Consider the following 72,089-nt stretch of genomic DNA (forward strand, 5'->3'; position numbering starts at 1 on the left):
ACATTTGCAAACATGTGCTTACGGGCAAATATGGCTACATTGGCGCTTGAAAATGTTGCCAAAAAGTGAATGCTTAATTTATCTGTTTATAGCGTTAGATGAAAAAATATATAAATGTTGTTATTCTGATCAGGTGTCGGATAAACTTATACAATTGTACTTAGATTTTTTTTCGACATATGAATAATACTATTTGGAAGTAACTAAAAGCTTCCCTTCGTGGCACATTGAATACAGGCACATTTATAAGCCAATGTGTCTCCAAGAAAATGTCCAGACAGTTTCGCTATGAGCATGCAATGCGGTTCGTCTAGTGCACGGTTCGTCACGTGCATTGTCTGCATGTGAATGCCCACGTGGTATAACTAATTTTCAGTTTGATTTGAATATTAGAATTAAAGAAAAAAAATGTATAAAACATTGATGTCGCAGAAGTTCGCCGAAGTTCTGACATTCGGAATGCAAATTGGATTGGCAATCAAATCAAACATCTTGCAATGAATGGATTATTGCAAATGATGGATGCTTGGTATTATTCGATGAGACATTTAATTTGAACAGTCATTAAGGAGTGTGCATGTAAATGCGGTTATTGACAGACAGGTTTTCGTATGTGCATTGTTCTGTATTGGCGGAATGTCGATGAAATCATACACAGCTTTGTTCAATATTTACGAACATGCTTTGCATACAACCGTTTAATGTAAATACAAAATATATAAGTTTAGAACTTTTCTTACCTGCATGAGCTTTCGAAACAGGACGTTTCATTGACCTAAAACTACATAAATTAAGACTAGGGTATGGTATGCATGTCATTTCTCAGCAACAAAAGATTTTAAGGACTAAACACTATTTAATGTTATTGAACCTTTTTTGCATTGAATGTTGCGTTTCCTGCATTGACATACAAAAAGAAAATTATCAAATATTAATTAATTGATTTACTTTAATAAATTTATTTTCATCTGATGTATGATGTATATAGTAGTAGACACGGACATGAAGAAGTGTTTTCATTATGAAGGGAAACAAAATAACGAGAACATTTATTGTATAAACTCAGAACATCTTTCTGCCAACTTTTTTAAACAGGTCGTCTTCGCGTGAAAACTTCTGTAAATGATGTGGACTTCCTGCATAGAACAGAACGCTCAATTGTACTACATCAAGTATCAACATTAAGGGCCATGATTTATTACATAAACATGTTTAATGAAGGTGTCAAATCTGCCCTTAGTGAAAGGAAACCGTGTTTTTATTACCGAGCATTTATAATTGCCTCTTTGAGCTTCATTATCAAAGTGTCGTCAACTTGTGTAACTTCCTGTTTTGGAGTGCTAAAACCAGGACACATTTCGTGACGTACTTACAATAAAGATGTTCAGCAGGATCTGAAAAGTAAGGTATTATATTCAGATCCCTACTATTTATTGCTAATTCTCAACCCATTCCGTCCATATACACTGATATGGGCACCGTTTACTCCTTCCGTCGGGGAGTAATTCTTACCTGATCTGAGTTTGATATATGTAAACGAGTTCAAAATATTCAACAGTTTGGACAAGTTCTTAGATAACGAATTATTTATTTGGACCTGTATATAAATGCTATTTCTTAAGTGGTAGGACATAGACTGCCATTGATGGTCTTGCTGTTATCAGAAATAACAGCAGCGTACTACTATAAATAATGCTCACACATCGATAATGTAGCTTTTCCTAAAATAATTGTCATGCCAATAAATTCGAATCAAATTATTATCATGCGGCCTCTCATCTGGGTCTACGCTGTTTTCCAAGGCCTTTTTTCTAGACGCTAGGCATAAATGGGTTAAGGAATGACCTATATCACTCGCTATTGAACACAAACATGATGGACTATAGTTGACATCCGATTTTGATCATTAAGTCTACATGCAACGGTCGCATATATGCGCGTGTATGTCGTCATAGGCACGTAAAAGTGGGCTAATTGAGATACCAATATATCTTCTTATTAAGTCATCTCGATCCATGCCAACGTGATGAAACATAAAGGAAACAATAGCATGTTGGTGGTAAATAAGCCTGATGCAGGGATGCAAACTTAGAATAATGATTTTAATTGAGTAAACGTATACATATTAATTTCAAATTATTCAAAACGTCTGGGATATCGGAAGCTCAGATGTCCATTTGATTTTTATTCGTTTAAATTATTATTTTTTACTTAGCTACTAGTTCAAATTAAACTGCACCAGTTTAACTGCGTGTTACAAAGAGTTGAATAAATGAATAATACTTAAGAATATCTTACTGTCTGTCATAGCCTTTACTAGCACTGTCTTAATAGCATGTGACGTTTATAAATGGAAAACGTTCAATAGAGAAATGACAGTTGCACAAAAAAGAAGACAAAAAGCTTTTCCATAGCGATCACATTTAATAAAGTAATTTCATTGAATATATGTCCTTTATAATATTAGACATTGAAACACAATGCTTCATTATTTCGGGATCAAAGTCTTGAATCCGTGGTTAATGTATTAATTTGCGATTATGTTATCATCGGTTTCATTTTCAATCATTTCCAAACCTATAAAAAGGAGAAATTTCAATGGCCGGCATAGCTATATCATGCAGTCAAAATCGTTATTACATATTTCGGTCCTTACATTTATTATTTTCGAAAATTGGTGAAACGCATCTTTGTAATAAAGAAGGACTGACCTAAAATATTGAGTAGCCTTTGTTAGCGAAAATAAGCCCACACACGTTTAGCTTTTTCGCAAACAAAGTAAAATTAAAGCTGCGAGGTATTGCCATTACTTTTATAAGAAAACTTCCGTCATGATTGACGATATAGGTTAACTTGTATAGTATATATACGAGATTCAAGAGCCGTCTCGGAAGAATATATCGTGTTCTTCAATAGTCTCCTTAATATATATAAATTGTGAATATAAATAGCAATTAATCAGTTGGCATTTCAACGGTAGTCTTGTTGACTCTAGAAGACAAAACATATCGAATTAAACTGTCTACTTACGTTAAGTAAACAGGTTAAAAATCGCATCATACTTGCTGCATTGAATGAATGATGACAAACGTGAGATGGTTTTATGTAGTAATGATTCAATCAGACAAGTCACTAGGGCATTATTTATATTATGTTTGGATATCGGATATAAATTGTTGGAAATGGTGCACTATTAGTCGTATTTGTGGAACCTAACATAAGCCGTTGCGGTATTTATTTGCACCATGATATAAATTTATCATAACCATAGACTGTACAAAATAACTTAAATCAGATTTAATAAAAACAGTCGCCTGCCTATGAATTATAATTTAAGAATGACCAATGTCGTGAATCCATTTAATAAGATAAAGACAGACCAAATTATGCATTGATAAATATTGAGTAGATTTATAATGATAGTTCTCATTATATTTGCTACATTATATTCTCATATTTAATTAAATCGGCCCATGGGCCGAGTGATTCAATCAGAAAATAATCGGAACGCGCGGCTTCTACTGAACAAATTAGACTGAACACAATCAGTCTTAGACATCGGTGACAAATTAAATGTATCCACAAATTCAAGATAAACTTAAAATTTTTGAGAATAAAACGTAGACCAAAACTGGAATAATTAAAAATCGGTTGCAAGTTAAACTGTACTTTAGATTAGACCACTAATTAAGCTCAAACAGGAGTCCTCAAAGCACGAAATTTACTAAGCGAAACTCTTACCTACAATATAACATAAATTGTATGCATAAAACGGAGAAATTACAACGATATGCACTCTTAGTTTCTGTTGTTTCATCCCTTTTTCTCCATGGTAACGTTTGTATCGAATTCTTACCATAATGACCAAAAACACGATCGACTTAATCTGATGAGTTGGTCGATTTATATTATTACCATCGAAGTTTCCGATAATGCGTTACAAACACACACTCCGAAATACGTTTTGGATTTGTTCAATATTTTTTATTATTGAACTCTAAAATAAACCCTCGCGTCCAAATTGATGCCCCTAAAATCTCAAGAGTCTAACATATATTGGTGGTAATGAAATACATTTTAGTGAGTAAACAAAATATGTTGATATGTCATGTAAACGATAACACATGGCAGAGCTTTACCAGGCGTATATAATTGCTATTCTTTTCGTCACAGTTCACTAAACATGCGTGTTTACTAATGCATGTGATTTTCGTGAGTTTTGGCGGGTATAGCGTCATTCGAGGTTCGCTTACAGGAGAGAGCGCACGTTATGGTTCAATATATTTGTAACAGTAATTATTATACTCATTTTTTGTTTTAGAATATTAGTATTATTTCAGGTTTAGATGTACCTTTTTTCATATAGAATTATGCTGTTAGATTGTGTGTTTATGACATTGTATTTTTTCTAGTCTACTAGTATGCGTGAGACCAAACACTCGGCAATATGACATTTTGACAAACGGGCACAGGTTTCCAGAGCCTTTTCCGTAGACATTCGAAAAGGGTTTTTATCTCTGGTTTTTCCTGGGCGAGTCATATTGAATTTAATACACATTCTAGTATAATAAGTAATGTGTATTTTGGAGTTTATGTAGAGTTTATGCTTTGCTTGTGTGACAATAATATGTTTTACATAGTTACACATGATATTTTGTTCCTGGGTTTTTAGTTGGCAAGAACTATGATCTGTTAATGAACTTGTCTACTTACATAAATCCTGTTGGTAAAACGGCTACACAAAAAGCGGACCGCCTTCTAAATTTGGTGTTTGTTGTAATGTTTGTTGTCACTTGTTTGCTAGTAATCAAATAATTAATTTATTTTCGGACGAACGAAGTGAGGGAGAAAATAATCCGCCATAATTTTGCCCGGACAGTTGGTCATCGGGCCGTTATGTCTGAAGCGTTCGAATGAATATACATTTAAACTATCTCATCTGGTAATGCACCATCTACCGCTGTAAAAATATAAATAAAAGGCCCTATTGCATGGGTGCACCTTATCCCACGTTAGCGCGTGCAATCCGCACAGGTTAATCAGGGACGAAACTTTTTGCCTAAACACAATTTTCGCGATTAAGAGTACATGCAGTTCAATCCAAAAATATTCAGATCTATTTAGATAAACCTTATGTCACTAGTTACATGTACCTAATGCATTAAACTTAGCACGAAAACAATAATAATTGATAAACTAGCTGTATAGAACGTGCATACAATTATTCGCAAAAGGTTATTACATTTTATGGTCTCTTTTATCGAACAGGAAGCGACATGGTTCTAGCATACTGGAGCTTTGAAAAAGAACGTAATGGTTTCATTAAAGTGCTTTCAGAGATAAAAATGTTTTGAAACTCTTACGGTATCTGAATAACAAGCACAATCCAAACATTTTATTGCAAACCCTCAGCGACTGTAATAAGTCTATACTGTCTTTGGCTTGTTCAATTATCTGTTAAAATTGGCGATAACTCCAATTCAACATGAGGAGGTTCTTAAAGATGCACATTCCATTACGATAATCATAAACATCACATCCACGGTTAATATAGGGTTTGTGCGCTTTATAATGTGTACCACTTTCAGGCATTATTTATATGACCTATATTGTAAACTTAACGCTGCAGCAATATGCACACGTATGCATAGCATCCGAATGTTTCTTCGCGAGGTTTGTATATCATTTATAAAATGTTAGTAGTCAGTTTGTCAATATAATACCTACTTTATATTTTTAACCTGGTTTTAGAAGTGATAAAAATATATGTTTTAATCTAATTGTATTTATTATTGTTTTTATGTTATGAATCTTATCGGATTTAAAGTAATATATTGTCATTTAAATCTATGGGAACGTTGCTTGTAAAACTTGGCGTACAATTATACGGATTCATTAGCTAAACCTGGTAAAATGTGAAGTGAGTATGAAAAACAATTCACAGAATGTGATGCGACTATTCTTCTTACATTGTATCTCTTTACGGCAGAGTTCATTAATTTGAAATAATTCATATATTCAATTATCAAATTTGATTTCCAGTATAAATACAAATAAGTATGTTTCCAGAAATGTAATTTGATTGCATATGCACTAAATAAACAATTTTGTCTATACAATTGAAATTATATGTCATGTGACATTGGTCGATTAATAACAAATTCGCAACGCAACTGTAAATAACTTGCTGGTAAATTGAACGCATATACAACCTAAAATTTTTGTACGACTACCAATCTATTCGAGTATAATCCTGGTTCCGTCTCTTAATCTCAGAATTATTCAATTCGTGCATCATTGTATCATATACTAATACAGGTTCTATAATGCAGCATCGCGATTTCGAATGTATTTCTGAATTCTCACGAGCGTCGTTGTCTATGAAGAAATCGACACTCACATACATGGAATATAAAATGTTATTTCGAACAGTGCTAGATTATTGCGAACGTCAGAAGTACAAAATCAGTTGACGTTTTGTTCGGTTGTGTAATAAATTGGTTGTTCCTATACTTGTTTTGTAGCGCGACCTGCTTTTGCGAAATTCAACAAAGTACAAACATGTGTGATGATTGAATATACAAAACTGAAAACAAAAAACACAGGTATTATCTAAATCACTTTTAGAGTGATGACTATGGTCACAAAAACTATAGATACTAAGCGAGGACCAAATGGTTTGAAATAAATATTTTCTAACATTATGTACAGCAAATGAATGTGTATAACCTTCTAACAAACATTATTTTATTGGAATTATGATTTTTTAAATTGCTTCTTTATTGTCTCTCGAGTAATAACAGTTTAGTTTAAAACAAAACACACACTATAAGACAGAATATGACACAGTTATGTTTTGTTTATTATAAATGATGCCGACAGACGTTAGAAAGTCGAAACTGCGAAACTACCGGTATTACTTACACTGGGGTATATATTTGAAATTACTTCAAACGTGGTTTTCTAACTTAATTGTTCACATGAGTTGAACAAAATAGAAATTATTCGATATTTATGTCGATGACCTGTCTCGACGTCGCCAGCTGTCTTAAATAAGGTATGTTACTTTTAGTTATAGACGCTTTTATATTTACACATTTCAAGGTATTACACACAACTGTAAAACCTGATAAGTACTTATAAGAGTGCCATACATTTAACTTTTTACAATCAATCGCGACCACTCTATTTTTTGTCATAAAAATAACAAATTAACGTTTTTTTTACATTTCTTACATTTTCCTTCAAAACATGATTCTATCATAATGGCTGTCTAGAATGGAAAAACATGACGCACCCATCAGTACGTTCATGTTTACACTCAAAATTACAATTGCACTTAACAAAACGCTGAAGAATGATATGTTTATAAGTTACTTTCTAGAAACAATATTTGTTTATCACAGATTCTTAGATTAGGTGTAGGGAATCAGGGTGTATTTAATACAATTAGATTCTGAATCAGTTCATGCATATGAACATTTAGTGTTACAATTGAATTCATACTTTCAGTAAGGATGATAGAGGTTAATGCTGTGTATACACATGTATCTGCAAACATAAGTTCAAAATTAACACAAATAATTTAAGATACCGTAAATATATCGATTTAAATATAGTAATGAATAAAATTACATATTATATACCAATATATCAAGCGGTCAATTCGATAAATATATTTATATAATAATTTACAATGTTTTGCAACGTTCTTTGTCAAAAATTCGAAACAATGTTTTTTCATTATACAAATTTCATTAATTCGACGTAAATGTTGATAGCCGTCAGTTATATGTAGTACGATATATATTAAAGTTGATCCCAATTGTATAAGATAAATGGAGCATACATATAAGATTAATATGTGTTTGCTTGGCATAACAGACATAACACGATAACACATCTCATGAGAGGTGACGTATGCCGTTAGAGATGGGTATGTTTCAAAATAACACGGTTGAACTACAGAACAACATTATGTTTTTAAACAATGTAGTACTTATATAAATCTAATGTTACTTTAAATTATGAAACAAAACATTGCCATACTTTTACATGTACACCAATATGTTATTAAATCATTAAATGAATATTACATTGAACCAATTTCCCCTTCATATCTGAACATGCGATGCAGATGACAATTTAGAACTTCAGTTTTATTTTCGAGTTTGTATGCAGTTCTTTACCTTTATAAAGTAATTTGGGTATTATATTAATCGAATGCAGAGTTTTCAATTAATATAAATATATTTAGAAACAAGTGATTATATAATGTAGGTCCCAGCAGCAAATAGCAGTATTTGTTAAATACGTTCACGGTATCCTGTTTTGTGGCATTTACATCACAATGTTAGGTTCCTTCTTAAAGGCCCTATAAAGGTGACGATCCGTTATTATTTACCGATTTGTAAATTTTTTTTTTCATATTTCATTTATTAAGGTTATCAAAAAACAATATATATATATATATGCTATTGGGCATTACTGTAAAATATGAGCAATACAACTTGTTTTGAGCTCAAAATACAGTGTGCTACAAGTCAATTGTGTTTAAAAACAATCAGTTTATTTACATCGCTGTTTACTTGGGATTGTGAAAGTCAAAGTGACTCAGGTAACCAAAGATATATCGTTGATTTTCAACATATACCGGTATCACAGACAATGTAGGTCTCTTTTAATTGGTTAAAACGTGTGTAGTGATCTAATAAATTACTTTCTGCTGGTAAAAAGTTGTTTAAAATAGAATTAAAATGGAATTTTCTATCGGCTATTTTTAGCATACGTCACCGCTTTGAGGCTACACACCACGTTAGTTGCAAAGTTGTAAACATTTCTTCCAATTATGAAACGGGTAAATCTTCCATAATTCTTGACAACGTTGCACCTAAGCTGCGTTATTAGCATTTTTTATGCAAGAGTAACTGAAATCCGGTAAAAAGTAGACCAGTTTATAAGCATAGTAATTGGATTTGTCACCTTTATAGGGCCTTTAACGACAACTAAAAACGTGCATGTCGTAATGTTTCAACAATTACATCTGTGATTGCAATGACTGCGTTTTCAATGAAATAGAAACAAATTGGCGTTAACAAAAACGTATTTGCTGCTTTGCACCACGTAGATATAAACTATTGTTTTCCATTAACTTGATAGAGATTTTGTTTTATAGAAAAAGAAATATATAACCAATATTACTAACATAGTTTGTAACAAGAATGTCTATACAGTCATTAGGAATGACAATTCACGCTACGTACTCTGGCTATATAATATTTTAGAAACGCGGGTAGAATGTGACATAATTGCAATTTGTATTAAAATATACATTTACACGAATATTTACGCCATGAGTACACTGCTATTCTCTGTACCTCTTGCTACATAGCGATTACTATAGAAAAATCTGCAAAGTGCATGATGCGCTAGCCAATACTACGAACATTACGATTATTATCCCCACGCATTTCAGAGAAAACGTGGGGATTATGTAGTTATATCCGCCGTCTGTCCGTCCGTACATGGTAGCGATTAGCATATGTGCGACGGTGCACTTTTTGAAATTGTGACCTTACCCCTGGGTCAAAAGTAATGGGGGTTGGGGTGGGGCAGAGTCAGAGATTTTCCTGCGACCGCGATTCGAAAGAGGCTCATAACTACTGTGTCACTTCAGATATTGCTTTCCTATTTGGTATTCATTTGTATCTTGACAACATCTTTCCAAACGCATACAATCTTTGACCCCTGTGACCTTGACCTTGAACTTTAGGTCAGTGTTCAGGTTTCAAAATCTGCGACCGCGATTAGAAAAAGTATCATACCTATTGTGTCCCTTCAGATATTGCTTTCATATTTGGTACGGATGTGTGTCTGGAAAACACCTTTTCATGTGCATGAATTTTTGAACTTGGGATCCACGTTCAGGTTTCGAAATGTGCGACCGCGATTAAAAAAGCTCATAACGTCTGTGCCCCTTCAGATATTGCTTTAATATTTGGTACGCATGTGTATCTGGACAAGACCTGTACAGGCGCATACAAGTTTTGACCCCTGTGACCTTGACTTTGAACGTAGGGTCCGCGTTTAGATTTTATAATCTATTATGTGGTTATCTCCGCCGTCTGTCCGTCCGTCTTTCATGGCCACGAGCCTCTCCTACACTATATGTAATAGAACCTTGAAACCTATACACATGGTAGCTATGAGCATATGTTCGACAGTGCACTTTTTGGAATTTTGATCAGACCTCTGGGTCAAAAGTTATGGGGTTTGGGGTGGGGCCGGGTCAGAGATTTTCACTCATTTTTAGGATATTTTACTGTAACATTAACTTCTTCATTTCTACACCGATTTACTTCAAATTGATACTTACTGAACATCTCAAATAGCAATAAGGTCATTCTCAACTATGCATGGGTCCATTACCAACCCTGGGGCGTCCCTGGGTCAAACATGCGGCGTGAGAATACGCGTTGGCTTCTGCCGCGCCATTGTTAGTTTATTATGCGCTTTAAGTTAAAGCCAGTATTGAACAGGATCAGAATATCTGATGATTTATTTATCAGATTAGTTCATGTGCAAACATGACAACGTGATTTTCTCATCGGCTTGAACATTGTATAACAACACTGGTCCTCAAATAAAAAAAAAGGATATTAAACAGGAGTATCCAATTGGAAAAGGAAAAGGTGTTTGTCATGCAGAATTGACCATGTTTGCAAAAAAGCAATACAACCATAATGTGCAATATTTGAAAATAACTGTTTAGGTGCAACATTTATCATTTAAAGACTACTGTAATACAGAACCACGGACACAGCATATTATGTGTCAAATCGTTCGCTCGGCGATACAGTAAAATATTGATAGTCCACCAATGCTCCATTGGAAAATATGTTCACGTCATCTACATAAATTATTCATGTTACTTGAAACGTCTGAATCAAGTTGAAGTCCAACATGCATGTGACAATAGTTTCTTTCGAATTGACCAATTACACTCTAACTTTACAAACCCAATATTGTACTTATGTTTAAATAATCATAATTGGTGTTGCGTGGCATGTTAAGATTCAATAACGGCGTATTGTAACAACGCACAACAATTGATGTACCTTTGCTTGATCGTCAGCTATATTTGCTATACAAAGTTTAAACAGAGCAGATCATTCGCAGATACACCTAAGATAATTTTATTATTGTGATTTTGGAATTACTCATGTTTCATATATTCTTGCAATAAATTATTATTTATGAACATGCGACAGCTTAATACGACATACGTTTACTATTTTTACTTTATAGTATATGTAGAACATCATAATATGGAATCAGTTATGAGTATTGCAAATTAGTGAATATCAAAACACAAACTTACAATAATTGTCCATAATAATAAATAGTGAAGTATAGGTTTTTTGCGTCATTATTTTACAGGGACGTTTGATAAAATAACGTTCTGACACTGAACCTCAGGTTAACAAAACGTTACCAATTAACAACATTGCAAAGAACTATTAAATGCCTGCAAGTAGAATTATAAGATGCATGTACACTCATTTACTTGATATGTTATATGTCATTCAAGTGATTATGCCAAACTAAACATAATACGATACAAATATACAATAAAGCTTTACGAAGTAAGGCTACAGGTTGACGCTAAGACATAATTTAAAATTGAATTATTCGGACTTGCAGCTAAGATAATTGTTTGTTTAGTATAACTGTGCACACATATTTAACATCCAACCAGATATGTCCGGTGGTCAGGTTTTGATTAAATGTTCCGATGATTAACGATTCCTCTGCGCGTAAAGCATTTTACATGGGCAATTGAACACATTTGTCTTCGGCATATTAAACTCTCAGAGGTAGATCTCCGATAACAACCGTTGCACTGCGTCATCAAATTCAAGGACTGTACATGTTTTGGCTCTTCGATATCCTTTTGTTAAGGATAACTATTTTTAAAGCAAATAATTATTTTATCATAAGTAAACATATGTGTTTAAAGGAATGGAATACAGATACAGTATTTTTATAATATCGGTAGTAAAGGCCTTGGGATGTAAACTATCTATCGATATATAGCAGACTGACACATTAGCTTAAGATATGAGTTGACCGGTACAGCACGCCATCAATAATAACCTAGAAGATAAACAAACGCTACTTAGTAAGTAAAAAAGTGATTAAAGATTTACAAGGCTTATTATTCAAATTAATGTCGAGCTATGTTCTTCTAAATAACAAGCTAGGAATGCTAAGCGGTAAAAAAATGTACAAATAAGTCAAGATGTAAGGCTGTTTGATTAGTTCTGAACATAGGTGTAACATAATGAAATTGTGCACAATAGTGAAATGGTATGTATCATCTAATAAAATCAATTTATTAAAATCTTAAAAAACTAGTGTTCTATGTCAGAAATGAATAAATCATTATATAAACAGGTGGGCCTCATATAGCACGGTATGGTTGCAGTCTTAAGTTCTTCTTTATTTGTATGATAATTGTTCATACTTTAATTAAACATAGACATGTTTATTTTATTTGCAAATATATATGTTTATGATATTTTATGGACTTTAATGTAAATAAATTCATTTTTATCAAACTATAAGCAATTGAACAACAAAACCACATGAACAAACATTCTGACGGCTTTTAGTTGGTATAGAAGAGTGCTAATTGTATATTCTAGACAGCACTAAAATGCGTTTTTAAAAGATGATGCACTTAGGGAAGGTTATTTGACAATATTATATTACACGTTGTAGTATTCGATTCCTTACCACTCATGTTTTGTTAACTAATTGTAAAGCTGGAAATTCATGTTCAAATACTTGATTGCAATGCTGGAACTAATTGACCATAACTGTGTAGCTACAGTTGTTATTCGGAACTCTCCAGTCTTGGTTTTTCCGATATTTGAGCACGCGCGGTAGGTACAAACAAAAGCTGACTAGCATATTTAAAAAAAGAGTGAATCAATAATTTTCTTATTGCTGAATAGTAATCACCACTTTTTCTTCTCAAACATTCGTTAAAGTTGATAAAATTACCATGATATAATTATTTTTCTTTAGATGAACTTATCTCGATCGTGTTTAATTTGTAAGAATACTACGTAACACGATATAATGTTGCATGTACATGTAAACAGCTTCGGTCACGTAAGTTAACTATGTCATTGCATATACTGTGCGTAGGCCTGGGCATACAGTTTTAATGGAATTTTGTCAACGAAACTACCAAGACATTGACTCCATCGTATATAAAGTATACTATTCAAATATATTTTAAATCATACGGACAAGTACCAAGCAACAAAAACCTTACTATCCTCAGTCCATTCGTAGTACTAGCACTAATATATGTTCCATATCAGTTAATATATTTATATGTCTATTGATATAGCTATATTGTGATGTTTTTCTTTAATCTAATCCGAAAAGTAAAGAAAATTATTCGCGAAAGATTAATACCTTAAGAGTAGAAGGCACATCCTTCACGAGCTTTACCATACATAACTTTTATTTGCTATATCTATAAAGCATGCCGAAAAAACAGAACATGAATAATGTTTTTCAGAATAAATATTGCACATGTCAAGCCGTTTGTATAGGTTCCTTCATTACCATACAGCTGACAAGTATTTTATTCATGTCTTTTACGGATGTTAGCTACTGGACCCATTTGCATTGGCGGCTGTACATCTGAACGGTGTATTGAGACTTTAATCCTGTATTTAACGTCTGACATACATGTTTGTCAGTGTTATATTTTTTATATGTAATTATTAATAATAATAGTAATAGTAATAACAACACAAAACTTGAATTATGACATTTCCTAAAAGAAACACTACTGCCGTTTAAAAACTTATTATCCACCATTATATTGGAAGCAAATCGGATATCGACTTTACTGGTCATTACTGTACTAATGATAATGTTTGTACCTCCCGCGCGCGCTCAGAAATCGGAAAAACACACAGCGTGCGAGTTCCGAATTAAATCGATTGTATAATAACCTGAGATACAGACTTTTATTTCTGTTTATAAATTATACGCGTATGATACATTGGTGGTTGAAATATAAATGGTACAGTGTATTGAATTTTTTAATACATTTTATGATTTGAAAAAAACGTCTGTTTGCTGTTTTATAAGCACTTATTTCGTTACCAATACAAAATACAACCGCCTGTGACTTCATTTGCGAACTATTTCTGACTTTATGTTTAAACGATCAATGCCGTCAAATACATGTAACACTAACGGTTATTTCTGCCGAAGATAAACTCTGTTCGTGCGCTTAAACCTAACACTTGGCACTCAATTATGAATGCATGGGTAACGTAAATACAATAAAAAACATTTATTTTAATTTCTAAAAATGTTGATTCGTATGTAAATTTAACTATGATATTGTTATTTATATACCACGACGCACGTTTAGTTACTATCAGTATGACGTATTTATATATTAAAGTTTTCGACATCAAAAAGTTTCGAGGAAAGGAACAATCGCTTGGATTGGACTTCTTTTGCAATATTAACTTTTTATACTTATCTGTCATTTTTCTAATACATATTCACTAAGTTAATCCAACATAATTAAATACCAAAACAGAAATTTCAGCAAAACCGATAGTCAAACATATATAAATAAAACCTCACATGGGTCTCAAACTACATGTTATGACTTTGGGTCTATGCAAAACAATTACATTCGACATCGCTTATACCGACTGCGCTATCAGGCTTGGTAAAGTTCAAAGGTATATGGTATATTCAAAAGTAAACATAATGATGCAAACAAAAGTAAACAAACAATATGCAAAACTAACATTTTTATATCATAAAATGATGATTGTATAATAATATATTTTATGTTTCGTTATATTTCCAGGAGCGCAATATAATAACTCAGAAAATAACAAATCATCCTGATATCATTTACTACATACTATTTATGATAGTTGCCTCATTAGCATGTTATAAAATTTGATTAAAGCAAAACACGTTTTATTTGAATTTGTTGATTGTTAAGAGTGATCTAGACATACAATTGTACATTAAGCAGTACAACGATGTGTGTTAGCTTGTTTATTAAGTAATCCGCTGAATACAACATCTGTGGATGATTGAATACCGTAATTGTTGGGCATTTGTTTACAAACATACCATTAATTAAAAGACAGAGCGATCTATTCTTAATGTTCATACAAAATGGTGTAACTTGAATAGTGTTTATTTCCGATAAACGATAAGTATGACAAACGAGCAATTGCCTTACAATATTATCTAACAATCGATCAACTCCATTTTCAGACAATCGCTAAACACGATTATTGAACAGATTGTCACATGTAATGTTAATCGATTATTAATATTATACCTACATCATACCTCCATTTGAGAACTAATTGACGTCAGTCACATACCTTTACACATAAAGTATTCCATACGTAATGTCATGCATTTGCATTTAGCACAATCGGCTTTTGGTAGCGACCAAATTTAAACTCATCACAATGGAATGGTGAAAACGGGCCAAAGATAGTTGAACAATTTTAACTGTTCATGTGCTGTATAATTCCCCTCCCCTCCCACACAGCACCCTCGTAATGAAATTATGTAAACTGATTCTATTTGATAGAGGATACTTATTATTTACAAAATTTCTTTTATTTCGCGCTTTCTGAAACTAATGCGTTACGCAATTGCTCTTTAATAATTAAACCTCATTACATAATTAATAAATGCTAATTTTATAGTACATTAAATATGTATCAGCTGGTATGTTGTTTCGTTGATTGAAGTTATTAAGTTAAGCAATTCCATGATGAACTTTAATATTATTTGAAACGGCATTATATCCAAATCAACCGGTTTACGTAGCATACCTTTTAATACGTTGATCAAGACGTTACGCTGAATAATATTTTCCGTAAAATCAGAGCACTTTTAATTCGTGTTTAGTGACAAAATGCCTGAATAACGTTCCACTTAGTACAAATAATATTTATAATATATAGTTTCGATCTCGTCAGATATGTTAAAAATTCAACATACGCGTTTAGACTAAAATGATAGTTCATAACGGAATATAATGGAACATCACATACATGAAAACACAAAAGAACAAATGATGATTGATAATTGAAAATTTATATTCATGATCGGAAATTGTCCTTATGAGTTCGATAATTCACCCCCCATGTATGGCGTATTCATGACTCGTGATCGGCATCAATCAAAGCTTGCTGCGTATTCATGACTCGTGATCGACATCAATTAAAGTTTGATATCAACGCTCAGAGAACGTCTCAAGATTTCTGCATTATTAAATTTTAGTTTAAGTTGTGCCTTTGTTTTCAAATTTACACACTCTATTGAGTGTGTACAATTTAAAGCAAATTTGCTACGAAGAACGCATTTTTTTGCAGCGATGCTCACTAGGAGAAGTGGATGTAAGGATGTTCTTCATCGGACTAGATTACGCAATTGTAATTGATTCACGCTGTTAATTAAAAAAAGTGAAATAAAGGTTCTTCGTTTAACGCCAAATATACATTTATTGTTATGCTGGAAACATTTGTAGGCCTTATACCATTCCAACACAAAATCATCAAACAGTAAAAATCTGTAATACATACATTTAGGAGTATTGTTTATTGATCAACAAGGATGCATATGAACTAGTCTGATTTTTCAATACCGATGACACATCAATATGTGTGTTAATGGACATTAGTTTTAACATGATTTGTAAAATAGATCATACCTTTGGAACAAGACTGATATTTCGGGCAATATTTTAACAGTTTTAATATTGAAGATTATTAAAATCTGTTACTCTCATCCCGTGTGCTATCATATATAGTTTTATTTGAAAGTATTACGTTTGGTTATTGATTTTGCAAATGAACCTGTTTGACGACGCTGATACTGTTGTGTAGCCTATCGTAATGTTATGGTTTTAAAAATGACAAGATAAATGTCCGTTGAAATGTTATTTTTTACCAATATTGTAAAGAAAGGATAAGCGATTTCTGTCCAAACTTTATGTTATTTATCAAATGAGGTTAAGAATGAAAGAAAGGCAAGATTTGAGACCGTCGCTACTGACTGAACATCATCGAAACGCCTTATGCAAGGTTTCTAAACAACGTAAATACCAAGAACACACCAGAATCCTTAAACAAAAAAATAATAATAAAGCGCTGTATTGTCACACCAAATCTTCCAGAATTCGCTCAGGTCAGATAAAACATTAACACGTCTATGTGAATGCTTATAAACGTAACTTAGACTACAGCGATGAGTTACAGAACATCCCGAACTGTTGCCGATTTTTCGTATCATCACGAAACTGTCTCATGTACAATGTACCAATATTAACACGTTCATTATATGGCGCCAAATCTTTTCCAATAATTCATAGAGGGTTCCAGAACGTTTGGCAACTGTTACAAGTCGGATATAAAACGGTTAAAGATCGTCACGATAAGATACCTAAATACCAGATTTTGCGCTGTTCGTTATCGTAAAACAATCCGGAGCCTAGTTGGCAGGTTTTAAAGCCATAAATAAGAAAAGAATATTGGTTTCGTAGTAAAATACAAAGTATGGTCTAGGGCTGTTGTTTTCAAAACTGGATACGTATTTAAATGTGGAAAAGAAGAATTCATATCAATCCGTTTCATTCATATCGCTCATATTGCCCCATTACATGTATTTTTGTACTAATACTTACATGTATTAGAAAACAAACTCACCATATCAATCGTAATGTTATTTGGGAGGTGGGATTATACGTCCCTACACCGCCCTGGTTCATTTTATGTTATATGTGTACAAATCAGTCTCATTTATAGGACGCGCAAAGAATTTAGAGATACTTTTTATATGGGCTAAATTCTTTGGAACGTCTCAACGGTGAATGACCTTTTTTGTGGTGGAAACCAGAAAGTTTAAATTTTCATTAATTTGCGTAAACTTGCAAAATAACATTACCAACTCACTCAGTTTTAATTCAGAAGTCCCTTTTTACCTCAAATATCGTCGATTTGAAGTTAGAACGGCATTAATTCTTCAGAAACACTCTCTGCTTAAAACGCAAAACAATCACTGACTTGTAACCATGTCATGAAACTGAATTAAATATGAACCAATCAGAAGAAGGCATTACGATGTAACGTGTACGCGTATTTATATTTAACACGAGCTTTTTACACCGACTTTTACCTAACTAGATCTAGTATGCTAATCTTTGTCGATTTAATAAGCGTATGTTCAAAACAGATATGGTGCAGTTTCTATTCTATCTAAGTTTCAGCAAGTTTTTATGCATGTCTTTTTCGCACCTCTGTCTGTGTTGTTTTATGTACTTACATTCTATGTTACATAGGACGGTATACTGTACGATCTGTATCAATATTATTTATGTACAGTATATAAAATAAAAGATGTCATTTATTTTAGAACTTTTAAATTGTCAATTTTGAAAAAAAAACAAAGCTGAAATTATCCAGAAAAGTATAACATCGGTTTACTATGTAACGCTCTGCACCACAACAGACGAACGCAAACTGTATTTTACGCTGTTTTTTCTTCCACATTTAAACCAGATGCTTTACATTGAGGTCGTGTTATCGATTTATATATACACAGCCAGAGAGATATTGAAAAATTGAATAGTGGTTGGATTTAAATTGCTCGGGCGTGCAAAATTCAAAGTGTCTTTACATAATTTTTACGGAACATTATCGAGAAATGAATTATCTACACAGGTATGTAAATATTATTGCAATCCGTTGATATTACGTGTCTTATATCAGGGCTTGAATGTTGCGCACAAAATCCTTGCGCAACAATATAGACAAAAAAGGAAAATAGTCCGACAATTTATAAGTGCCAGCCCGGTTGGACGCTCCAAATATAACCCATATAAAAAGTAGCTTAATATTTGAGAGCGTCAACAAGTTGGACGAGTGTAAATCCCCTTGTGTGAATCCCATGTAACGGTTTGGTAACAGTATATTAAATTTTCCATCTCCCTTACCATTCAGCAGACTAAGGTGACGTTTTCTTGTTTCATCTCTCCGTCTGCATTACTATTTGAATAATTGCAGAGCCAAAGTTCTGGATCATCTAAAGAAAGGTCGTTTACAAAACCTATATCCATCATGGCAATGACAGCGTTTTTCTACGTGTCATCGAAGAGGTGTCTCTTAGTATATGTTGGCACAGATAATGTAATTTAATAGTAGGTAAAGTCAAACATACTTCAGTAGTGACGTATTAAAAAGCGTTGATATAATTTGAATTATGACTACTGATGAAATGACATTATGAATGATTCGGACATTGTATTCCAGAATAATGGAAAAAGAAAGTTTCATAATGTTTATGTCTCTGCTTGTTTTTCAGTGTTTTGATGGCGTTTAAGGTAAGTATACGTGTGTACATTTGTGACTATTTAACACGCATTTATCTCTGTATGGGAACAAGAGCAGTACGGGCGATTAATAGATCGGTTTTGTCGGTGAAAATGTTCAACAGTTGACATTGTACTAAGATTGAACTAGAGTTGACCAATTCAAGTTTCACTGAAAGCATTGAAGTTACAAATGTTTGTTTCCGCGATTAACCATAGATCACAAGTTTATGAATAAGATATGTTTGAAGTCAAATGCATTTTTTTAGGGAAAAATATATCATTGCGTACATTGATACAATAACCATCAATAACTATCAGTCTTACCTTTACACACGATCTATAATCAGGACATATTAAGAAGAAAAATATTTCTTGTTTAAACTCTGACATACTCCCTTTCCATATTTCTCTAAACGAGATAATTACAGTATCAGACACGATGACTTATGGCATCATCAGGAAAATAAGAAAATGAATGCCCTATATACACATTCACCTAGCGTACGTTTAAGCCTTTATGATAATTATGAAATATCGAACGATTTATGAGTTAAGGATATTGTAATTACTCGTCATTAATAATTACGCCTTCCATCAACCATCCTTCGATTAAGGCATCCCGATCCGTTGGTCTGGTCATAATGATTACCGTCCGTCAAACTCCAAATACATGTCTTTAATACTTTACACATTATGTGATTACTATTGAAAAACACTTTTCATTTACTGTACGCAATAGGGGGAACAAACCATTTAACGTTGATGGACATTTTGATATGATTTTGCTGCCATTCAGCTCAGTTATTGTGTTTTTAAGACGTTTATCATGACTAATGTTAAACAAATTTAATTGACGATCAATGAGCCGGTTTGCTCTCAGCGACGTCACCATGGTAGATATACAAACCAAGCTGTCCTGTGTAAAATTCTTTTACAATCGCACTGCAATGAACACCGTTATTATCTTATTGAAGATACCGTTGTCAGCGTTATATATGCCAAGGATATTGACTTTTTTTTAAATAAATATTTCTGATCTTACATGGACTATTTGTGTCAATTACATTTCAGTTTTATTTTTACACATTTTGAACATTATTTTCCTAACAGTAATAATCGTTTATTGTCATTAAATTCTGAATCGTACACGATCGGATTGCGAAACCGAAAATTGTCATTATGAAAACAATAACGCATCATATGTGTGGTCTAAAGTTCAGATAACAGTCAAGTTGTGTTAACTTAAAATAGTAAAATGTAAGTTGGATATATTGCTATTGGACGGTGATCACCGACCCTTAATATACACTGACGTATGACAATACCCGGTAGGTCAGTACTCAAGGTTTTCATAGTGATGTGCTCTATTTTTAGACTCTTGCAAGGAGTGATTTTTAAAACAATAATTAAAAATACATATATCGCCATGCCATAATAAAACAAATTACATCGAATAAATTTGATTTAATGTTTCTGTAACACTAAGTTCATACTACATTTTAGAGTAAGTATGCTATTTTAAGAACGGAACAATGAGACTTGAACGTTAATATCCAGAACGACAGACTAATTAGTATGGACTCAAGTTTCACATTTCAGTACCAGTATCTAATTAGACTTTGTATTGTATATTACTTAGCTGGAAATCGCATGTCTAGACGTAATAGCAATTCTAGTGTTTCTAAAAAGGAAAGAACCAGGTAAATCAATCTCGCGAAACAAATTTAACGTAAGGACACTGCAACACAATATTTCATACAAAGTGTAATAATTGATTAACTTTTTTATGCAACAATAATGTTATTTTCCAACACGAAAACCATGGCTTGTATCATGCAATTTTACATCGGGAATGTCATTCCCGATTGTTCTCAGTTTTAACTTATCGATAAAAACAGAGTTAAATGAAAAACGTCTCACCAAAAATCATTAAATGCCTTGCGTTAACTGTTCGATGTTTAGAATTTTACATTAACACCCATACAAAGACATAACGAGCTGTGGGAATATTTGCTCATGAATGTCAATTGATTAATGCTTGTACTCATTATTTAAGAATATTGCGTCAAGTGCAATTGCATTTGCAGCAGCAGCATATTATTCTTAGCAATCATATATTAATGCCAAATGTCAAGTGTAACATATTAAATGTGGCAAAGTGCGGAATTGCAATTTATGTCAAAGAAGGTATTCAGTACTATGAACTTGCTAATATGGCAAGAACCGGCGAAGGGTAAAATCAATTGAAACTAAATTAGCATAGCATAAGTGGAAGTTCGCCCTCCAAATTCTTCTATCGCACACAGTTTTGATCAGGTTTTAATGGCGTTCTATCTCAACGTTTTTATAGTTGGTGATTTCAACATCAATAAAAATGACATTTCATTGTCTAAGATAACACACTGGCGTTTTAGAAAGTTTACATAAATACACAAATATATTTGTATACTATAGAGTCTTTTAGGTTCTAATATGTCGACAATACAAGATTGCTGCCCTATCGTTCTTGAATATTTCTCGTTAAGCTTAGACTTGTTTGATTCGTGCCGAGCCTGATATATTTCTCAAGTATAAGGAAGAAACATGCTTTTCTGTTTATCATACGCATACCCCTACGTCCCATTTCAACAGAAGAAATACAAGAATGTGTGAATATGAAGATTGACGTGTTATTTTTAAACAATGACGTGATTACATGTAGATATTGCGTTTATTAACTTAATAAACATGTTTTTTTCTGGAGTGTTGCTTTTCGTGTTTAAATATATTATGTATAGGTATCACCTTATTTATTGTGTTGAATCCGATTTTATGTTGCCAAAACTATGACTGTATAGTTGATGACGATTAATATCATGAAACATTGACTTACACGAATTGTTCACGTGATATAAAACTAAATCCTTCAGCTTTATTTCAGACATATAAAAGACAAGTATTGATGCAAAGCATCAAAGGGCGTCGGGAATTTCAGTGTAAAAGGCACTCAATGAAGTTACATGGAACGATTTTTTTTTCTACTGTAAATATTAATATATTGGCCGATTATTTTAAACAAAATAGAAATGATACTGGTATAACCATTATCTATCATTTTGTGTTATAACCCCCAAATAACCATTATCTATAATGGTGTGTTATAACCCCAAAATAACAATTATCTATGATTTTGTGTTGTAACCCCCAAATATTTCATAGTTAATTTTATTGACATTGGTTTCCTTTTTTTAACTGGCATCCGTGTGCAGTTTTTTTAATGGAACAGAACTGTGTAGGTTTAAAAAAAAATTCTGCTTCATCTTGTATGCGTAATTTAATATTTTTTTCATCTTCAAAGGGAGATGATTTTGAACTTATTCTTTCGTTGCTCATTTACGATAATTGTTGAGTACTCAATGATATGAAAACACTGTAAAAGTTTTAATGTTTTTACCAACCCCCAACCCTCTCACACATATATTTCATGGGCATAATAAAAACCAAAAATGATAACAATAAAACAGCATATTTATTTTAACTAAAATGTCTACATCAAAACAAAAAGTTTACATAGAACACAACTAAAATAATTCGATTCACCTGAGGCTCGAACCTTGGGCCTCTCACATGTGAATCGAGCGTGTAACCACTATACTATGGAACCGCTTGAAAAATAACCTTCTAACTAAGATAATAATAAGCTATTCATAGTCGTTTTAAATGTAAACCCGGAAGTTTAAACGCCGGATAGTGAAAGGGGTTAAAGGTCCATACCAAAGGGTCTATACCACTGGCAAGATACTGCGGCCTTCTAAATGTGGTTTTTAAAAAAAACCTGTAGGAGGACTTGATAGTAATGATACTGGGGTGCTGTGATGGTTCTCCTCATTGATAAGCGGCTGCTTCCTTTATCAAGACTCATTATAACATTTAATAATACGTGTCGCGCTTCGCGCTCTATAGCGCCTTTATTAGAAACTAGGTGGTTGCTAGGATAGTGGAACAAATAACTTTTGTTTTTATACAAACCCAGAAAGTTTCACCGGTTCGCGTATTTGCCCAGTCCCTGTGATCTTTTATTATTACCCAGTCCCTATGATCAAATATAAATTAAAACAATAGCTTTGCATAATTGGCAATACATGTTGAAGTAAATGTAATAGGCACAAATGCAGTACTTATTTACACGAATTTACACAAAAAAATCACCACTATGCAAGATATTCTGACAACAAAAATATAAACATTGATCCGTAAAATAACTTCTCCCATAAACGAAAACAAAACATACTACATACTATGCTCCGCACTTCAGTGCGACGCCAATCAATGTTTAATCATGGACTCATAATTAAAAATGCACCCAATTTTGTAACACAAATAGTATATGTTTTGGATTGGCTATTTGAGGTTCCACAACAACGATTATTTTTAAGTACGTATGCAGCCAAACACTAAAAAAACAAGGATATAAGCAAAGAAAATGGCTACAATATGAACGATTATTCAATATTCAATTAATTGATTAGTGTCGTCAGATTATAAAATAATCGTGAGTTAAAAGAGTTCAAATCAAGAACGTAATAAAAGTGCAGTTTTAGTTTCATTTTCATTAGAATCAGATTGGTTACCTAATTTAAAGCAGAGCAATACGTTCCAATGTTTATCACAATGCTTGAAATAAAATTAACATGAAAACAATCGAAGTGGCGTTTTTAGGCTGTTGCAGTATGAAAATACCAGGATACTATTTTATAATTTGGAAAATTGCTGGAGTTTTAAACCCTGAACTTGACCCAGATTTTTCAGATTTATTTACACAAACATTAAATGTAAATCTTGCTAACAAGAAGACTCGAAACGGCACAATCGTGATTTAAGGGTATACTGAATAATGCAGCCACACAGCACACAACGTTTGTATTAATCAAATACATATAAAGTGAAACTTGAGCTGCATGAGCAGGAGAGACATAATTATACACTGCGATACCGTATTTATGGCAAGTAACCCATAAGACATATATGCTAGATATACCCATAGCGTTGTTTTTTAATATGTCATTTGAGATTCACGCTTGACCATTTAAAATACTATTAAACGATTAATCATGAGCAGCTTTTCCCGGAAAGCTCATTTCATGTAAGAAAACTTGGAAAGTACAGAAACACATCCGCTACGTTATATATTTGCTTGGAGCATCGAGTGCAACATATATCGTCGATTTCGTATTACAATGTACCTCAAGACAAACACTCTTGCCTCAATATGTTGTAGAATACAGTGAATTATATATATAGAAACAAATTGATAAAACATCGCCGATTCCGGGTTTCGTTTCTTGGATTTTCTTGGATATTTGTATATTAAACATTTTAAGCATTTTTTAGCAAGCATTTGAAAGTATTATCTTCTTCCGCGGGAAGCAGATGTTAAATCTTTAAGGATATACTCATTCAATTGCATCTTAATAGCCCCTTAATCATATAGGGATCTGTGATATCGGTAGACTATACAAGTTTTATCTTTAATCGTCCGTTTTTGTCGGTGAGCATATATTTAGAGGATAATACACGGCTAAGCCGGGCCGGGCAGTGATAATCGGCCCGCAGGGTAACATAATGGCCCGAATGCCGTTTGCGACCTGGGGCCGATTATCACTTTCCGGCCCGGCTCAGCCGTGTATTAACGTCTATAATATATATCATACTTTTATACTAAATTATAGATCGGCCAAGGTTTTGAGTCATAAAATCATACTGTTTTGGTCCTTCACTAAAATTTATGAAGAACCAGCTTTCCGTATTTATATTTTCTTTGAATTGATTACGCAATTTATTCAGTATCTCATGTGACGTATTTTAAATGACGAAACTAGCAAGACGCTTTGGTTTTAAGGACAACAACAAATCGGACTTGGAGTGTTAAATATTTTTTAAGCATTGAACGATTAGTGTGTGTGTTTACGATGGGTTAATATAATATTATGAATTTGAATTACAGTGTTGGGATATAAAACATGAATGAAACTGGTGAGACTGCATTTTCGATTGCGTTAAAATGTCGAATAAAGCGATGTTTTGTTCAATAATTGATGGATTAAATTTAAGAAAATTGTAAGTGAATTGTTCTTTAACTGTTCAAATGAATTCGATATTGAATTAAAAGGGTAATTTCTTTGATGAATAATATTTGTCAGTCGATCAAAAAATGTCTATCCACAAAGAATTGCCTGCTTACACCCAGTGCTTTAAATTGGAAGAGATGGATTACAATGAAGGAATGTGTTCAGAATTTTAACTCGTCATGGAAGCAAATTAAACTTTACGAAAATAAACATTGTTATAACACAACTTCGGTGAGTAGAACAATATCCTAGATGTTTTACTTTTTATGGCTACGACTGGATTTGGACGCCTTTTTTTTCCAGTTGAACGTCACGCGCACATATTCTGAGGACCGAATATAAATAATCGGCCCTGGGGCCGAATATTTATAATGACCCCGCAATGGTGATAATGGCATTAACGACTGTCCAAATTTGTTACTATATATAGTAAGGTATGTATTATAATGTAATATACTAATGATTTAATTGTCATCGTTTCCTGTTCTATCGTAATTGATCTTCGTCCTTAGTACAAGTACGCATGAGTGTAACTTAGGATTCTGCTTCAAGAGTCTTTTGATGCGACACTGGCCGCATTATATTATCGCACTTAGGTTTATCACTCTAAATACTATTGCGCTGTATCATTTACCAATATTAGCTAAAATGTTATGTTTCACAATCGTGTTATGGTAAAAAGCAGGACAACAATACTTTAGTGCTGAATGATGATGATGATGATGATGATAATAATGATGATGGTGATAATGCTGCTGACAACGATGATGCTGCTGTTGATAATGATGATTTAATGATGATTATAATAATGATAATGGTCTAATGGTTCAGATGTTGATACTGCTAATGATTATAATGAGACTGCTGCTGCTGATGAAGCTGATGAAGTTGTTGCTGATGATGATGAAGAGGAGGAGGAGAAGTGGAACGAGGAAACTCTCTTTTTTATTTTGAATACGTTTGTTTGATCGCAATATGATATAAGATTTTTTTCCGATGTAGTTGGCCTGGTTTACTGCGGCTCTTATACAGCAGCCATTCTCAAGTCTATTCCAAAATATACTTATTTTTAATATAAATTATCGCAAATCCTATAAATCCTAGAACAAACTTAAGTCTCTCATTAAAACATCCTTAATATGTTAAAGCAAACTCAGTTAGATGGATTACCCTGAGTGTTATTTATTAATGTTAAATGTTATACTACCTTGCAACGTAAACACTGATACGTTAACTATTTTGTTCATTGTGTCCTAAATACACCACACGAGACGAGACGATGTTAAAGTACGAATCATTTTTAACAATGCGTTGTAATGTGTTGTTCATGTTTAGCGTCTGATCATGGTAGTGGTGGTAATTAATACCGTTGTTATTTAGTGTGAGGGAACCAGTGTGGATCGCGAAATTAAATGGACTTGTTTGCGATAGATACAAACGCACATGCTGCGAGGTAAATTAAATTATCACTATGCATCAATAATTATTTACAAAGCACCATCCATCGTTTAGGGATGGAGTAATTGATTACTTATGCAAAACAATAATTTCAAAATCACTGTGTTAGTATATGTCATCATGCTGTTGCAGGATTCCATGTGAGTTCCATGCTAAGGTAACTTATACACAGTTTGCGATTGATTTAATGAGCCAAAGACGTGGTATTCAGTATGATAATTTGTTAAACGAATATTGTTTTGCATTACGATGTCAATTCCTTTTATATTGGTGCTGACACTGCTTCTTGTTATTACCATGACAAGGGTTATGATGATTACGATACAAACTATGTTGAGGATGACATCAAAGCTAATTATATATAATTTAGAAGCCAAACAAAATATTTAAAACACTAATTTTTTTACTAAATGGCCGAGACATGTCACGAACACACACAATATAACTCGGACGTTTGATGATGTAAAATTGGCTTTCTATTTAAATAGTTTAATCGCTAATGTTTAATTAACGACTCAATCACATCGTGCTTTATTCAAAATGTCAATAATTTCCTCTCCCATATTGACGACTGTAAGTAATGTTAAACCATCGTTCGTAGATAGTAGTCATATATGTTTACAAGTTACAATGATATTTCTCCAACGCGTAGTGTATACATTGTTTAATCTGTGTGAAAGGCGTTTCAAACGTTGCAAAATTCAATGTTGCCATACTTATGTGATATATTTGAATATATATGTTCTATATTTCCATTTTTGTATGAAATATTTGCATATATATGTTCTGTAAAGTAATATATATATATATATATATATATATATATATATATATGGTAAAATCCTATATATGTATTGCATAACAAGTATATGTTTTATAATTTCATATTTATTTTCGATATTTTCATACATATGTTCTAAAAGTTAATTTATGTATGCAATATTTTGATACATATGTGGTATAATTATGATATTTCTGTTGCAAATACATTTCTAGAATGTTATTGCCTTCTACTCGTGTAAATTGCGTCACGTATCACGGTTTAATTATTTCATTCTGAGTAAGTTATTCAATACTATGTAATGCGAGTACGACTTTGCGAGAAAATACATATGTGTATAAACAGTTGTGTATTGGCGAAATAATTACGTCTGTTATTGTTATGTGTCACTCGCCAAACAACTATATGAATTCGAATGATCCATGCTAAAGCAGGCTCAATATTAGATACAACTCCCACCAAGCAGATTAACTAAGCAAATTTCATGCTCACTGATAGAAAAGAATACACACAACATCTGGCGTACACAACACAACTGCATGAAATATCTTAATTAGCATCGTATGCATGGTTTGTGAATTAGAATTTAAATTCTTAAAAGCGTTGTATAGTTATATATGTTAAATAATAAATGTATGATAACTTTGTTGGGTATTTTCTGAGTTGTTGTTTTCCACGCATAACGGCTTAAAATCTAGATTATGACTAGAAAACAAACAGTTTGAAATACGGTTACTAAATAATAAATACAGTTTAATAATTTCGAACTTATTCACTTTAAGATTTATATCATATCTAAGTCGATGAACATACTTAAAGCCATGCTTCGCAATATGTGTATCCGCGTTGGTGACGAACTTCAGATATTTACTGTGAAATACACTCCAATGGAGTCAGCTAACATCTTCAATATAAATCACCATCCGATACGATCATCGCCTTATTCGAAGATGGACTTAAATTAATGTCCTCCAGCAATTTAGAGGATAGTTGTCATCATCATTTTCCGAGCTGATTGTATAATCATAATCTGGTTTAATTTTTTTTACACAAATCTGACAATGCAAACAATGTGTAAAAAGCGTAATACGACACATTAAAACATAAGCGGATTTAAATGTATTGCCATTTACACGCATTTCATTCTGGTACCAATCAATCACGCTGAGATTATTGCATACCTCTGGTTTTATCCCGTCACATTAATATATGTGCCTCAATACCTGTCACTATATTCATGTAGTACATCGTCATATTGACAAGTGTGCTAGTAGAAAATCGACACTGCAAGTTAAACGGCTTGTACATTAACGGTTATACTGTAATTTTGTTCTATGGCGTTGGGATGGTAATGTACCGTACTTACATTTAGTCATATTACTGTGATCTAATTTTGTACTTTCAAATATAGTTACTTGACTCAACGTGTGGAAACACTGGGATGTACGTTTAAATATGTTTCAGGATAGGTAATATGTATAACATGTATATGCTTTTTTCAAACAATTAATGTATCCATCTATATGGACCAAAATAAAGGCTCCAGATTTGATTAACTTTAAGTATCCCCATCAAAGACGTAGCGATATAACATGGGCGTTGTACGTCCGTCAATCAGTCCATCCGACCATCAATACGTCCGTCCGTCTGTCACAAATTATCTCAGAAACTGTATGGGATATCAACATGCAACTTCATGGGTGTATATATATCCATATCCACTATATCATAAAATTTGTACCCATCCGTAAACACAATTTTTCTGCAAGGGATAACAATTTCACAGATGTGCGAGTTTAATCTACAAATAATGTAAGTATTTTGCATGCTATGAAAGTATATGTTATATAAGTGTATGCCACCGTTGGGCTTCCCATGCAGTGACACAGATTGCTTTAAATGTCTCTGTGAAAGTGCGAACGATTATTTAGTACAAGAATATTTGGTGCCTTTTTATTCGAAAGGTTACTGATAAGTGAACTTTTTGTCTGTTAATAGTTTAGTTGTTGCAAATTTCAACAACTTAAAATGGTAGTTTTAGTTTTGCTGACATATTCTGTTAAAAATGTAACAATTGGTTCATGTTTTAATAGATCCAATACCATCGATACATTATGCCTTTAAGGATGTAACTGCATGACAATTATATATAATTTCAACTTGATAGGGCTAAGCCTGATATTTTAGATAAGAGGAGAGATATCTGACACTTGTTGTATAGTTAATTTGGTCACGCCTATGTTCGTTTTAAATATTCTACTCTCATGTATTGCATATAATTCAATTTAAATGAATATTCGATTGCTTATTTGTTTAAGTTTGCAATGCGTTCATTATATTAGTTTATTACGCTGATCGTAGTGTGGTGTAAACCGGTCCAAAGGGAAGATTCGGGTAGTCCTTAACCGGGTTAATCGGTTAAGTCCCGTCTGCTCGTTGTCCACTATTTTTATAATAAGTACAGACAATTGTTCGTGTCGTTGTATTATTATTGTACTAAAAATTGTTTTCACGCTATGTTTTTTCCAATTTGATATATAGTTGTAGTTCATCAAATCCGATACCATATGTGCCGACACGATAATATCTTGTCCGATATAAGTGTGCGCTTAGTGATCGTATGCTGATCATACTTGTGTTTGATATTTATTTTTTTTTATAAGGATGACTGTTAAATTGCGTCTTTAGATTGAGGTCAGACCTGTAACTGAAATGTAGTATACTTGGTCGTTGGTCATCAAATTTAAATTTATTATTTTAGGTCATACTGATATTGGAACAAAGTTGTCGGGCACAGTTATATAAACAACATAATTTGTTTTTAAGTCTCGATTGTTTTGTCTCAACTAACAATAGGATAAGCAAACACAATAGAATGGGAATATTATATTTTAATTATAATATTCTAACTAATACAATCGTTTATGGCGATGTGGTCAGTATACCAGTACAATGTAGATTAATGTGATACATTGTATTTTCTCTGTTATCAATAGACAGGCACACCGTTTATATAATTCCTTTCGTTTCAAGTCACGGAAGCAATGTATAATACGTCCGTTCGGATCATGGCGTGTCGGAGAACAACTTAAATAAATTAGCTTTTAATTATATATATATTTACTTTATAAACATAAATATACTATATAATTAGAATGCGTTCAATTTTTAAGTCAATTATTTGATATGTTTGTAAATAAGTTTGCTTATATATATATATATATATATATATATATATATATATATATATATATATATATATATATATAATACAAATTTCGAGCACGTCTATTGACGTGTTTTATTGCTACATAACCGAGTCATAATCACGATACTAGTGTGTTTTAAACAAGGTATACAGGAACGCATTATAAAGAAAAATGAAATACATTTTTAAAAATCACATTTGTATTTCTTGATCAGTATTTATATAGTGCAATAGCGACACGTATTTGGTAATAAACTATTTAAAAACAATAAAAATGTTACGCAATTTATTTAAAAGCGGACACAGTGTATTATTAAAAACTATTTTATTGTTGCGTGATTGAAGCTTAGGGCTGCCGATTTGTTATAACTGTGCAAACAACATTAGAAATAAACCCTATACAATAATTGCAGTTCGCTACTGTTGTTGCAAAGTGCTAACTACATTGGTATTAAAAGACAGACTCTGCTTTAAGATTTTCTCCACTACAGCAGCATTTGAAAACAATCGGATTTAGTTATTGGGCATTTACATATAACAAACACGGATAATTGCAAGAAGGAAGCAACAAACACCATCCTCTCTGTGATACAGAAGTACATGATATAAACCGCTTTATATAAAAACAATGCATATCCTCAAGAACGTGTCATTCAACCGATAAAATAAAATTGACTTAATAAATAAAGCTGATTCGTTTTGTTTGTAACCAACCTGTAGGTGTTCATATATATAGTTTTCATTCTTGCAGCAGAAAATAAAGGCGGTGTTTTAAATTAAATGACTGGTACAAAAATCATTACGGCTTGAGAGTTTTCCCCTTTGTATTTGTGTTTCGGTACTAATTGATCACAAAGACGCTCACGCACCAACAAACTTACACAAATAAACATATAAATCACAACAGCAAAAACGTTATAACACGCACGATTTTTTGAACGTCTCAATATGCGTTCTAACATCTGTGTTCATTTGTGACCACGATAGCTTTGTTTTCAAACGACACAGCTTTCCATAACAATGCTTCAGTAACCTATCTGGTTGAAGTAAAATATTACACTTAAACACGTAGTTTGTTTTTACATAAAGCGTGTACAATCAATATATCATTTTTTAACCGCCTAGCAGGGTCTGATTTAGAAAAATAATTAACTAACTAAAAATCAATACTGGTCAGTTACATTCTATAATAAAATCAATGTATAAACGCCAAAATAAATGGTGTTTCTTAAAACATAACATGTTTGACATGGACAAGAATATATATAACTGTAGTTAAATGTACTTTTCCGCTGCTCAGTCGATATGTTCAAATTGTCGTTTTACATCCCTAGGATACTGCTTTCTCAATGTATGTCGACAGTCCTTCCTTGAAAACGATAATTGCTTTTATTGATGTAAGGAGCACTAAAATCGTAGGCTCAATTTCGTTTAGCTACGTAATGTATGTTTTATTTCGTATGCCTATTTCGAATTGCAAGATTTAAGGTATGTTTGAGTTGTTCATGGGAAATAGACCTACCATCTGTACTGATTTTACGTACGGTTTATGAACTGTATGTTTTTTGTCGACCTGCAGGCAATTATGACATTCCTCAGTTGTTACCATTTCCACGGAGTTTTCGTTTCGAAATGCTCAAGAGAAAAGGTGTTATAGTGTTCACACTCGAACTGGTTTGGTTTTACGGATAACATTTTTATACCATGGGACTTTAGCGTGTAAATAGAGAATGAAACATTATGGACCTATGTAGCTGAGAAGGTAAATTAGTAAATGCAAAAATAATATTAATAAACTGCATGCAATTTCAGGAGATAACCATGTCATATAAGTAAACTTAAAAGTTGTAATGATGATGAGAAAATGATATCAAATATAGTTGTTTTATATTAACGTTAGTTATTTCCTATTTACACTAGTGTAATTTTAAAGCAGAGTTAAACAATTATGTACCATTTAACAAACGTAGACGAAAACACATGTTTAGACTAAGAAAAGTGATAAATCTTAAATTATATTTTCTAATTTGAGATGTTTGTCTTTTAATGACTGTTTTTAAATCGTTCTTGTGTTAGGGTAATTTTTCATGACATATTGGGAATTTACGAGGGTGTTTATGATCCACGAAAATGCGAACAAGGTATAATTCACATCAAATAGTATTCGCAAAAACAAATTAATGCCTTAAATGTGTGATTTCCCATTAAAATCACTTAATTTATTTCCTTCTCTCATGTAAACACCAATCCATACTTGCGTCATTACTAGTCGTGCATATTAGTTTTCGTCTTTTAGGCACCAGAATGCATTAATATTTAATATTAACATGGCCTGGTGTGATAAGAAGATGACTTAAAACAAAACCAACAAGTCGGTTTGTATATTCTGCAGATAACAGCTATATTGCAGCCATTTCAAAGGTCTTCATTTAGGATATTATTAAACCCACCTGGTTTGCAATACGAATTGGTTTTTAAAGCTCACATATATAAGATCTTAATTTTCAATACCTCTCCTTCAGACTGTTATATTTTCATAAACAACGTGTGTAGAAAAACTACATTTACACACATAACTTGTCCAAATAGTCTAACAAAAAAGTTTGTCTTTATTTGCGTAAACAAAACATACTATTTAATGAATAGTTTTGTATCACAATACAATTGGAAAAAAAACTGATCAATAGTAACCGAAAGCAAATAGTAAGACTCGTTTTAAACTAAATGGTACAAATCATCATCAAACACTCGTACATTCGATGTTTATATGCGTCTTTTTCCAAAACTGGTTCATATAGGCGAAGTGTCCAAATAGAATGGCTGACATGACGTAAAATGCATTTACTACGTTCGTAGTTTGCTCTTCTCATAACGCATTAGGCGTGTAGACTCATGGTATCGACAGTAATGTACCCATTGGATACCATATCGTTATCCAACTATACTTCATCGCGATCTGTTAGGTGATTGACGTTTACTTAAATATATTCAGCTCATCTAGGCATGGTGAGTTTTTATGATCATCTTCTGTCTGTCAAATTAGATATTCCTTTTTACAATCATGGCAACAATATAGCCGGACGAGTTTCAATAAAGAGATCTAAAGAGTTTTAAAAACCATTAAAACTTTATCGATCGCTTTGTAAATGAGCAATCATTAGTGTACAATGAGATTATTTATCCTTGTCTTTTGCATGATATAAAATAATCACAGTTTTCATACACGATATGCACCTAACACATTATGTTGATATATACCGACTACATTAAGCAATTCCGAACTCTTGTGCACATCAAAGTTTAAATTTTGACGTGTTATACAAATTCCCCATGGTACGTCACGTGTTCTTCGTTTTCTTCACGTGAATAATCAGGTATTGATATTTGCATATGAACTATACAGCCATCGTTATTTGGGCAGGTAGATATCGAAGCACTTTTAATGTAGTACACGGCATCGACACAATGTTACTTGTTGAACTCATGTGTAAGGGAATACGACGTAATGCACAGCATGTAATTTGCAATATATTAAATGGAATGTCAAACTGTATAAACCGTGATGAATTCGCTATTCTAATATTTTAAGAATACATGCTTTGGGCTATGTGCTTTGAAAAACAATACATTAATGTTTACCGAGATCTCAGTTTCATTGGATTCGTTTTTACGAACGTCTTTACAAACAATAATTCTATTTTTTTTTATCGCAATATTTCGTAAACTGGTAAATACGATTTTGTTAACTGGTCCGCATAAATTATGTACTTCGTACCTGAAGATCGATCTGGAGTTTTTGTCAAAAGTATGCTGTGATTTTTTTAGCAACATGCCCAAGGTCATAAACAAATTATCAAGTGCTCATAATAACGCTAGCAGCCACTTGTGAAGAGAGCAACACAGGGATGAGTAGAACTACGCTTTTGTTATCAACGTCGATAAAGCCAATATTGTATCAGTGATTATTGTCCACATATCAGGAATGAAGTGGTCCGACAATCGAGTAATTGCACGTGGGCAATTGCCAGTCTAGGTGCCTGGTATTGGATTACTCTGTCACGTCCAATCAGTGTGTTATAGAAAACCGTTATTGATGTGGTAGTTGTGATCAGCGTTCAGACATCACAGTTGTGATTTGATTTTGTATGGTAAATTGGGTACATTGAGACATAAAGCATATTATGTTTGACGTTTTAACGCGAAAGTTGAATTCAATAGATAGATATATCAAACCTGTGTGCTCAGTATGTTAGTAAGGGATATTAAAGAAACGTCTGGTAAAAGGTAATAAGTGTGATATTGTAATCCTATGTTATAGTAAAATAAAATAAAGAAATAAAATAAATAAAATAAGCTCTTATGTTGAATATTTTTAATAGAATAAGTTATTTTGATTCAATGTCACAAAAGACATCCAGTGAAGTTTTAATGACGTTTTAATGCATACACTATATAACATTACATCACGGATTCTAGATGACACGGATAAGAAACGGGACCGTACGGCATATATCTATTCGAAAATTAGTCACGTGGTCGATCGATCTTTTATGATTAGCGTACATCGAAGCGCCTAGGTTATACATTTTGATGTACCAGCTCACGTCTTTTTTTTTAATTTAACTTTCATTTCTCGACCGATTTTGACAAATTATATATTATTAGAAATCATACGTTACGTAGTTTTCAGATTTTATAAATATATATTAAGTTTGTCTTCTGATTTTGGCAGCCCGGCGAATTATAACTTTAATTTTGCAAATACCGTTTTAGAGTTTTATAATCTAGATTTACGGTTGACATGTTCGTACTTTATACCGATTTGTAGCGTTTATATTTGGAGCTCAGTTTTAAAAATAACATCTTGCTTAGGGGAATAGAATTCTGTTTACGATAGAAAAAAATGGTTTAAAAATGAAAGTTAGTAAGGAATGTAGGCGGAAGAAAGTAGCGCGCGGTCATTTCGCACCGAACTGATGCTACTGTCTTGGCGATTATGCATTTGTTTAGATTCCGGCTATTACATTTCCTTTGTCATGATTATTATATGTTTTATGGGATATATTGATATATTTTGTTTACGAAACATAGCAATACAGCTTATTATTAATGAAGCTTCATAAATTAACGATTTCAGCTCTTGTTTATAACACAGAAAGGGTGTTAATTTTATGATGAGACAGCGTATATAGCGGACCCTCTTGGTATTTTTCGGCAGTGATTTTCAAGTATCTTTAAATAATTTCAATTAATTGATAATTTAAGATAAAATTCATTCCATATCATTATACATAATTACCTATTTAAAAATAAACAACAAACGATGAATGTTTTCACACCCATTTTATTTGATGTATGCAAATCCGAAAAATATCAAGAGGGTCCGCCATATATGCTGTCGCATCATACAACTAACACCATTTCTGTGCTATCAACAAGAGCTGAAATCGTTCATTTATGAAGCATCATCACATAATACACATTCGTGTGTCGGTTTTATCAAATATATTTCCTATTTGGAGTAATAGCGGTACTTTTACAAAATGTACTAAATTAAATACAGGGTAGATTTGGGCATGATACTATTGGCTTCGTCAAATCCTTTGAAAATCGCAAATAAAGTATCGAAGGAAATTATTGCGAGTTCTTAAAGTGTTGTGCTCAATAGGGAAATATAATGGTAAATTAAATATAAAGAAGTAGTTTATAAGAAGACCATGAGGCTAAGCATAATTTAAACAAAAAAAGTTAACGTTTGTATTATGCTGTATATGTGTATATTGGAGTTTGAATTATGCTGGTTGTCGTTTTTGTATGAGTATACTGACAATCGCCCGTTATTTAATGCGGCAAATGTGTGTGCTTTACAACAAACATTTAATTAACATCCCTATACAAGTACAGCTCATGCAAAACCAACAAAATTCCGCGGCTAAGCCGCGGACACATTCTTTTGTTTTCGAAGTTACTCCGCATCCACAACGAGTATTCCATCGGCATCATGCCGAGGCACTCCGCGATAATTCGCGGAGTTACGCCGCGTCTGTTCCTGCCTCGGCATCGATCCGCGGCATCACGCCGCGTCTTTACACGCGGGGGTTCGCCGAGAACAAAATATACAAATATTGATTTTATACTACAACGAATGTTAAATTATTTTTAAATAAACGATTATTATAAACAGATACAAATAATAAGTTGATATGTATAATTCTGCGTGGCTGTGTAAACCTTTGGTCAGCTTCTCTGCATACGGAACTTCATACATAATGATTCTGTAGGTCATTATAACCATATCAATGAACCTTACACAGTTTAATCCCGAACATGATCTCGTAAACGAGACTTGCTTTAAACATTGAAAACAAAATATTGATGATCATAAGATTTGCGAAAATACATATGAGAACCAAACAACTATACACATAGAAAACAAAAATAAATACTGTTGACAATTTTAATAAAAACAAATGTTTGTTTATATTTAAAAATGATTACTTTCACTTCTTCCCGATTTTCAGAAATGGCCATGTACACGTTGCATCTAAATATAAATTTACACATTGCATCAAGTGATATACGCGTGTTCGCCGAGAATACCGCCGTCTCGATTAGTCTGCCATTAAATAAAACAGTAGAATGTACAATTCGTTTGATGGAAAATGGCACACGTTTGTCTTAACAAACTGTTCAGCAATATTGACAGAATTTGCTTTTAAAATGGCAGTCGTAATAAACGGAATCATCGGGCAATATATAGAAACATTAAACGCTGCATAAATGTGACTACCAAAATAATATTGTGACGCAAAACAGTATCATTATTGTGACAATTAAATACACTTGTTAATCTGCTGTTCTCTTAGAAATTGCTCGAAAATAAAGATGACTTGTGTAATATCTCGTTATCCGCCTGGAAAGCGTGAGCATTAAAATATTACGACTGGTATATTACATTACTTGAAAACAATTCATACTTTCAGTATATTCGGTAATAAAATTTCGCGATGTGAAATAGAATGTACGTCACGAAAATATGTGACATAACGATATACACACTATAAATAACGCAATTAGATTGATAATTTAATATATTAAATATATTCAATTCACTACGCATGCACAATTTGCATTCCTGCGTAACCACGTGACGCTGATGATCAATCTACTTGCGTTATTTATAGTTAACTGGTAGTTACCTGGTAGACATACCCAGTAAAATGTATTACCGAATTAACTGAAAATATGAAAACTTAACAACTTTTTCCAAGTAATGTAATATACCAGTCATGATATTTTAATCAATAATATGATTATAGGTGCTACCTCATTTACGGGCAAAAGCTTTTAAGTTTTGTTGATAACCATGCATTTTTAATAAATATATGGACATGATTGTGTTCAAAATATTATAATTGTTGCAAAAATTAAGTAATGCATCCAAAACAATCAATCTTAAAACGAGTAACATGTTCCAAGATAAAGATCTAGCATCTTATTTATTTTTTTTTCTAGCCACAGGAATTTATAGCTGGTTCGGTGTCTGTGGTATAGTGGATGGAGTGTCTGCTAACTGGCTTAGTCACTGGGAGGTCTCTGTATTGATCCCTTAAGTGGGTGCATTCTTTAGATAACCCTAAAGACATACTATTGCGTACCATTTGGGTTGAAAGTCAAGTTAAAAAGAGAAATGTACGTCGAAGTTCAATAATTGTACGTCGACATAAATATAAAATACACTTCGAAGTATATATTTGTACGTCAAAGTACAATTTGTTCTTCGACATACATGTTTGTACTTCTACGTACACATTTTCTGAACAGCCAATCAAAACACTAGTCTCTTGAGCCGCTTTTCCATCAGATTTATTCATAATAAATGTTGAAATCTCTGTTTTAATTGAGGACAAAATGAATAAAAATATCAGAATGGCAAAAAAACAACACATAGAAGTTTCAAGTATTTAATGCATTGAAATAGATTTTATACAAATTTGAAGAAGATTCAATTGTTACCTTTTTTAAAAATAAAATTATTCAGCGTATTGTGAGTATTTATTGATCATGCGGGGCGGAGTATCACAACCGTCCAGCGCATTACTGTGTAGGAAATTCCCAACGGTAACCAAACAGTTACCAAGCATTAACGGGATAAATAATGTATTATAACCTAACCGTTGGTCGTATTTTTAAGATAACCATAACTTGCATAAGTCAGAGGTTAATTCCGCCACGCCAGGTCAATAAATACGCACAATATCTATGAGTTAGCGGTCGATAGTCGCATAATTTGGTATAAATTATAATAATAATAATGTTTAATAAATACGCACAATATCTATGAGTAAGCGGTCGATAGTCGCATAATTCGGTATAAATAATAATAATGTTCAATGTCAAATATCTCTAAATGCAACAGACGTAAGGTGTCTTCTGATTGGATAACACTCAAGGGTCGGTGAAAATTGTACGTCGAAGTACATTTCTCGTTCTACCTAGTTGGTCTTGTAGACTTTCGACGTCATGGTACGTCATAAAGACACTAAGTACTGGTCCTACCCAGGAAACAGTTTGTTTCATCAAATGTCTCAATTCAACTTGACAGCTTGCTAAAGCAGTTTCATTAAGCATACAGTACACTGATTTAACATAATCAAAATCGTGTGATGTGTCAAATCAATTTTGATTGACAAATTTGACAGGATTTTTTTTAATCCAATAAGTTTTAGACTAACAAATAACACACACTACGTAGTGAAAGCCATACCTGGAGCTTTCGTCTGTATATCACTGACTTCACCAGAAGAATGATTTCTACTGTTGGGAAACGTTAACACCACTAATTTTCTTCTTATTTATTATCAATGTATAATTATGTGTAACAGCATAACAACATACTTGTTTCGCAACTAAAATATTTAATAAATACAGGTATCTTGCAGGTTTTTAATTTTCTTTCGCAAACTATTGTTGAATAGTTTAAATTTTGTCGCCACTAAAAAAATGCCATTTTGCAGCAATTCTAAAATCACAGTCTAAACTGCATACACTAAGCTCTATAGTTACAATTTGAATGCATATATTAGAATGAATCATGTTATATCATCCATATATTTTTTATTTAAACATTCAAAGAACACATAACACAGTACATATATAAAAAGGTATGTGGTATTGTGTTGAGATACAAAACACTTTACATCATTTGTTTGCACATAAAATAATAGTTACACAATAAGTAAAACTAAAACACTGTCATCAACCTACATTTCAAGAATATTTACGTATATGAAATTACAAAGTGGCGTTATTGTATTACCTTTTACAAAATTAACATTTTTGGATTTGTACTAGCCATAAAACATGTATCATGGATTAACAAGTAACAACCAATTTATTAATTACACAATAGAACGGAAATCATATTTAGTGCATTATGCATTTACTAAACAAGCTATTTGCTACTGTTAAGAATTACACTATCTTACTAAAAAAAATCACAGGTACTTAGTGCTTTAATATACTTGTGGTAAGTTTTGAATACTAGTTTGACAATTATCGGCAGACACTTGTCGATATTACAGACAAAATTTGCATGGGAACTTTCATATTTTTTCAGCAGAATTGCTCTCAAATTGTTAATTTAACAACCCTTTGATTTTGTTTGCACATCTGATCTTATTAAACCATAGCTGATTGTTGTTCTAGTAAAGTTCACACATGCTCCATCCAAGTAAACAAACAGAACCAATAAAGATCACCACAGATAATAAATGTGTGTATAGCTTGGAAATTTTGATAGTTCAGGAATCCCTTCTTTTGTTGATTTATGTAAACCAAAACTGTCAGTTTTGCTGGATATAATGGCTTGTATGATGCCCAGCTCTTGCCTTGGCAGAACAGCTTCTAGAAACGGAAAACCAACAAATATCTTAAAGTTTTATCAATTATGCAGACAATTTATAAATGTCTTGTGTTTTGTTAATTTCGAATCTGGAAGATTTTTTACGTAAGATTGTGGTACGAAAATCTAACGGTATCGGATTTTGTGGTCTTAGGCCTAAACTAATTATAGTGATATGTTACCTTTCGGGATATCGGTAAAGTGCGAGCAGACGAGATGTAAATACGTTAAAAATTAAAGCTAAAAGACTAAAAAGATTAGATCGGAATATGTTTAAATTTTGTGAATAAATGTGTTTCTGGTGGATAACAACGACAACTTATCAGAATATTGCTCATGATCACACGTAAAACTTCTTTCTGAGAGCGAATGGAAAATGCGTCACAAATTCTGACAAATAAACAGTAGGGTGTCGTTATTGAAATACCGCGAGAATACTGGAAGAATAGAGATGCCAACTATAATGTTCAAAACAAATAATTTTTTAACAAGCGTTTGTGATTTGTCAGGATAATAATAACAATAAGATATCGAAAAGATCAAAGCAAATAAATTCGACAGAAATCTAAGATTCGGCAATATATTAAAGACGGGTTATGTTCCCCTAAATTGTGTTTGGTAAAGACTGTCACTATATGAAGTGAACCAGTCTTCGGCTTATACCCACTGAAGGAGAGCATTCAGGGGAGATAATTGAGTAATGACTTAATTCTGGAACGGTTGCGAAGAAAAACCAAATAATGCGAGAATATTTTGTGCAATTCGCTACACAATTATGATGTCATTGATATAATTTGTCTTGAGGTATGTATTTACATGTGATTTAGCATATGTCAAAGTGTGTTTGATTGGTTCAAGGTCATAAATAGCATCGCGAAAATATATGTCGCGCGGCAATTTTTTTTAGACGCATCCCTTTATGGTTTTCTTACATGTATGTAATTTTTATGGTCTAAATTTCCATATGTATGAACGGTCAACGCCCGCTTCGCGCTTTTGCCCGTATAAACTAATAATTGTAAAACAATACGGTATTTTATAACTTTTCTTTTTTCGTCAATCGCGGTTGACAGTCCCTTTAATAAATCTGTGCAAATAAAACGCGGATATAACAAGTAATACAAGCCTATGCGAATGCAATAGGAAATGCAGTGTGAAATCCGCCTTAAAATATCGAATTTTATACTGAAACATTAGGGGGTTAATGTTTTGATTTATCGGCATTTTTCATTTCAGACCCCATGCAGTTTTCAGATCATAATCTTAGTGCTTTATTACCCGAACTCGTTAGTTTTTGGAAACGTGTGCTGCTGAAAATAGCCACCGGTTATGGCCCAAACAAGCAAAAAGTGTCTCGTCTCCCGTGTGTTTTATCCCTATATGTTAGATAAGCACGCGCACTATTAATAATTATGTTGGTCAGTACAATAGGCCTTCTGAAAACTGCCGACTGCGTCTTTGTTTTATTGCTCAATCAAGCACCGCTAATCCAATATCCTGTGTATTACAAAAACACAAACTTTAGATAAGCACGTGTCGTCTGTCAAAACAATGATTGTTTATGTCAGTAAACATATCGAAGTAATTCTCGTATATGATCTCGGAAACGGGACTTGCTTTGAAACATTTACCATTACGATATTTATTTTCATAAGATTTGCAAAAAACAAATGAGAACCAAACAAACATACACAGACAAAACAAAATATAAATAATTATAACAGATTAAATGGAAAAGTTGGTTTATTTTCAAAAAATCGCTTTTACTTTCACCCAATTTCCAGAAAATGACTTATACATGTTGCATAAAATCTAAATATAGATGACGCTGTTAATTGGTCGTTGTTAAAGAATATGAACTTTACACGGCGCTTTGTGTGCAATCAAATACAGTACAATAATTGTTGCAATATTGAACGAACTAAAATATGAAAATGATACAGCGTTTTTGACTTTTATTTTATTCAAGAAAATGGCAAAATCATTAGAGAGATACCCCGATACTCAAATGGAAATTCACTATGAAGCTTTTACAATGTTGTCTGCGCTACGCAGTTTTTGTGTATAAATAAATACACCGACGCCTATTTTCGCGCGCTTTTTGTCAAGACAAATACTGACACGAAAATAACATGGGCATATACATGTATTTTTTTGTGGCTACAATTTATAACAGGACATGAAATGTACACGATGCGCGCACACCACATTAAGTTATTTACGCATGTTGGAATCACTGTTACCCTTGTCCCGAGTGGACACCTATTTCATCAAATCTTTAAATAGAAACATATGCCGAAATTCATTTGATACTTTAGAAAAATGTTGGATGTCTGTGTTAATGAGTTTTCTTGAGCACTTTTGTCGTCAATATTAATCACAATTTGCATTTTCAAAATGGACATGAGGAATACAAGGGATTATCGGTTAATGGATAGAGACGGAAAAATTCGCATGTGTGCGGTAATCGATAGAGACGGTAATAAACGCATGTATCAGGGAATCGATAGACTCGGGATTATACGCATCTATCAGGAAAAGGGTTAAAAAACAGTTAATACAGATAATTTGGACAGATGATGCAAAATCTAATTGTCAATGTAATATGTAGTGAATTGTTTCGCAACGTAGTAACGCTCCATGTAATAAACATTATGATGCGAAACCCGGAGTCAATTTCTATCCGAGGTACATGTACATTGTAAATTATATTTAATAAGATTGTCCACCGAGTGACTCGGCATCATCAACAAATTCCTCGGCATCATGCCGAGGCGTTTCGCGGAGGCGAGATGCGGAGTGCCTCGGCGGACAGACGCGGCTACTCGGCGACCAGATGGTCGATTCCGAGTCGACTCCGCGAACACAAGATGGCGTCTGACTCCGCGGATCGCGGAATATGTTTGTTTTGCGTGAGCTGTACTGCACCATTAAACCTTATACTTATGTATGTTTTACGCCATACTAGGTGCCGTTTGGTTTGTTCTAATTGTTTCTGTTGAACAGCGCTTTATCTAATTGCATCCACAGCAATCGTTTAATCTAAATCAACATACTTTGCGTGGTTTGATTCCGACAACAAATGGAAAATATTTATTACTTCACAGGTTTCAATAGCAATGTAATATTTTCTCAGATATGCAAGTGCATCGGTTTTTCGGTCAGTTCCTGACTTGCCAGAACCGTATCAATCCTACCTATTCTTGCCTATAGATCATACTATTCGCTCACCTACGAAGGATGATTACATACTAGAGGTACAATGACCCCACATTATTTACGGTTTATTTAAAATAAGAAACAAAAGCGCAATCTTGTATGCAAATGGAGATATAATTTGAACAAACATATTGAACTCTTAAAAAGTGCATGGTTGCCATTAACTGTAATAATTCGCGTTCAGATTAAATCTGAACGCTGAAACTCCGGTCTGTAAAAAACATAACAAAAAATAAATGCAATATTATTAATATAAGAATTACTGTATTTACTGTAGAAGTGTATATATCTGAAATCTACGCGTTGCTTGACAAATACGATCGTAGATCACAAAAATAACCTGTATTTCATTCGAAATCATAGACATGGAACGATCATTTTCTCATTGGCAACCATGTTGGCATTGTTGTTGTTGTTGTTATTTCGTACCATAGCTATTTCGTACCTATTACTTTGGGGTAATTGGTTATTGTCGATTCCAATATTTTCAGTTATAACACAGGAGTTTGAAATCCTATCCATATAGCTAATATAATGGCTAAATAATAAAAAATACCCCTATATAGTATATAGAATAGTCTATTTACTATATAGGGGTATTTTTTTATTATTATTTAGCCATTAGATTAAATATATGGATAGGATTTCAAACTCCTGTGGTTATAATAGTTATAATTCTTTTTTTGATTCTTCTTCTAACTATTTCCAATTTCATATAATTCTGTGTTTGCTTCTTCTTCTTACTATTTCCAATTTCATTTCTTACTGTTTTGCGCATATTGCACACTTATTTTCTTTTTGTTCTAACTCAGTTACAAACATAGTTGAATTTAACCTCCAGATCAAGGAAGATATCATGAAACTTTACTATACAAGGATTTATATTGGATAAAACAAACTCGAAATATAGTTTATTCACAGGTAAACCTCGATATATTTTGCTCAATATATACTATTTAGGCAACGTTTTTTCATAATAGTCGCAAATATGCGTGTATTTAAATTCAGGAGTGATGAGACCGAAATTCGTGTCGGAACTCTCGCTATTAAACATATAGAGTGGACTATTGACGTCGTGAGTCTGCCAAAGCAAAAATTATCAAAAGACTCTGAGGCGGCAATTTATATTGACTAGGTTGCCATAGCCTTCATATTTTGAACAATGCATTAAATAATTGACCTGGGAGATAATTGGCGTTTTCAATGTCGCTATATATTTCGCTCTTAACTGGATACACTGAATCTACGAAACTAAGCGAGAGTAAAGGCAGCAGTTAACCGTGTATATTATAAAGTATGGAAGAACATCAACATTCTAGTTATAATATAAACAGACAAATTCAGCTGCACTTGCAGGATATTTTATTTTTAAATCATTTTGCCCTTTATTAATGTCCATTGAACCAAATATGTGACACATAAATAATGCTATAGCCAAAGCGCATTAACAGACACCAAACACACAGTTACCGTTATGAAAACAATCTTAAATGACGCTATTGAACGGTAAATGCAAATTATCGGTTAGAGATTTTAAGGAGCTCCAAAACGCACTCTTTTTTACATAGTAATTCATAAAACATTACATTGTAAATGTTAACATAATACATACCAATACATATTCAATAGCACCAAACAAGGAACAGTCATCATTTCGCTAGACTTAAAATAATGCGTAGTACTTCAAGATTTGTTTGTATTGAGTGTCTGTTTCTGTCATCGGCTTTTTCATCTGCATCCATCTCTGTCAAATGTATATTAGAAAAATCAGATAGCACACTCCTGTTCATAGACCTGATTGTGCCTAGCTGAATTTCAATATCGAATTGTAAATGGCCACATGGGCTTGGTGATGACAGGAATGTTACCGGATACTTACTTCTTCAAAGGCAGGGCATATATGCACGAATGCTGTACTTTTTATTCACTAAATTAATGCTATTTTACTTTAAATGATAATTTCATAAGGTAAATATTAACTAAACTTGTTATGTACAATACAATATTTGACAGATTCATTTGTTTTTAATATCTGCATTGACCATAAGATTGCTTTCTCTTGAGTATAATTTATGCCTCACATTTTAATATATAATAAAATGCTTAAATTGCTATATACACTAGTCAATTTAATTTAATCATACCCAACGTCGACCATCTATGCGAGAACAAAAATATATAGATGATCTAGGGGTATGTTTGCGACAAAATTACTTTCGTTACAATAATACACTTCTTTAGATATTTAGAACAAGAAATAAAAAGCAAACAGCACAAAGCATACACTTAGTTTCGCATCGCATTAAACGTACATATTTAAACATACTCGTATGTGTGTAGAAATATTTTGAAATATATATTCTTTTCGAATATGGATATATATGGGGCACTTTAGGACAAAATGAAAATCGTATTCTTAGCGTTTGATATAAAAATCATTTGAATTAAAATCGATATTTATTAATAACTGATACAAAACGACAGTCTATATCATTAATATTGTGCACAATATATTTTACAAAATTGACAACCTTTTTAAGCAATTAACGGTTGCGTTTGTTATAGTGGTATGCATAGTGATTTATTTGCATTTGTAAATAAATACATTGTTATAGAAGCCTGTCTTTCACATGCGCGATGATTCTATGCTCGTTTTCACTAGAACCGTAAGCTCAATTTATATATCACTCATGTTTGCAATATTTACTAGCTTAAACATGTTGATGTGCACATAAATGAACACGAAATAGCCGGATACCCATTTTCAAGTTTCTTAGCAAAAACTGCCAATTTCACATTTATTGTTCTTGTGTTTAATTCCAGTACTATAACCGGCCTGACGTTGCCATGAATCTCTCAGACTTCGGCTTAGGGGCTCTGAATCTCTCCACGAGAAGTCGCCTGATGATGTTCAACAAGACCTACGCTGACGCCCATGGCTACGTTAGCGTGTGTGTGTGCGTGTTCGGGATTGTAACAAATCTCTTCAACGTTTCCGGTAGGAGTTTTCTACCATGTTCATGTCTTGTTTATAACTATAGACGAAGGGTGCGACTGTTCATTTTCGGTTACATATGTTTACGATGCAGGGGTGGCGAAATCTCAAAAAACTATACTTGTTCACGGACAACAATTTAGGAAATTTAACTTGTCCGTTGCTGAACTACACTTGTCCGTTAATGTTTATATAAATTACAAACGCATTTATTGTTATACCTACACATGTACCATTCTAATCAGACCCTACGGTGTACACCTCCACGATAAAATCGTGGCCAGTTTCGTAGAAAACTGATGATGGCAACGGTGTAATCCTTGTGGAAATTGTGCATTTCATGCGTAATGTTGTCAAAACATTTAAGCGTTTTAACAAAGACTCGTTGAATTAATTACACACAACTGTAAACGTTCTGTTTTATTCTCAAATGAGCATAAGTAAATGTGTAATCCGACAAACACTTCTGAATTTTCATGACAGCCATTTCCATATGCAACGTAACTATCCGGCAATGCTCAAATTTGTATGAAATAACATGAGAAAAAAATTATGCTAGTATTTAGCAAACATTTTGTATTAATAATGCATTTTAAGACGAACATTCAACATTTAGATACGGAATGAACGAGCAAACCAGTCTGTACACTGCCTATTAAACAGACGGGCCGAATGTTGAAAATGCGGCATGCTCTCAGCAATTTTTTTTGTCCATTTGTCCGTCCCGGTCCAATAGGGAACAATTGAGTCATGTAAACCTGAAAATTGGGAAAAATCGAGTCGTGAAAACCTCAAATTGGGATATTGGTGTATTTGATTTTTTGATCCCAAATACCTTAAAATTGATGACTAAGTGTTTTCAAGCTGTCAATTTTATATTTACCTAGGTTGAAGCCATAAAACTGCATAGGGAAACTAACTAAATATTGCATTTTCATTTTTTTTTACCTTAAATTGGGGATTTTTTGGACAGCATTGGAAAATGTGTAGTTTTTTCGTTATTTACCGGTACTTTATAAAGAAGGAAAAAAATTGCTGGCTCCTGGTCTCATTTAGAATAAGCGAGACCACGGTGCAGGAGAGTGACCATATTTTAGCTTGATTGCTACCGCAAATAGCACTGACACTGACAATGTAATCGCATGTCAACATCCGGTTTTGTAATAACGGCTTTAAAACAATCTATTTTTTTGTATTTCTTAACCAAACTGGTTGTCCACGGACAACTTAATTGAAAACAATCAGTTGCCCGGACAAGCAAATGTACGACTCGGGCAACTCGGACATTTGATTTCGCCACCCCTGCCGATGATATCAAATAGCATAATTACTCTTGTTCGTGTTATGCTTTTTTTAATATTTTTACTAAATAAAAAAGTTGTAAAATTTCTCGTTTTGATTGTACTTTATATGATCTATTTCAATGAATTTATATTTGGTCAAGTTATAACGTTTCAAAAATTATTTAATGACCGTTGTTCAAGTTTGCAATTTGTAGAATTTGTAGTGTCTTATTTGATATAGTAGTCATTCATGTGTTCTTATTTCTAAATGTTTTCTATGCGTGTTTAGTCTTCTGTTCATCTTATTCTCATTTCATGCAATACACGTATAGAGAATTCTGTTTCTCTGTCCAATGGTGTTTTCGCAAATGCCCGTTGTTGTGTACTGTCAAGTTGCTTCTAATAATATGTTCCGCGGGTACATGATTAAATTTATCTTAACCATGACAAGCGGGTGCGTCTTTATATATTTTCATTTATCTCTTTACAATCGTCAAATATAAAACCATAGTTGTTATAAAAAGTTTGGTTTAGTTTTCACAGTTTTTGTATGACAGTATTTATTTCTATTCACTAGTCAGTCGAATTATTAAATATTCATGTACTTTCTATAAACTATTAATTACATTCTAGCTTTTTGCTTATAAAAATATTGTGAATGAAAACAACTTAGCATATGTCGTTTGATCTTACAGTTCTGACACGTAAGCACATGGGGACACCGGTAAACCAAATTCTTACATGGCTCGCCGTGTCGGACCTTCTTACCATGGTTTCGTACATTCCGTTTGCTCTCCACTTTTACTGTCAGTTACATAATCGGGTTGAACAGCTTCATGAACGCAACAGCCATGCCTGGATGTCTTTCTTGGTGTTCCATATCAACATAACGTCAACCACCCATACAATATCAATATGGATGTGCGTGACATTAGCCATCATTCGATACATCCACATAACAAACCCGACAAAGACGAATGGTTTTCAGCTAAAGCGGATTCAACAAACCCGGATTGTGATAATAATAGTTTACATTTCATCTGCAGTCGTTTTGATTCCAAATGACCTAAGCAACGAACTTCACGAGACACTACAGGGTAATAAAACTATATATTATCTTGAAGATCTCAAGCTAGGGCGGCCAGGCACGGAGACCACAGTGCTAATTAACGTTTGGATGTATGCAATGATCGCTAAGTTAGTACCGTGTCTGCTTATGTCAATATTTGGTGGTTTGCTGGTGTACAACATTCATGTCAAAATTCGCCACCGTCAGAAGGTTTTGCAGATATCAGGGAAAAGTAGTATACGACTTGTCAGAGCATTCACGCACGACAAAAATGTTAATAGCTGTGATAACGTTATTTATAGTAACAGAACTCCCACAAGGTATTTTAATTGTTTGCAGCGCATGCATTGACAATTTTTTCGACACCGTGTATCAACCTTTAGGAGACGTAATGGACATTATGGCTCTGGTAAACAATTCAATTAATTTCGTTCTATATTGCTCAATGAGTACAAAGTTTCGCCAAACTTTTGTGAATTTGTATTTTTGTGCGGGGCGACGAGGAAGAACAACTTCGTATACTGGTGTTGCATTGACCGACAAGAGAATACAGCGCTTTGATTCAAACAGTAACAATAACATGCTGCTGCACACATGAGCTGACCTATAGCACATTATCTATATTAAGTAATATTTAGTTGATATGACAAATATTTTATTCATCACGACGTTACTAAATATATTAATTCAAATGCTTTAATCGGGACTCGATTGTCACAGGAAATATGTTTTATTCGAACTGTACTTACCAAATATGTATTTCTAGCTTCGTAATTTTAGGCAACCCACAGCCATATTGCGAGTTCAAACAACCGACAACTCGACCATTTCCCAAGTGTTGTCACTTTACAAAAATAACAGGTGTTTTAATGTTATACTAATGCATTCACAATCACATGAGATATCGCATTTGGACTCGCGAAGCTCAATTAGCGAATAGCAGTAGTTAGTTGCTAACTGTTAAACAAATTGTAGCTTCTGTAAATTGTTTCACGGATTGGCGCTATGGGAGCTCCGTGAAAATTACGGGTTGTACTAAAAAACACATATGTTATTTGACAGTGTAAAAAGTTGTTTCGGGGAATCCCCTAATAGCAATGTTGTTGAAAAATAGATAATGCACATTAAATACATAATGCAACAAGGGCATCCGTGTTTGTTACTTGAATGACGGTCTTGATGGCAGAAAGATACTTATGAACATACTAATCCCAAACATGACATGAGTGTTATACAGCTGTTTTTAGGGTCATGTTAGATCGTCAAATAAATCAATTAATAGAGGAAATAATTACTGGTTAGGGAAATACCATCTCAAAACCGAATAATACTGCAAGTGCTTTTTACTGAATTAATGTAATGGATACTCGTTGTAAGCTGTCAGATAAAAGTCCTAGTATTTAACGAGGAGGCATACAGTTAACGCGTTTATAAAATGTGCGTATCTATTTAAAGTTGTTGATATTGTTTGGTGTGAGTGTTACCTGACAAAAACAATTTTAAATATATTTTTGTTTCTAAAGTGGTAATTATAAAAACTTACATTCAAAATCTTTTTGAACCCAATTTTTATCAATAAATGTAACTCATAATGGAAGGAAAGGCAGGGTCCTTGAAATCAACAACGCGAGGTAACACAGCTTCATGACAGTCAGTTTCGAAGAATTGAATTCATTACCCTATTTAATTACCGGACGATATGTACTTGTATGTGTCCCGCCGATTATGTTACATTGGATAAAACGCAAGGAAACCTAAATCTCAAAACAAAATAAATATCTACCACGTATCGTTCTTAAATTTAACTAAGTATATCCGTGATGCTTCACATTATAATTGGCTTACGGCGGTTTTCCTATTTCAATGTTGTAGAGAATTCAGCGTGAGCAAACAAAACTAAGTCAGTCTATGCTAAATGAATGCCGCTGCAATTAAAGTAACAAATCGGGATGAACATTACACGTTTATCTTTGTTTGAACATGGTTTTCATATCCATTCAATTATTACGTACACGTAAGAACATTTATGCTTTAGGCGTAACTGCCAACATATACATGTAGTGTAAATGGAAGGTATTTCAACACTTAAACCGTCTTAATGCTTCGTCCGTGTTGAAGATGTAAACTTAAGTTTTAAATTGCTTAAATTGTTATGTTCGTACTATTATTGTTAGTACGTGCATGTGCTCAATATGAATACGTGCATAGTTTAACTTCATATTGTACTTATATGGTTATTTAATATTCATTAACACTTTTATTGTTATCGGGTTATAAACACAAGCATAAAACCCACGTGTCAACATTATGCTTTGTACAATTGTACGTGTACTGTTGTTCTGTAGATATTGTTATGAATGATGTGTAGGAAATTTACTATTTGTCTTTAACATCAAACAATCAATTATTTACTAACAGTATTTTCTCCACTGCTAATCTTTCTGGAATTAAATTATGCCTACATTAAGTTGTTAAATAAAAATATATACATAACATATTAACGTAGTGATAAGTACAGATCCTGTTTCTTTCTAATCTTATATATACGTTTCTATTTTAATGCTTATAATATTTTCTGCTCACCGAATATTTACTTATGGAATTCGTTATATTGAATACGATTGTCGCTCAACGTCAGAGTTTTATGGCATGATGCATAACCTTCGTGATAAACATATGTAATTAAAATGTTTGCGATCTGATCCGTGTTAATTGCGGGTATCGCGTATAAAATATGAGTGACTTAATGGCTACAATATTTGCCTTTTCAGGATTGTTTTTGCTATTGGTTTATATAATGATTTATATAATATATATATATATAATAAACGTTAACTATGCTATTGTAAGGCCTGTGTGTGAATTAATTAGGTTGGGCAAGTAGGAAACATATTTATATTGTAAGGAATATGAAATGACTTCGCAGTATTGTTTTATTTTTCGGATGTAATTCACTTTATAAATACATGCCGACACAATAAATGTTATATATGATTTCCGTTTGTGTATTCCATTAAAGTAGCCTACGTGGCTTCGATAATTAATAAGTCAATTGACTGAAATAACTGCAACAAGTCTGTAAGAACTTTATGTATAACAGCCTTTTAAAATAGTATGTTGACGTAAATTTACACACCTTAATTCTATTTGCTTCGAAACAATTAATTACAGGATTGTCTCATATATCGCCAGCAGCAAACACTATCAACATATATTTGTGCGATGGCTTTTGTGTTACATCGATTAACACAGTACAAGAAAGGCACTAATGAAAATGTAATAACATGGTGAGTCACTTTCTGTTTATCGATGTACTGGTGCAAAGCATAGCTTATCAAGACACTCATTGTATACAACACTATTTGAGACGCGTAAGGCGCGTAGCGTGGTCAGGACAGGAGCTATCATTTCCGCTGAAAACTAGACATGATTTCCGCTGTAAAGTAGCACTTGATTTCCGTGTCTCATTAGCAGACAGTATAGCTCGTGACCTGACTGCTCGGATGCACAGACTCGGATATAATTTCCTCGGCTACATATGGTATAACGCCCATTTTTGCATGGCGTGAGTCTTAACGGAAATTACAAAGAACGGATAACATGCAAGAAAGACAACATAAAGAAGGTACGAACCGTTATTTATAATGACAACATAGTTACTGACAACATCAACGATAGTCATGTCCAAATCAAACGAAGAAATTGCGACAGATTGACACGTGCCTAAACTATTTTGGAAAAAAATGATTATAGAGGAATGGTGCGCGCTTGAAAAAATTTTAAAAGTGTGCATACTATTGTATGTTTGTGCTCTAAAATCTGTCGTTTGTCGTTTGAGAAATACCTTTCAGTTGCCATGTCAATGAGTGGTAGTCATGGAAAAAAAAATACTTTTACAAAAATAGCCGATTCGTTGTAAACTATACATTCGGGAAACTTTATTTAATTGTAGCGTACAGATTATTGATGTTCCTCTTCTTTTGATTGATTGCAAAATGGTCAGTTTATTATTCTTGAAGGGAATATGTATTTAGTTTTTATCAACTAATTAATTGTTGCTTTATTTATAAAGCTGAATTATTAAATGTAAACACGTTTTATATATTTTATTTATGTTTATGGCTGTTAAAAAGTGAAGTTCAAAACCTCACACCTATCTCAACATAAAGAGTATTGGTTTAAAATATGAAAAATGTAACATAAAATCAAATCTCACTGCAATCGTATTCGTTAGATTTTGCATCAATAAATGTAGTTCTGATGTAGTTCAGTCTGGTTATACACACACCGAACCTCTATAACTTAATATTAGCTCTACTGGTTACTTCAAATTCTGGTATAGACTTCCGTGTAGGTGTGTTCAGTCACTGTTCACCGATATAAAAAATATACAAATTTATTTGATGTTTCTCTAAAAACTGCAGTAATCCTCGCAAAATTGGACATAACAGTTTTATGGCCAATTACAACAAACTGTGTACCATGTTTGCAAATTATCAAAGTCATTAACTGAGCTTAAACACATTTTGTTGTGTCTAGGCAAAGATAAATTATCTGGAAGCGTTCACATTCCCCACAATTTGTCGAGTTATTGGGACCTTGTACATACACAAATGTTGACTTCCAAACAAATGGGATCCAGTAATAAACATTAATTGATGTTTTTCATCATCTAGATACTTCCTTAATTTATAAATAAACTTCGCATTATCACACAAAATGTAATTGATTTTGGACCGCCATTTTGATACATCCGTAATTATTCCGCATATATTTGCCAACAAATACATTCCCAGATACTCTCTTAAGCATCATGTATAGGTTAGTATTCTAGTAAAAATTGGATCGATTATTTGTTGTTGTGGTATGCATGTTGCGATGATATAGGGTCCCACGGTCACTCGTTAATGCCATCCTTATATTTTGAACAATATTTCTAATAAAATGAAAACAATAACCAGCTTGTCTGAAAAGTGCTGCATATCTCAATATACCTTATTTGGAACTAAAACATCATATAGGTACAAATGGAATGTCACTTCTAGATGGTTATGGTCAATAATTGCTTCCTCGCCCGTAATTAAATTCCGAGTAAATGTCGACGATACATTAAGTTTAAAATGGTTAATTGTGGGTAATGGTGTGTTGCACTAATGTAAAACGGTATTTGTTATTCCGTAAATAGATATGCGAATGAAACTCGCTTCAGTTGTTCAACACCATATTTGAAGAAGTGCGGGTAAGGGTGTGTCTGGTTTGAATTGCATATACACAAAGAAACGCGTGTTTATTGACTTCTTCAGTAGAATATCATTCTCTATGATTAGTGTAACATCACACAATGCTCTACTTATGTTATGCTAGCAAAAACGTAAATGTGATTTGTACACTTTATTAAGAGTTTCGGGTACAAAACAATAACATGGAAATTCAAAGAAATCATCTTTATTTCTCTTCTTATAGGTTACATTTTTACAAATGATAGCGTCATTTCCTTGTCTGCTTATCGTGATGAGTCAACCAGCACAAGCAAAGCAATCGCAATGTGTATATTGGCGTATCAAAACGAAAAAAGACGTGCTTCGCTATATTGATAGCATACTTAAGACTAGGGTCGGAAATGTATAACTAAATGGATCCATCAACAAAGAGTGCATTATGTTTAGTGGAATATCGGTTTCAAGACGACATCTCTATAAATCTATCCCAATTAATTATGCATGCTTGTTATTCAAACTCTGCGATTTAAATGTGTTAATAGTACACCGGGAAAACAAGCTCTGTAAGAATAGTATTTTCATTTTCATATATGTACTTATTCTTATGATATGTTGCACTTTGCTATAAAATGTGTTTGAACATAAAAATGAATATAAATAAACAGTATGAGTCAAATGTATGGCTCGCAAAATGTTTAATTGCAGAATTACTTTCTTAAGTATTTTGGGAATGACATAGGCGATGTTAAAAGTATCAATTACACTAATGCTGATAGAAATGTTTCCATAATCCAGTTAAAATGTATAAAATCTCATCTACCAATATAAAATAATGCTAACACATTTATTGAAGAACTTGAGATTTATAAGTGTATAAATACTGTTTATAAAATAGCAAAAATCTAAATCACATTCACCAACACTATTTTTAATGATCAAAAAGGTTTTGTATCGGAATTTTGATACTAGAGAGAAAAAAACGACTAAATTATTTTGAGTTATATATAAACCACATCAATCCCGGATTTATCATGACAATTTTTGTTTGAAAAGTTTGGTGATACGTTATCTTCTACATTTATTGACAGCTTGTCCGAATAAGTTGGAACCCATTCTTATAAGAGGATAATTGTTTTTTTTTCAACATATAATATTTAATCGGTGTCTTTGTTATAATGTCGTTCTAGTCCGCGGTTTTCGACAAGGAGACCTAACATCACCTTTCATATTTGTATGTGCATGGATTCTTAAAATTTAGATAAAACGATTTGAATATAATATAGGTTCAATTCTTAATTATACATAACACAAAATAGATAACGCTTTACTGCTGTTAGATAGCTCATGAAATCACTGATTTTTTCTCTCTATAAACTTAAAAAAAGTCTTCATTTTCAGGAAATAATGTGTATTGAGATAAGACAAACGTATACTTGATAAGGTCATTAAAATACGCATCCTATCTATTACAAAACAAATTCAAACGTACGTGTGGTAAAACAAGATAATCATAGTCGTATCTTGTTTTGTGTGGTCGATTTGCAAAAACAATTAAGCTGTATTCGCCAAAGAGATTAACTAAAGGTGACATTTATTTAAAGGAATGAGGGGCTTTAAAAAAACTTACGCTATTGGACAAAATCTGTTGTTAAAGTTCTTAAATATCCTATGTTTACCAATTGCATGTTTGGTGTACTGATGCTTACAAGGGACATTTTCATAAACAAACACTTCATTTCATTTGGAAACACGAATAATATAAGATCAATAGTCAGACTAGTTTACAGGAATATAATATAGGCGGTCTTAACATGGTTTATGTCATTGCTTATGAAAATACAATAAAGATATACTCACCAGCTACGAAAGTTGTACACACGTTGACATCCATACGTTTCAATTGTTAATATATTCACAATGTGTAAATATTGAAATTCATAATTTGTTAAAAACAGCTCATTAAAAACGACAGTTTAATCGACATGCTTAATTGTTTTAAACTATTTATCGATTTTTAACATCATCTATTCCAGTGACTTCTATCTCTCTCTATATATACATATAAATATACATCCTTCGAACTATTTCTGTACTGTTATTGTGCTTTGTATCAATAATGTACCGTTTCTCGTAAAGTATAATTAATGAGCTATTGAACAAATCAGTATGGCGCATATTGCAACCTATCAGAAAATCGACAAAAACTAGCGTTGCTTTTCGTCATCAATCAACTTCAAGAGCCGTACCATGTTCAGTTTGACAACATCCGGCTTTTAAGTACAAGGATGGATACCCACGAAGCAACACCACTATTCTGAAAAGGGCTTAGTCATGTACGCAATGCCATATTATTATTTTTTTTATAAACGAATGCTTCCCCATTGCGATAGCAGGCAGACATTATAATGACACAACACGGATTAAGCGCTATACTTTTTTTACGGACCGTCATCAGGTTAGGTCGAGATGAACATTTTTTAACTTAATTATTTATAATAGAACATTAGTTGAAATACTCATTTTGAAACAACTTAAGTATAGTGTTTCGCATATATAAACCCAGATAAATGTGTAATCAAATCTTACAAATCAAATCAATATTTATTAAATCAGTAAGATATGCCAACTTATTTTCTATGTATTTTTTCCTTAATAATAGTTCTAACGTTGAGTTATTCAAAACAAAACACAAACGAAAAGTGCATTACATATATGCAAGTGTTGACGATAAAATTATTAATATGACAAATTGACAACCGTAAAAAAACAACTTTTAAAAATACGGATAGGTTTAATTTATGACTCGGACGCCATGGCTTGAACGTTTACAAATGGTGAGATAATGTGTATGCATGCTAACATTTTCAAGCAATTTATATTGAACACACGTTCGGTTTTTACGATGCTGTTTTGGAAAAAAAGGTTATGCTTATAATGATTATACTCGGATCTTTCTACAAAGCTTAGTATCATTCTTATAGACACGTTTTGAGTACCAGACCTTGATCAATACAATAATGGTGCTGATGATTTGTTATGCTTTATTTTATTCTGCTGATGGTTTTGTGGCTGCTCACGATGTCGCAAGTTATGGTGCTTAAGATGGTGCCGTGGTTGATGGTGATGATATGTTCACTGGACAAACTGGTATATGTCATTCAAACTATTGCAAGTGAATTCGAAAAAAACGAAGTGCTGAACGGATATTGTCGAAATGGAATTTAATTGTAAGCATTACATGCATCCACGCCTGTTATTTTACTGAATTACGTCTTACCATCAGAACCGATAAGAAATCCGGATAAAATATCAATCTGCATTATATGAACGATGGATTGGCTCTGTCATATAACTAGTGGTAAAAGTTTGATTGCAAAATCATCTTTATTTTATATATTGTCTACATTCTGCTAAAAACCGAACGACCGTGTGAATCAACAGAAGCAATGCTTACATTTACCTCGTGTTTTTATTGAATTATGTATAATAACCGTATTATAACGTAAATCTTTAACATGTGCTTTAGTTTAAATATTATAATTATAATGAATAGATTTTTATATTATTTTCTTTACGAAAAATAATACACTTATCATTATTTAGTTTTTACCATGTAGCAACTTCTGCCGCAAATGATGATTCATGCGACGACCACAACGTTAGTTGTAAAAGTGCTAGTTCAAATTGCTTACATTGACAATCAAGTCCTAGAGGCTTGTCCTGTATTGGTTTCGCATTAAATAAAAATCGCGCGTGGAGCTGAAAACAACGTAAGTTACATTTAATAACTGATTAATGCCTATTCATTATGAAGATGCTCAAATAAACAATCGAACCTGGGCGTTGAATAATCCTGATTGTTTATATCTATAAACGGTTATCGCGTATGAACAAAATCGAGAATCAAATTCTAGAACAGCGACCAGTCACGGGAAAAGTGTCCGTTGATGACAGGCGACCGCTGGTTTCACGTGACTAGATTATTGGTGGGTTCGTAGACTACTTAGGTTCTAACCCCAATACGTCGTTTGCTTAAAATGGAATGTAAACCAAGGCTGATTGCCGAAAAAGAGTTTAACTACTTATTTTTGTATTTAATAATTAAAATTAATATGTAATACATTGATTCAAATTCACATGTATTATTAAACTCATGAAGTTATCGACGATACCAGTGTTTGTCATTCATACATGTCGTTCATGTATTAAATCTGCCAGGACGAAGTACGCGTTTGAAATTATTGATCATGTCAGCCGTAGCCTCAGTACAGCACTTATAAACCAGGTTGTTGAACCCGCTGTATTCTGATGGATACGGATATGCTGCTACTACTGCCGATGTTCATGATAAAGGTTAAAGGTGCGGTTTATAGTCTGCTTCGATGTACATCTTCAGCCGACTTCACAATCAACCCCCCGATCACTGGGATTTAAGTCGTCCGTAAACATATGGCGCACCAGGCAGCCACGGCACATTGACTTATTTCCCTCACAGGTACCCATTTATACACCTGGGTGGAGAGGAGCAAGCTTGGGATTAATTTTTTGCTCAGAAAAATCCATTGCCTGGGCGGGATTCGAATCAGGGACCTTGCGATCCCTAGCCCAGCATCTTACCACTAGACCACTGTCCCCAGCGATAAGGATCGCTACATTCGTTGTTTTATCTCGTTATAAAATTTCAATTTTACATCTAAAAAGAGCATCATCTCTGTTTGACAACTCTGACTTTGACTATTTATGTAACTATACCCCATTGTTTTATTTCCTACTTAAAATAAGGTAACGCTCCATGGTGTATTCCGTGCATCAGGGCGTATAATTCTCTAAGGGTACGGCACGAGTAGCTATAGAATTGCAGTATGAGCCAATGCTTTAATAAGGAAAGACAAACTTACCTTCAAATAATCACAACACGATCCTTTTTGTCTTTCTCTAGGTATTTGTTTCCTAGCAAAATAAGTTGGCATATATTTAACCCGAACCTCATAATAAGCCACATGTACAAAATAACGAAACACTGCATCTGTCAAAGACACACAGCAGGTCACATTTTGTTTTTAAAAGTCAGATAAATAGTGATAAACTGAATAAGATAATATGTTAAAAATATGTTTTTAAAACACAAGTCTAATAAACAATATGATAATTAACCAAAAAGCGTTCTTCATTCTGATTACAGAAGTGATGTTTACATATTTGTATGCCTGTATTTTAATTGAATTAGTAAAATAATTGTTATTGTACAGTTGTGAACAAAGAACGTTGCTCTCATAAAATGTGTTTATAAATGTTATTCTTATTCTTTCGTGTCAATCAAAATCATTTTAAATCGATTACAAAGGTATGTCACATGTTTAATACCAATCATTGAAAATTATTTTTGTAAATCCGGTACGACTAGTTAAATATATGAACGTGCTTTCTTTGTGTACAGTTATCAGACAAAGAAAACACTTAATGGATTTAGAAGAGCGATGTGGGTACGCATCCGCCACTGATATTTTTTTCAAATGTAATGGATAGTTTGTTTATTCTTAATATATTTCGTAAATAATATTTTATTTATATACGCGTGATTTTGTTTGGTTGATGTATTTACTTATAAGTAAGATGCGTGATTTTGTTTATTTGATGTATTTACTTAAAAGTAAGATGTTTATTTTATGTCAATATGACCTTCATGAATATTCAAAAACAAATGTCATCACATTCAGCTTGACATGTTATGTTAGTTTTTTTTTAAATACCATAATACTGAACACTAAACCATATCACAGCGTACAGTTCAACATAACAGCATTAGTATGACAGTTTTGATAGTTAAACACAAATAACTGATATGTTTTAGACATATTTCGCGTTCTATTCAATACAATATGATTATGCCTTTGTCCATTTTTAAACTCTGCATACGTGAAAAAAAATTCGTTGATTGGGATCAAACTCTAAGCAAGAAAAGACTACTAACTCTAATTTAACAGATGAGTCTACAATTTAATGTAAAAGAACACTCCAAGGTAAGAAATACCCATCTTAGTGTTCTCCGAGATGTATATTCGATATAATTTAAAATGTTTGACATTATTTATGCCATCACGAAGAACTCTAAATTAAGACACAACTGGTAAAAGCAAGACCAAAAGTGAGTTTGTGTCTCGGTCTGAGGATCTTGTTTATCAACGTTGTATGCATGACACTCATTTTAGTTTAATATCGATACAATTGCATAATGAAATTTGTATATTGTATATACCCTGTCACGTGCACTTATGGTACTCAAATGCGTACGTTTAATAGATCATTAAGAACATAGTAACTAGATGTTGGATTACTCAATTTGAACGAAAAACAACACAATTGAATTAAATTGTTTACGACTTCTCACATGCTACGTCAGGAATGCATTTGCGATAATGCAACATAATTACGAAAAGAAATTCGATGGATTTTCAGAATGCTGTTCGCATTCTCAAAGTATAACTCACCTGTATTTAAGCTTATTTTAGGTTCTTTTGTAATTATCGAAACATTAGGGCTTGACAATTTTCACTCACTAAACGATCTTTGAAATAAACACTGAAGGATATTTTTTGTTGAAGAACGCGATTCTGCTTCTGATGATCTTGCACTTCCTGATAAATACTATAACATCCATGATGTAAAACAAACAGGACGTGGTTTGTGTTGTTTATTTTCTTCGTAAAACGAAAACGTTCGTCATGTAGAAATAGCACAATTGCGGGAGGGATTTTAATTTACACCAATGCTGAACAAACACGCATTATTATGAGCTTTATTTACGAAATTCAGTACACTCGAATTTAAAATAAATATTTTCTAATTTGTGTTTTCGGCAACTTTGCAAGTGACGAAATACTTGCTATGATAATAGTTCTTTGTGTCGTTACATACTTTTACATTGCATTTTCTAATTCAGTGGCGCATAATCAGGATTGTGTAACTGTTTGAAAACTGTGTAACTATGCGTGAAAGCTGTGGTACAAAAATGTCTGGTATAATGTAATGCTTTTGTATACCCTTGCAATATGCTAGTTATCCCGTTTAAAGGGATCTTTTCACGGTTTGGTAAATTGACAAAATTGAAAAAAGTTGTTTCAGATTCGCAAATTTTCGGTTTAGTTATGATATTTGTGAGGAAACAGTATTACTGAACATTTGCCATGGTCTTATATAGCCATTATATACATCTTTTGACGATTTAAAAATCTAAAAATTATAAAGCGTTGCAATGCAAAACGATTGAATAATTTGGAGAGTTCTGTTGTTGTCGTTTAAATTTGTGAAACTACGAAGATTGCTGATATAAGGTACAAAATACGCATGTTATGTATGCTTGGCAGGATAGGTCAGTTGGCTGATGCGTTTTTGCTTCAGGATTCCGGGGGTCACTGGTTCGAGCCCTGCCGCGGGCTACTTTTTTTCCCTTTTTAAATTTTATTTTTAATATTTTACTGGAGATTTTAAAATTTAATGTTTACATTTATCAATATAAAGCATTTAATGACAAACTTCAAAACATGTCAACATCTGTGAAAAGGCCCCTTTAACATTAATCACGTGATGCAAGTCCAGTTGTTGTCGTGGCATCTATTTTTCCGCATTTGTCAGGCTATACATATAGTTGCCTGTAAAAACTTTTTATTACCCACACCGATTTAATAAGTATGTGCTTTTATGGAAAACATTAATGATTGATTTGTACGTGTTTGGCTAGTTTCTTGTTCAAATCTACAGCTAGAAAATGCCACGAGCTCTATTTATATTGACTTGCATAGGTCCAGTGGAATTGTACTGACGTCGATGCGTAGCTGAGATTTGAATAATCAGTAATTTAAACTAATTATACAATGATTTCAGTCGCGTTGATGAAAAATTTAATACGAACGAATCAAAATGAACGTGTTTATTTAAGTATTGTGTGATGGTTGTATTACTTATATAATAATATTCTTGTACAATACGAGTTGATATGACATTTTCCATCGGTGTTACGCGTTATAACCTACCGTATATCAGTAAAACAATCAGATAACGAACGAAGCTATTAAATATAAATTAAAATTAAACAAACATACTGACCATCAACTGGCAGAAACAGATTTTAAAAACACCAAATGGTATTTTGGGTTGATTATATTCGTAACAATGTGTCTGAACAGTTTAATTACATTTTAATAAACTGTTCACTGCATGTATTCACTTGCAATGATATGTTTACATAAACAAAGTTGGGTCGGTCGTGACGTTAATTCCAATTTAACGAAAAAGTAAGAAATGTGGAACTCGGTACGATATGAGATGATTTCCGATGAGTTATGTTATTCCTTATAACTACATGCTGCGTTGGTATTCAGATTCAAACAAAGCATCAGTAATTTTTAACGTACGTACAGCCTGAAACAATAATTATGCTTAGAAAGACAGAGACGTAAAAACGATAACGATGCTGATGTAGTTTATATCTATAATCATATATACGAATCATTAAGATGACGATTGTATTATTTGTGAATTCGTCACTTAATGTATAATGCGACTGTTTTCTGACTTATACCATAGCAAACAGATAAATATGTTCACATTGGAAAAGATAAGCAAGCTTGTTATTGATGATTGACTTTAACCTTTTGACAACACATAATTACATGTATCCCCACGCGTGGGGATATTTAATTGATCTCCGCTATATGTCCGTTTGTCGTGGCCTCTATCTCCTCCTACACTATAAGCACTAGAACATTGAAGCTTACATACATGGTAGCTATGAGCATATGTGCGACGGTGCACTATTTGAAATTTTGATCTGATCCCTGGGTCAAATTAAAAGTTAAAATAGTCAGGCGCGTAGCTGTGCGTAGGCATTGTAGGCTCGTGCCAGCACATCATTATGAAAAATCGAAAAAATAAAATGCAAAACAAAAATCGAAGGATATGGGGGGTTACCCCTGTAGAATTCAAACATCAAATATTTTTGACATTAAAAACGTTCAACGAGTTCATATTCAAAACTAAGAAAGCAAGCGTAGCCTTTTTACTCTAGTCAAATGCACCCAAATCAAGAATAGCGCAATTTAAATAGTTTTATGTAACCCCTCAATCGTTTATATTGTTATGACCGCCTGAACGAGTGACGTAGAGTTTCCAGTGCATGTACGTGATAGCGGTAAACAAAGTTTGTTATTGTGGCGCGAGTATTTCAAAATAATGAATTCCTGTAATATTCCACCGTCATATCCAGATCCATGTTGTTCGGTTGAAACGTTGTCAGATGATGGCCGGCGTCGTATCCTTTCAGAAGAATGGACCGATCGAAGCACCTTCAAGTTTCCGTCAAGGTAGGAATGAGAACTCACCAAATAACTGAATAGTTTTTCGGATGTTCAGATCTATCCGATCGATTCACATTGCTCATTTATGCTTTATATAATATATTGTTTCTATAATTTTCAAATCGGTTATATTACTAATGCATTTGACTGCTGCACAAGGATAATCATTCATTCCATCGAGGGAACAGTCTGTCACAGATAAAGACATATCAGCTGTGTACGAATGCTATGCAGCGTACCTCCAGTGTGAGCGTCAACAGCTGGACCAAGAGGTCAATCGATGGAAGTTCCGATGGAGTCTAATGGATTCAGGCAAACATCCCAAAATCCTGATTGATGCACTGAATGTTTGTGGAAGCGCTTACCCACTTATTCAGCTTAAACTCACAAAATTACTCAATATGCCTGAAACATCAGCATCTTGCGAGCGGTCCTTTAGCTCCATGGAGCGTATTAAGACGTACATTCGCTCTACCATGGGCGAGGATCGCCTTACAGCGCTTGCAGTGCTCCACATCCACCGGGAAAGTGTTGTGGACATTGAAAAAAATATCAACACTTTTCCCTCTACAAAGAGTCGGAACATGCAGTTCCTCTAACCAAGCGAATTGCCATCTGTTGCCAAAAACTGTATTTAATAAAATAAGTATGTAACAAATGTAATAACGTTTTCACCGACACGAATAGTTTATTTGTTTTCAAATATAATGAGAAAAATCGCCCACTATTGGCCTTTAAGCGGGCTTAAGTTTAGTAAAAAGATTGATGTTATTGATCGTAAATCGGTTGGGCTTGTATGTGAGGATAGCTTCCTATCTTCTGATCAATTTGGTATCCTTCAGGGGCTTCCGGGGGCCTTCGGCTCCCTTAACCCATGACAAGGGCTTTGCCCTGGACCCACCGGGGGCCCTGAGGCCCCCTGGCCCTCAGCTTATATTTTTTAAATGTGCCTGCTCATCCTTGGAGGGCTCGCTACTCCCCTGATAGTGCATCGTCGCACATATGCTCAGCGCTACCATGTGCGTTAGATTTAAGGTTCAAGTGCTCATAGTGTAGGAGGAGATAGTGGCGGGCCACGCCCACCCACAATTTACTTTAAACATAACTTCTTCATTTATTCACCAATTGACTTCAAGTTTGTACTGAACATCTCTGATGACAACACGGTCTATCTCGACCATCCATATTCACATTGCCCACCTCAGGGTCATTGATAAAGGTAAAGGCAGCATAGTTTCCGTCCTCTTTTAAATTTATCGATAGGTCCACGGGTACTTTTTCCACGTACCCCCCAATTTTGTTCGTACCCAAAAATGATCGAACTCTTTTTTTCTACCCAATTATTTTTTCGTACCCAATTATATTTTCGTACCAAACTGAGTTTCGTATCCATATTTTTGTCGTACCAAATATTTTTTGCACGCCAAGTTCCCCGTACACCCAATTTTTTTCGTACCCAAATTTTTGTCGTACCCAATTTTTTTGTCGTACCCAAATTTTGTTTTGTACCCATATCTTTATTCCTAAACAATTTTGTTAGTACCCACATTGTTTTCGTACCCAAATTGTTGTTTGTACACAAATGTATAGTTTGTTTCGTACCCAAATTGTTTCGCTCCAAATATTTTGTCGTGCCCAAAGTTGTGTTCGTACCCAAATGATTTTCCGTACCCAATTTTATTTTCGTGTCAAAAGTTTGTTTCGTACCCAAACAGTTTTTCCTTCTTAACTGTTTAACGCTGTATCCACATTTATTTTCGTATCAATTTTTATCTCGTACCCAAATGTTTTTTCGTTCCCAAATTATTTTTAAGTACACTAATATTTTTTTGCATAACTTTTTCGTACCCACATTTTTCGTACCCACTTTTTTATCGTACCCACAATTTTCGTACTCACATACACAATTGTGGTGATATAGATAAACTTAAGTTGATGCTTTTATATCCATCCCATTAAAAAGCATCGTCACACAGCACTGTCAGTACTTTGATTCTTATTTGTCATTGATTATACCCACGCTCCGAAGTTGAGCGGGGGTATTATGAGGTTATCTCCGCCGTCTATCCGTCCGTCCGTTCTTCCTGGTCACTATTTCCTCCTACACTATAAGCACTAGAACCTTGAAACTTAAACACATGGTAGCTATGAGCTTATGTGCGACATTGCACTATTTGGAATTTTGATCTGACCCTTGGGTCAAAAGTTATGGGTTAGGTTTGTTTAGGTTATTTGACATAAACTTCTTCATTTCTACGTCGATTTACTTTTACCACGCCCACCAAAAACTTCGATTTAACATAACTTCTTCATACACCAATTGACTTAAAATTGATACTGAACATCTCGTATGACAACACAGTCTTTCTCGACCATACATGTCGACATTATCCACCGCAGGGCCTCACCCACAAAGGCCACACCCAACAAAAATTGCGTTTTACTATAACTTCTTAATTTCTACACAGATTCACTTCTAATTTATTCTGAGCTTTTCTTATGACAATACGGTCAATCTCAACTATACATGGGTCATTACAAACCATGGGGCGCTCCGCCTATATAGACACGGCCACTCAAAATTGTGTTTTAACATAACTTCTTCATTAAGTTACCAATTGATTTCAAATTATTACACAGCATCTCTTATGACAACACGATCTAAATATATTAAATGTATTTCAGTTACGTTTTCAAACCAAAGGTAAGTAAATGATCACCAATGTTTCAAAAATCATACAGAGTCGTACGATTTAACATTCAAAAAGCTAAAAGCAGATTCTAGCATTTAGAAATTGCGTAATATTGCCCTTGAGAAAAAGCGTTCAAATGCCTAATTGTATTTACAATTCAACTATAATGTGGAGTTAATAAAAGTGTACATAAAAAAGTTATACTATCTTTCAAATGAATTGCCTTTCTATAGTTAGTAAAACCGTTACCACGATCAGTTTGCACCCTAAATGGGTCGTAAACGTAGGCAAATGTTTAGATGTACTAGATCTTATCAGTACTTTTACCATTCTCAGAACTCTTTTATTGAAATAACAACCCATATCAATTTCGTGTAGCAATAACTCCTCTTCATTTTATTGCCCTGCAATCACAAAATACAATTACAATGTATCTTTATATTTACACCCACTGTCTTCATTGCAGATGATGCATAGCATCGCTTATTTATTTTTTAACTGCTCGTTTTATATGCACTTTATGTTACTTATAAGCGATGCTTGTTATTGCAGTAATGACCGTAATAATGTGCTCATTATAATATTATTAGAGTGCATAACAAAAGCATTCACTCGAATTATAACACCGATCTAAGTACAACTAAAGACATTTCTTTCTATTTCTGATTCATGTTCACATACCAGCTTCATAGGTTAGGGCCGATTGCAGTCGATATTTATACAGAGACGTATCATAGGTAATAAGTGCATAAAATGTATACCAGATATATTTGTGTTCAGGCAAGCGCGTCTAAAATGTTTGAGAGATATTCAGTTATAATTTACCGGGTTTAATGTTCCCTACGTCTAAATGGTTCGTTCTTACGTATCACGAGTGTGAATAACAGATTATGGGCGTTGAAATAGGCGCTCAAACTAAAAACAAAACATTCGTTGATCTTTCTACTTATTATACGTCATATGTTTATATATAAAACGCCGCATTTGTTAACTGCAATTTGAGAAGATGGAAAACTGTTCACTACACGTGATAATTTAGAAAAAAAACACAAATTGAGTGCATTATTTAACTGCATATAGTTGTTAAAATATTTCCAAATACAATTGTGTTACCTTAAACCGTATCCAGTCGAATATGTGATACCTTATCAAAAGAGGCTATGTATATTACTGTTCAGGTTTAATAATACTTAAAATGCTTCAGTTTTATCTCATGGATGATACTTGCATGAGCGTTCAATATGGCGCTTGACCGAAGAATGGACCACTCGATGGCCTCTGTAAACGGCAAGGTTACATATGTTATACAAATAGGATGAAAAGGATGGATATAAGAGCACCTTTTTAAGTGTATCTACATCAGGAGAATTGTGAAGGTGGGTTCGAAAACTCGGGTACGAAAACAAAATGGGAAGGCAAATTTTGGGTACGAAAATAGTATGCCCAAACAAATTTGGGTGCGAAAAAATTGGGTACGAAACAAATTTGAGTCCGAAAAAAAATTTGGGTACGAAACAAAAAATTGTACGAACACAAATTGGGTACGAACAATTCTGGATACGAACAAAAGTTGGGGGTAAGGGAAGTAGTACCCGTGGGGTTCTTGGCCCATTCAGCGAAACTGGGAGGCGGGTTACATTCTCGATCAAATCTGCAACTACATTTGGGATTTTCCCAGCGTCACAGCGTTTGAAGTGTCACCTGGTAGTTTCGTGTCTGGTTCCTGTCTGGAACCTCTCGATACAGTTGAAAGATGACGTAAACCAAGCTGCCTTTACCTTTATCAATCATCATAAGCGAGGTATGCCGATTGAGAAAATTTAGCTAACTCAATCGGACTAGCTCGGTCTTTTCCATAGGTCGCCATTGTGAAGATTTTGTTCATAGTATGATAACTTAGACGCGCTGCTTCGCTGAAGCAGCATCGTCAAAAATGAGCGTCAAACGTTATGTGATCATTTTATAGTGCTTGCATACCACATACTAACGGATGTTTTGTGCATCATATTCGTCATTACACATTGTGGTTATCAACAACATGATGTCATGTAAGTATAATGCAAATACAATATGACACTTTGATTGTAACGCGTGCTTGAATTATATCGAATTATATAGCTATGCAATGTGATTTTAAGTGGCATATGAAGATACGATGTTAATATTTAGTGGCAATAAGCATTCGCGTGATCTACGCAGTGTGCTTTTTACGCTGAGTACACAAATAATACGTAATAAAAACATTTTATATTTGATAAATTGAGTATGTTATATTTATACTCAATATGATACTTAAGTTCCTTATGACAAATACTTGTTTTAAATTGATATAATGTTTTAACTTAATTTCTTTTCGTTTTGAAGTTTACATAAATTAAATTAATTGTCGCTGAATGTAAGGCGCTATATGGCAACTTCATGTAATGGCGCCATTATCAAAATATTATATCCAAATTTATAAAACGCAGGTAATAAATATAGGATCTTCTATGAGTGGTCGTTTTGTATTGTATTTATTAAACGAATCACCCAACTAAAGATAAAAACGAGGCTTGCCGACATTAGTACATCGTTCCTAACTTAACAATTCATAAACAATTGTATTGGTGTGTCAGATAAACACTTGTTCATATCCATGAATTGTGTTTTTCTTTTCTGTTATATTCTGGTTACGACAGGAAGAAAAACAGAGTCGTTGTGTATAACATGTCGCTGAACAGATGTTCAACATGTTAATGACGCACTTGGTCAATGTTATGTTCTGTTATTCTGTATATGTTGTTATTCTTTTATAATAAAAAAACATTGATTTGCATAATTCACGCAGGATTAAAGACATATTGATTAAAACAAATGTTTTATTTGTTTTAATATCCCTCTTTAAATGACAATAAGCGTTCTACTGGTTTTAAAATCCCTCTTTACATGACAATTCAAAGAGCGACACTGCAGTCCTATGTGTAACGTTTCAATACTGATAATGTTTTCTTGATTTACAAGTGAAATAATAACAACGAGTCCTGTGTCATACGATGCTTTCACTTTGACAATATTGCTTCACCAGTTTTAGCAAGTGTGGCATATAACATATAAGTTGACGAAACCCTTACCATTGGTATCATCAAAGCAAAAGTGTTTCGTCCGCTATGATTATTTCAAACATGTCAGAAATGAAGCGAGTCGACAGGCGAGTAAAGGAATGGATTCTATTAACGTTATTTCATCTTGGTTTTGATTATACTGTCATGTCTGGTGACTGGTGTGATCGAAAACCGTATCAATTCTAAATATCAATGTCATAATTTTCGTGATTTGCACGGGGGATGCAATTGAAATATAATTTTATTTTGCTTTTATAATGTAATCAATATAAATCATATCGCATTTATAAAAATGAACTTTGAATTGGAATAGAGATAGAAAGCGTATTTCTTGGATAAGAGTGGCATTTCAATATATTGTATTGAAGAACTGTTGACTTAATTATATGGTAATAACTGCTTATTTTTTAACCTACTGTTTTATCCCATTAAACCATACCAACTTATCATTCCTGTAAGAAGCATTCATAAGTTTTTTCATAATTAATACGACATTTCATTAAGAACACATCGCTTGCTTATGCATTATTTGAATAGCGCTTATAGTTACCCTATAAGATACAATTGACTTAAATTTATGCGCTTGTTCATTATATGCAAAATTCATAACATTCTGTTCTATTGATTTTCACTTAAAATACTAAAAATTCATGTGTGTTTTAATTTGTTAGATTACATCCAATTAAGTAAACGTTAATGCGAAATTATACGATTTTTATATGTGTTAATTTGTAATATATTTATACAATATGATACAATAACACAAAATAGGCAAGAACAATTATACATTGAAGACGAATTTCATAAAATGCAGAAAATACAAATTAGCACCCCGAGCCGATTGTGACGAAGATATTTCGTACATAATTTGCTACAATAACCGAAGAATTCGTCTTTTTAGTTAGTGTCCGTGTGTCGTATGAATAGATATTGTTACATGAATTTAAAATGAACCGTTAAACTAAATTTAGATTCACATCATACATGCATGATTTACATGCTGGCGAATTTGACTGTAAAGACATTTTTTGATTTTAGAATAAAATATTTGGCTTATTTCGCATTTTTCGACACATGTTCTTCTTAACTTTTATTTTATTTTATATTGAAATATATGTTAAATAAGGTTTCTACACATTTTATATAAATTAATAAATATTTGACAAAATCGTATAATCTTCGCTTTAACAACAGTTTAATATCAATGAGAATGGGCTGTGATTACGGCGCGACTACAAATAAGTACATATACGAATAATCATGAACAACCATGAAGGAGAACATTAATTTTAATAATCATTTTTAACCAATATTCAATTGATCGTAAAATGACAGCCCCTTTGAAGTCATTAATTTAGGTAATTTTGCAGTTAGAAGAGGTATATTGTAAAATATCAATCATAGTTAGAGTATTGGTAAAGCAGTTCTGTTGTTTCATCCGTTGTTTTCTACGTCCCAGCGGCTCTTAATAATTAGGCAAATTATTGACTGTTTTATCCTAGTCTTAACAAATTACCAATAGTGTCGAATTAAAAAATACCTTAATGTGCTAGAAAATCATTGCTAGTGTTATATTCCGCAATAATTAAAAGGTGAGATACAATAGGGATCTGCACGCAATAATTGTTTGTGGAAAACGATGATTGATTCATACATTATTAAAAAAAGTTATGGTTTGCTAAAAATTTCCAGGAAGCCCTGCATTGTGGACGGAAATTGCATATTATAATATAATTTAGACCTGTTTTTTATTTTTAATTGTGATTATTTTTAATCAATGTTACAAAAGACATAGGTCTGATATAGTCGCATATGAGCGATACAATGTGCAGATTGAAATGCTCCAATATTTGACATGTCATGCGATTGTCAGGAATAAGCTTTCATTTTATATTTTGTGTTGATATTTGTTTATATTCCCTGTTTCAAAAGTTTCTTTATCTTTCTTTCAAAAGTAAAACTACTTGCCTACTGGTGTATTCAATCATGCGTTTTGATTGCATATATCATTTATCGGAATTATACTATATAAACAAAGTAAAGCCGAAATGTGAAAGTAATTCTACTGATTCAATTTTATGAAACTTATTAAAGCGATTACTCAACATTAGTTATGTCCGTCGTACTTCCACTTATATAAAGGTGATTAATAATTTATATGAATGTATTTTTGCTTTTCCGTTTTGATAAAACAGTCCATCGATGTATTGTCCTGGCATTTATACTGCAACGACACTGTGATA

At 33.1% G+C, this 72,089-nt stretch overlaps 1 protein-coding gene across 1 annotated transcript; it reads left to right on the forward strand.

Moving 5' to 3' along the window:
• The first annotated feature begins 26,841 nt into the window (after positions 1–26,841).
• LOC127882322 (G-protein coupled receptor dmsr-1-like) lies at positions 26,842–49,851 on the forward strand. The gene is made up of 3 exons (XM_052430886.1): positions 26,842–27,016; positions 46,957–47,131; positions 49,107–49,851. The coding sequence occupies exons 2-3, from the start codon at positions 46,981–46,983 to the stop codon at positions 49,829–49,831; spliced, it is 876 nt and encodes a 291-aa protein (XP_052286846.1). The 5' UTR covers positions 26,842–27,016; positions 46,957–46,980; the 3' UTR covers positions 49,832–49,851.
• The last annotated feature ends 22,238 nt before the right edge of the window (positions 49,852–72,089 follow it).

The sequence above is a fragment of the Dreissena polymorpha genome, chromosome 5 (genome assembly GCF_020536995.1).
Source record: "Dreissena polymorpha isolate Duluth1 chromosome 5, UMN_Dpol_1.0, whole genome shotgun sequence".
Lineage (NCBI taxonomy): Eukaryota > Metazoa > Mollusca > Bivalvia > Myida > Dreissenidae > Dreissena > Dreissena polymorpha.

Coding starts and splice junctions, on each gene's coding strand:
- LOC127882322 (XM_052430886.1), top strand. CDS start 46,981: ATGAATCTCTCAGACTTCGGCTTAGGGGCTCTGAATCTCTCCACGAGA. Junction 47,132..49,106: donor AAATCTCTTCAACGTTTCCG/GTAGGAGTTTTC, acceptor TTGATCTTACAG/TTCTGACACGTAAGCACATG.